The following is a 67,004-nucleotide window of genomic DNA, read 5'->3' as shown; positions in this document are numbered from 1 at the left end:
AGAGTGCTGTTTTAGTACTATTTCATCATGTGCAGCACTATATTCAATGTAAAACATGCTACACTGAATGACCAAATTGTACACAATTTGTAGCTCAATAGTGCTATAGTTTTTCTTTTTTCTTGGACGAAATAATGAAGATTTTGACAAAAAGGCAGAGGAATTAACAACAAGAGCTAAGAGCTCATATGGCATTTGTGTCGAGGTGGGAAGAGCCAAGAGCTAATATGGTATGAGCTCTAGCAAAATTCTAAGAATCAATAGGTTGATTTAAAAGGAAAATCAGAGGCTTAATGCCGGTTGGGGTTTAAAATAAGAGCTCTGAGTCATAAGGTCCTAAATAATAAAATTTATTCACCCACCAAATCCATTCCATACCACTCATAAGTTAAAAGTACCTCAATTCTTTTAATTGTTTTTTTCTTCCTTCAGCCCCCCAGATGGTCGAATCGGGGAAAACGACTTTATCAAGTCAATTTGTGCAGTTCCCTGACACGCCTACCAATTTTCATCGCCCTAAAAAAAAAAAAAAAAAAAAAAAAAAAAAAAAGAAAAAAGGATACGGCATTAGACTTTACAGTCCCTACCGGCGGTGCTGATCTCCGTTTCATGGCTCTTCAGCCAGGAAGTGCAATGGGGGGTTGGGGGCTAGCCATCCTGTGCTTTCACACACCCTTCCAGTTTACCTTCCCCAGATTTCTCCAGGTACCCATTTAGAGCTGGGTCGACTCTGGCTAAGCTTACAGAGTCACGCCACTGACCCCCGTCCCAACTGAAGAATTGGGTACACTGGGATTCGAACCCGCGTCCTCTCAGACAAAGGATCCCGAATCCAGCGCACCAACCAACTCGGCCAGGACGGCATAATTTGGCGATAATTAGGGCGATTTTCATCGCCCTAGCACGTCCAAAAGCGCCAAACTCGTCAAATCACTGGAAATCCCCACCCAGCTCCCCCATAGAGAGCGGATCCCATCCAATTATGTCAATCACGTATCTAGAGCTTGTGCTTATTCTTCCCATCAAGTTTCATCCCGATCTATCCACTCTAACTGTTTTCCGAGATTTCCCGTTTCCAAGATTTCTGTTTCCCCCCTCCAACCCCCTATGTCCGCGGATCCAGTTCGAATTGAAAATCAAGCATCTGAGACATACGATCTTTCTATGTATCAAGTTTCATTAAGATCCGATCATTCATTCGTAAGATAAAGATACCTCAATTTTCACGTTTTCCAAGATTTTCGGTTTCTCCCCCCCCCCAATGTCACTGGATCTGATCGAGATTTAAAATAAGAGCCCTAAAGCACAAGATCCTTCCAATCATCAAATTTCATCAAGATCTGATCACCCGTTCGTAAGTTACAAATACCTCATTATTCTAATTTTTCCGAATTATTCCCCCTCCCCCCAACTCCCCCAAAGAGAGCGGATCCGGTCCCGTTATGTCAGTCAAGTATCTTGGACTTAGGCTTATTCTTCCCACCAATTTTCATCCTGATATCTCCGCTTTAACCATTTTCCAAGATTTCTGGTCCCCCCCCCCCCTCCCCCCAATGACACTGGATCCAGTCGGAATTTAAAATAAGATATCTGAGTTACGATGTCCTTCTAAACGCGAAATTTCATTAAGATCCGATCACTCCTTTGTAAGTTAAAAATACCTCATTTTTTTCTAATTTTTCAGAATTAACCCTCCAACAACTCCCCCAAAGAGAGCGGATCCGTTCCGGTTACGTCAATCACGTATCTAGGACTTGTGCTTATTTTTCCCACCAAGTTTCATCCCGATCCCTCAACTCTTAGCGTTTTCCAAGATTTTAGGCCCCCAACTCCCCCAAATGTCACCGGATCCGGTTGGGATTTAAAATAAGAACTCTGAGACATAATATCCTTCCAAACATTGAATTTCATTAAGATCCGATCACTCCTTCGTAAGTTAAAAATACCTTATTTTTTCTAGTTTTTCAGAATTAACCCTCCGCCCCCCAACTCCCCCAAAGAGAGCAGATCCATTCCAGTTATGTCAATCACGTATCTTGGACTTTTGCTTATTTTTCCACCAAGTTTCATCCTGATTCCTCCACTCTAAGGGTTTTCCAAGATTTTAGGTTTCCCCCCACTCCCCCCAATGTTACCAGATCTGGTCGGGATTTGAAATAAGAGCTCTGAGACATGATATCCTTCTAAACATCAAATTTCATTAAGATGCGATCACCCGTTCGTAAGTTAAAAATACCTCACTTTTTCTAATTTTTCCAATTTAACCGTCCCCCACTCCCCCCTTTTAGATAATCGAATCGGAGAAACGAAAATTTATAATTTAATCTGGTCTGGCTCCTGATACGCCTGCCAAATTTCATCGTCCTAGCTTACCTGGAAGTACCGGGACACACAGACAGACCGATAGACCGACAAACTAATCGACCGGCAGAATTTGCGATCGCTATATGTCACTTGGTAGATACAAAGTGCCATAAAAAGCGCGGAGTGCCTTTTTCCGTATCTGTTTCGAAAGATTGACACAAAGTTGATATAACCAAGTTCGCCTTTTTGCCGTTGTCGTTTCGTTAGATTGGTGCTAAGTTTGAATTAAACAGAAATAAAAAGATGAAAAAATTGACCCAAGACTAATCGAAGTACGCTTAAACAGACCATGCGCGTGTTGCAGTGCAAGTCACGACACGCGCAAAAAAAATTGACTGTAGCACCGAAAATCGTTGTGTAGCGCGCAAGTTTGGGCAATTTTAGTACTTTAGGAACTGACCGTTGCGGCAACCCTGTTCACCAGTGATTGTCGATATTCACGGTAATATGTATAATAAATGGGTCTCCTAAACATGTGCAAGAAGGAATTAAAGGATAATAGGATGTTTGCCAGGTGGAAAACTATAAGTTGCTGTAGAACACAAGTACGCGAGGGTTTTCCCTAAAAGTACCTGTTGAATGAATCCTAGAGTAGTAGAACTCACTCCTCCTATTTTTCACGAGCCACGGAGAACGTGACTTGACTGAAAATTCAGGAGCAAAAGAAAAGGCTTACAAAACTCTTAGTAGGAGAAAAATACGATTTGACCGGGAAAAAATTGATACAGAAATAGTTTATTCGCCCTTTGAACAAGAAAAAGACACCTAACAACATATCAAAAATCTAAACCTCTTGCTTGATGCTTGTTTTTTTTTTTTATAATAACTATGTCTTTGGGGATGACTTACTCTTCCCCACCGTTGCCGTGGGAGGGGCTTCAAGTTACAAACTTTGACCAGAGTTTACATATAGTAATGGTTATTGGGAAGTGTACATGCGTTTCAGGGGGATTTGTTGGTTGGGGGGTTGAGGGGAGGGTGTTACTGGGAGGGATCCTTCGATGGAGGAATTTGTCTTGGAGGAAGAGAATCTCCACTAAGGGGGTGCAGGATTTTCCAGCATTATTTAAAAAAAAACAATGAACAAATAAATATGAAAAAGCATTTTCAACTGTGAAGTAAGGAGCAGCATTAAAACTCAAAACGAACAGAAATTATTACGCATATGAGGGGTTCACCTTTTCTTAATACCTCGCTCTTTGCGATAAAGTATTTTTAGTAATTTCAACTATTTATTCTACGGCCTTTGTGATTCAGGGGTCATTCTTAAGGAATTGAAACAAAATTTTAGCTTTAGTGTAAAGAACGAGATATTGACGAGGGAGTGAACCCCCTCATATACATAATAAAAACATACGAATATAGAAGTTCGTTACGTAAGTTAAATGGTAAGTTACGTACATTTTTTACTAATAAAAATGATCGTAAAAAATTTAAAGTTCTAATTGCCTTTTTAAGTAACCAAAAAATTGAAGGGCAACTAGGCCTCCTCCTCGGCTCCTTTTTCCTCAAAATTGTCCGATCAAAACTATGAGAAAGCGATTTAGCAAAAAAAAAAAAAATGCAAATTTTGTTTTAATTATTTTTGTGCGGACAGCCCAAATCAAAACATGCTTTAATTCAAAAACGTTCAGAGAGTAATTTAAAAAAAAAAAGTTTTTTTAACTGAAAGTAAGAAGCGACATTAAAACTTAAAACGAACAAAAATTGCTCTGTATGTGAAAGGGGCTGTTCCCTCCTCAATGCCCTGCTCTTTACACTAAAGTTTTTTACTGTTTAAAAAGCAGAGTTGAAAGAAAGTCAAACTTTAGCGGAAAGAGCGGGGCGTTGAGGAGAGAACAGCCGTTTTAAGATTTATTTACTCATTTATATTAGCAACTATTGTTTTATATTATTTATATTATATTATATCATTTATATTATATTGCATTATAATATATATTATCATTTATATTAGTAACTATTGAACCTTCTCCGAAGTTTGACGAGTATCCCTTTCATAAGAACCATATATACCCCCAGGGAATAACTTACAACACCTGCCCTGAGGCCCTGGGGGGTTGTGTTGACACCTGAGTTTTGTTATCTGACCTTTTTAATTTAAAAAAAAAATCCCTACCTCAAAGTTTTAACGGACGCATTTGGATGCACTGACAGAGGTGGCTCTTTAGTTATGATTCATCACAGTGAAGGGTCTGATTTTAAAAATATTCACGCACAAAAATTAAGTTCTAAATAAACCTTGCAACAGCGCAGTGGATAAAGACACGCCTCAAAACTTTCGGGACTGAGGTTCGATGCCCAGTTGTTGCAAGGGAGTACTCTTCCAAGACATATATTTAAGTCTTGAACAAATATATATATAGAGAGAGAGAGAGATCGGTATATTTAAAAACTATCGTAGCATAGAGCTAAATTCAGTTTTTTCACAAAAATCATACATTTAAACAAAAATCACACACTACAACTCAGCATTAAAAACTGATGTGAAAAAAGGCACAAATGAGTTTGCGTATCGATTGGTTCGTACTTTAGGGGGTACAAGTTTATTTCGTAATCGAGTTCCGCTATTGGGAGGGGCTGGTTCGGGTAGTAAAGATCGGTGGCTCTTATTGGCTAGGATGAATTTTCCAAATATGAAACTATGAAGTAATAAAAACCTTGTCAAGTTCTCTGTCAATTTGTTTCAGGGAAATAATTGAGATGGAAGAGACAGAATAATGCATTATCTAATAATATAGAATAATATAGAATATATAGAATAATATAGAATATATAGAATAATATAGAATATATAGAATAATGCATTACCAATCATTTTGAAAACTAAGTGTCACACTGAAGAATTAATTGCTGAAATTTACCAGATGGACTCAGATTGCTGGATGAATTTTATATCCAAGGTTTATTCAAATAATCATGCGACTTATTTAAATTATCACCAAAAAATTGTACTATAAACCGGCAAATTTTTAGGACTTAAATTAACAAGACCGGTTGGAAAAAAAACGCAAAAGACAAGCAAATTGTATGAAAATTACTTGAAATGTCAGAAAATCGCAAAGAATTTAGATTTCGGGAAGGAAGGAAGTATGTGCCCCTATCCTGAACGTATTCCTGTAAAATATATGTGTTCGTCCATCAGATACGCTATTATTGTAATAAATTATGTAAACTTACAGTGAGATTTTGTATTGCACAGTTTTAGAAAGCTGAAAAAGACAGAATAAAGATGCTACTTGTGGAGAATTTTTTTAAGTATCTTTTCTATAAACTGACAAAAACATCAACTGGATCACTATATTCAAGATCAGATTCAGATATTGCGTGGGCCCTAGGCTAATGAAGTCCCGTAAATAGAGCACATCATCAAATAAAAAAAAAAAAAAAAAAAAAAAAAAAAAAAAAAAAAAAAAAAAAAAAACAGACAAGAAAGTCTAGATCAAAGATCCTTATGCAAATGGACTTCAGATTAAGACTCCATATACCTTATCTCAAACGGGCTTCTTAACACATAAGTAGCATCCTATTTTGTGCATGGAGAAGTTCTAAGGAGAAAGGATTAAAATTTATCGTGAAAATTCATAAATGATTATTATCTATATTTCAAGTACTTCGAACTTATTTTATATTTTGGCCGCCCCGGCAATACCACAGTGTCTACCTTCTCTGTTGCGTTATATATCGCGTATTTCTCCTTGGCTCTTCCTTCACGCGTGCGATAAAAAAATTTTACCGATAGCTGGTCGTATATGCACTAGGAATGGTTCAGGAAACTCCAACGCTAGTTCCTCCACTGACCATGTCTGTTTTTGGCACTGTGAGATGTCCCATTTCTCAAAGAAACATTCAGTACTGCATATATACCTTTCCTGTGGGAGATATGGACACGAATATGCCAAACATGAAATGGAACGCGTCTAACAAAAAAATATTTGTTAAATGAACCCTTGAAAACCACAAAAATTATGATCCAAAAATTCATTTCTGGCAGTCCCCCACCTGTCTGGGCAATATTGGGGCGGCAATTTTTAGAGACAATTTATTGTCTTCTCCAAACGTCGTTTCACAAAATGAATATCCGTATCAAACAAACCTAATTTGCTTAATTTTACATACACAAATAATCTAAAAGTGAGTTAGGTTTGATTTATGTTCAGTTAAGATAAAATAAGTCAATTAAGGTAAAACAATTCCTATTTATTGGCAGTAAAAGGCTTCTTTTAAAAAGAAGATAAACTTTCATATAAAGAATACCAGAAACTCTCACAATTTGTCATTTATTCACACATGTTTAGGAGGTTGTATAGGCCCCAAATAAAATTTGTGTATGCGTTTAGCAATAGATTCTTAAAATTCTGTATCTTGTATTCACAGTTGAACATTTTTTTTGTTATATCTACAAAATTTTAACACGAGCTTAGATGTCACTCTTGGTAATTTATGTTGCAAAGCTTCAAATAAACTGTAGAAGAAGAGGTAGTAGTAACGCAGTGGTGGCAATAAACACTTTGTAGCTTGCGTTGCATCCATCAACATCATCACAACTTTGCAGGCATCCTTTTACATATCTGAAACAGAAAAAACATGCTTAATAATATCCGCTCGCAGACCTAGAAAATATTAGGATTCTAGGAAAATATTAGAAAATATTAGAAAATACATTAGCAAAAGAAGTAAGGAAGCTGGAATAATACAGAAAAACGAAGCTGAAAAGGTTTGACATATGAGAGTCCTAATATATTTGTTTTATTATTGATGAAATTTTACTTTTCATTTAATTTGCAGAAAAAGGGATTCAACAGCAGAATCATTATGGATATCACATATATCAAAAGGAAATCAAAACGCGAGGTCTTTGTAGAGAGGAATATTGTACACAATAGGTAAAAGTGGAGAGAAAGAGAAAGCGGAGAGAGAAGAGAAAGTGAAAAAAAGCGTCAAAAAACTAAAGAAATTAAGATTTTGTACATATTAGATACCATATAGTTAGAAAAACAGGCAACGATTTTTTTCCGACAATATGTATATTTGTTTCAGCTAGGTATATGACATTTCGAAATTATTCATAGAACCCGAATTGAAAAATGTTATACCAGACTCAATGATCGTTGTTTTTAATTTTTTCAATAAATATTTAACTATGAACTACTTTGACAATCAAAGAGATTCTCCTAAGACTGTAAATCAATGACGCAAGTAAGGCATGGCTTGGGGGCAAAACCCCTCCTCCTATGAAATATAAAAATCATATGAAATTAGTGCGATTTAGTTTTATTACAACTGACTTCTGATCAAATCCCGGGCATAGCCATGACTGTTTGCTATTTCCTCCAATATAGTGAAAAATCATGTGTGTATTAAATTTGCCAAGGTTTTAATGACATGGATCACTACAAATATTATATATGCCCAAGAAAAAGTTGCCTTTTTACTGCCATGAAAGATGTCACTGCTGTTCCCAAGCATTCGATGCCCGGGGACACCAGACTAGTAGTTTCCATGGAAAGTTAATTCTACCTCGTCGCTTAATGTACCATATTGTGGAAACGACGGCAATTTTTTCTTCTTTTCTTTCATTCAACAGCTGTAAAACGATTATACAATCCAAATCGACTTGAATTCAAATCTGCGTTAAATTTTGAAACATGGCATTGCTGCTTCCTATTTCGATACGTTATCCACATAAAATGCGTGTTCCAACGCATAAAATAGACACAGCGTGGATAGTAATTCTTGCTCAAGAATAAAGTGATATATTTCTCAACTTGCTTAAATTTTGAGACTTATAATACACAATTTTTCTTTATATTAATATCAAAGAAAAACAAAACTATTCGTGCATGCGATAAATGTTGTGTGCAAGGTGCAACAGCGAAGCAAAGCAAATAAGTAACAACGGCGGTGCTAGAACAAACATTATCCTTCAGTCGATGGTTTTGGACATATTACGAAAAAATGAAGCGGAAAACCTAAATAGGAGATCACCCACCTTAACCACTTATTATGCGCAGTGTCTTAATGAGTCTTGTTTTAAATGAAAATGCCTACTACCAGTATTGCTAAAAATCAAAATTCTAGCCATGTAAGTTGATTTAACGCCTGGGGAAAAACGGTCCATCCATTTTTGTGGAAACGGATTCATTTTCTTATGGAAAAAATGGTCCATAAAAAACAGCTATGACAGGACTACTAGTAATATCTCTCAGTTAGACTATTGTCTACAATATAGCCTAGAAAATTATGTCTAAAATCAACGCACTATCCACTTTTTGTTGCAGGTGCACACAGCTTTGTGACTCTGACTTTGGTTCTCGCTTAGTCTCTTGAGCGCGCAACCCAATGTCCTTTTCTTTCGAAACTGCCTGATATCCCCCAATCCTACTTTGATGCTTTGTATTTGCCTCTATGCCTTGGAGGGGGGGGGGGAATTTCTTGGTGATCTCTTTAGCTTAACATTTAGCAAAGAGGCAAATACAATTGGAGAATGCCAGCCTCATACCCAACCTCAGGGTGTGCATGTTTGGGTCTTAAGATGTTTCATTTGCCAATCATTCTAGATTGTACATTGAAGATGCTAATAATATATTCTCTGGAAAGGTAATGCCCAGATGAGACCCAATGAAATTAAAACTTGGTTTTCAATGGGGAACTCTATAAAGAAAATTATTCATTTGTCTGTGTTTAAAAAAAGTGGTTAAATCTATAAAAGTAAAATCGAGGGGTCGTCGACTTTCATATATCACGCACACCAGGTGGAGCAGATCAAGCATTGTGACAGTGTAACAAGTATAGTAAAAACGGGCAATGCGTCATGATGATGGTGCCAATCGTGGCGGAGCTGCGCCATACGGGGCGGAACTATTTGACACACATGGTGCTCCGGTATGTACACCAGGTGATGGAAAGTGGGCAACCCTTCCAGTATAACATTACCGTATGATATGCTAATTTGAATTACAAGCTTGAGTCTGCAAGATCTGAAAATATATTAGCAGGGAATCATTCAAAATGCTTAGGGTTCCACCCTTGGGGTAGGCATTTACCTGATGCGTTCCAAAATCTTATTAAAACGGAACTATTCCTAGGTTTTCCTATCATTCCTTAAAAGTTAAGAAAAGGACATTGATTCGTTTAAAACTCTCCCCTCCTCTCCGATAGAAACTTATCCAAAAGCCTACTGGAAGAGGAGGGACGTAGTTCATTTCGAGAAGAAACCTAAAAATCTTAATTATTTTAAAGTTAATATCTGTTCTCAGGGCCATATCCAGGATTTTGATTCGAGGGGAGGGTCAGTTTTTCTGGGGGGATATGTTTTTTGAACACATTAAAAATTTGTTTATATGCATTTTTGTTACGTTTCTACGGACCTGACAAATATTTTGAGGAAGGGGATTCAAAACCCCCGACCTCTCTTATCGAATAACGCCTTGTCGGTACTGATCCAAATTCGAAACATTTTTCTGATAGTATTAATAATAGGTTGTATTCCCTTCTTTTAATTCTGCATTTTTCAGTAATGGCTAGAGTTTAAATGCTAAGCAAAGTTTGAAAACAGTTAATGAAGCATTAAAAGGTGAGTAAAGCAATTGGCCGTAACATTGAATGTGAGAAGGGGAAGGTCAATCACTCAATTAGTATGCTTCAAACCTGCCGTCGTAGAAAAGGCTTCCGCAATGCGACATTCTGATTATTTCCGTATCAGTGGTTAGCGTTCCGCTATCTAATGCGCAAAGTCGAATTACGATTGTGTCTCCATTGTCTTCTATAATAAAACAAGCATTTTAGTCGAACATCATCCGTAAGAAGCTAAAATATTAAAGCATAAGTTCTGACAGAAGGGAACTCCAATTTGACTGTCGGATTTCAGATTGTTTGACTGAAAACTGTTTGACGGATCAGAGCTGAAAAACTTCTTTTTTTTTCTGATTGACAAAATTTTGTCTAGAATAACAAGTTTCCTCTCAGGCACACCAATTTACAAGACTCTAAAGGGGGAAGGATTTTATCTTATTTTTTCAATAAAGATTAAAAAAAAATTGTCTTTGAAAATCAAGGGGGTCGATGAAATTTAGAGGGTAACTATCCACAATCCCTCCGGGTGCTGATTCTTGTTCATACTAGCAACAAGTACTATTTGTTCTATCTTTGAGAGATGCCTTCAAAGAAGTAGATTTGGGAAATTTCCCAGGAAGACTTTAGAGGCAACAGTCAGAACACCAGCTAGAAATAACAAGGCAACATAGCTGTAAATCGTCCTTGACTTGAACAATATACCTTCTTTCAGTCAGAACTTGGCTTAACAGCGAAAAAGAAAAGCTTAGCGTCCGGCCATTCTAGCTAAGCATCCTATATCAAAGGATCAAGATTAAGGTAAGGTTCTTACGGGAGTTAAATTTTGCTTTAACAGTCGGATTCCATATTGTTTGACGGAAAACTGTTTGACGGATAAGAGCTGAAAAACTTGTTTTTTCTGATTGGCAAAATTTTGTCTAGAATTACAAGTTTCCTCTCAGGCACATTAGTTTACAAGACTCTATGGCGGGGGGAAGGATTTCATCTTATTTTTTCAATGAAGAATAAAAAAAAAATCCTTGAAAATCAAGGATATCAATGGAATTTAGAGGGTAGCTACCCCCAATCCCTCCGGGTACCCATGATTCTTGTCCATACTAGCAACAAGTACTGTTTGTTTTCTCTTTGAGAGAGATCTTCAAAGAAGTAGTTTTGGGAAATTCCCCAGGAAGACTTTAGACGCAACATTCAGAACACCAGCTAGAAATAACAGGGCAGAATAGCTGTAAATCATGCTTAACTTGGACAATGTACCTTCTTTCAGTCAGAACTTGGCTTAACAGCGAAAAAGAAAAGCTTAGCGTCCGGCCATTCTAGCTAAGCATCCTATATCAAAGGATCAAGATTAAGGTAAGGTTCTTACGGGAGTTAAATTTTGCTTTGGTAGTCGGATTTTGCATTGCTCAACGAAAAAGGCATACCGTAGATGAGCTTTTGGTTGGCTTCTGTTTCAGAGTAGACTTGCAAAACTTCACATTCCCGCTCACCAAAGCTTATTTTAAAAAAGATAAAAACGTTACCTTTATACTGGTAACAATACGCCACTGCTTTATTTTTAGATACATATTCAAAAGAGCCTTTCTTCGGGATATTTTTTAGGAAGTCTTTAGAATGTTTTACTTTCAACACGACTTACCAACCAGAAATGACATACTAACATACCTCTTGGTCGTTCTTACTTTGAAATATGTACACTCTCCAGTCAGAATCTGGCTTAAGAAAAACTAACAATTTTATTGTTCTAGCTAAGCATTTTATAGCAAAGGCTAAAGCTAGTTTATGACAGCATTCATTTTCCACTTTAGTGTCCGGATTTGATATCACCCAATGAAGAAAAGATGTAAGGATCTCCGTTGCCCTTCATAATTTTTAGAAGGGTTTAAAGATCAAAGTGCGACATTCACAGAGTGATATTTGCGCTTTGACAAGAATTTTCTGGGCTTTGAAATCAAATATATGTCGTTCACCAAAAACAAAAGAAAAAAATAATTAAGAGAACTAAACGTGGTTGATTTTCCAGAAGGTGAAACTATTACCCTCAGAGCCTTAAGAAAACACACGAGTAGTTTATTTATGTTGTAAATCCAAAAGTTCTTCAAATGAATTACATTACTAATAAACCACCAGAATACTAAGTGGAATTCAATCACCAGAGCCAGTTTATAGAGTTGTGTTTATTATAACAATGAAAGTGGGTTGACTTCTGAATAACTTGCGTTTTCAGTTAATATTTGTGAGAGTTTTAGGCTATATAATTGTATAAGCCAGTTTTATGACTTCCACTTTTTTGCGAAGGAATAGTGACCTATCAGCAATTTTAAACGCAGCCCTATTCCTGCTTTTAAACGCAGCCGTATCCCTGGATTCCACGGGAGCCCTATCCGGTCCCTCCGACGACAACCATATTATGTCATAGGGAATGTTTTCTAAGAGACGCAGGGGCATGTTACGTCATAGGGAATGTTTCCTAGTAGAAGCAGGTGTCTTTTACGTAATAGGGAGGGTTTACTTTGGTTGTTACATAATAGGGTTTGGGTTGTTACGTTAGACAGGTCTTAAGGTGGCCCTAGGTTACACAGCCAAACAACGGGATGCCCTTAAACACATAAAGGAAATTATGAATCTTGCACAGAACGACGGTTATGATACAAAGTTACGAGTCAACAGGCTGTTTATATAGGGTCGACTATTCAGATACAATGGAAAGGCTGTTATAGAGGAAGAGCAACTTGATGCCAGTTGAAAATCCTGGTCCACCTCCTAGCTCTAGGCTCCCGAATGACCCCAGTGATATCCCGATGGGGCTAGATAGTGGCCCCAGTGATAGTGATGCCGAGACAGTGATACCATAGACAGTCTTTTCTCAGGCAGCATCCGCAACTAAAAGACCTGCTAGTGCTGTTATTAGCCCTAATGACCTATATCGACAGCAGTAATGCCTCTCTGCTTTCCCCAACATCTCTCTCCCTGCTTTTAAAGTCAGCCCTATCCCTGCTTTTAAAAGCAGCCCTATCCCTGGATTCCACAACATCCCTAACCCGTCATTGTGACGACAGCCAGCAGGTGTTTGTTACGTCATAGGGAATGTTTTCTAAGAGACGTAATATAATTTACGTTACTTGTTACGTAAAAGAGAGGATTTACTTTGGTTGTTACGTAATAGGGTTTGTTAGAGTTCACTGGTCAAGCAGGGAAGTTTTTTGAATTTTTTCAAGACGTTTCAAGACATCCCAAGACGTTTTTAAGACATTTTTCTTTAAGGCATTTTTCTTCATAATTTCTTTAGTTCTTATGTAATAGGGGAATGTTTACTTATGTTAAGAATGACGCATTAAAACATGACTTGTTTTTCAGGCCCTTGTAGGGAATCCCCGCTTGTAACTGAAGGGGACCACACACGTAAGTGTTACATAATAACTGTTCACATATGGAATGTTATATAATACATTGAGAGATTTCATTTTCCTTCATTGCGTTTTTCTCAGGGAACCTTTATATTCTAAAGATTTTTGTCCCCATTAGGATTAGAAAGTATGTTAGGCTAAACTTTTTATCAGACATAGACAGTGACTGATCACATCTCTGTTCCGACCCAAGGCAGCGCAAAATGAAAAAAGTAGGCTGTGTTCTACTTTTTGCCATTATCTTGGTATTATTTTAAACAGGCCAAATTCACGATTTAGGTCTACTTCTGTCTTACTGGAATTGTTTCTAATAAGTATTCTTCTTAATTTAAATTCTCTAAGGTGTTTTCTATAAGGTGTGGATAGTTAGATGTTTCAAACAGGCCAAATTGGCTATTAGGTCTACTTCTGTATTGCTACCATTGTTTCTAATAAGTATTCTTCTTAATTTAAATTCTCTAAGATGTTTCTTATAAGGTGTGGCTTGTGAGATGTTTCAAACAGGCCAAATTGGCTATTTAGGTCTACTTCTGTATTACTAGCGTTATTTCTTATAAGTATTCTTCTTAACTTAAATTCTCTAAGGTGTTTTCTATAAGGTGTGGATAGTTAGATGTTTTAAACAGGCCAAATTGGCTATTAGGTCTACTTCTGTATTGCTACCATTGTTTCTAATAAGTATTCTTCTTAATTTAAATTGTCCAAGATGTTTCTTATAAGGTTTTGCTTGTGAGATGTTTCAAACAGGCCAAATTGGCTATTTAGGTCTACTTCTGTATTACTAGCGTTATTTCTTATAAGTATTCTTCTTAACTTAAATTCTTTAAGGTGTTTACTATAAGGTGTGGCTTGTAAGATATTTCAGAGAGGCTAAATTGGCTATTTAGGTCTACTTCTCTATTATAGCATTATTTCTAATAAGTATTCTTCTTATTTAAATTCTTTAAGGTGTTTTCTATGAGGTGTGGCCTGTGAGATGTTTCAAACAGGCCAAATTCGCTATTTAGGTCTACTTTTGTATTACTAACATTGTTTCTAATAAGTATTCTTCTTAATTTAAATTCTCTAAGGTGTTTTTTTTATAAGATTTGGCTTGTGAGGTGTTTCAATCAGGCCAAATTGGCTATTTATTAGTTAATTATTAGTTAAAATACTAGGTTTCGGTAGAGGACAATAGAGCTTTTTTGTGTTTTCTTTCTTTATTTTAGGGTATAAATTAAATGGAAAGTTGCAATTTATTATAACTATTAATTAGTTGCTCTAGTTATTTAATGATTAGTTTGCATGCTAGGTTTTAGAAGAGGACAACAGAGCTTGTATGTGTTATCTTTATCCTTTACTTTATAGTCTAAATTAAAAGTAAAGTTGCAATTTACTGCTACTATTAATTAGTTGCATTAGTTAGTTAATTATTTGATAATCATACTAGGTTTTGGTAGAGGACAACAGATAGGGGAATGCCATAGAGATGTGTAGAGTACCTCCATAGGAGGTAGAGACCAAGAAGGACCTTGTCCCTGGGGGTTCATAATAGAAACTGGGGCACCCTCTCCTGGGGTCATAAATAAAGGTGGAGGAGGAAGAAGGCCCCTCAAATGTACACTCAACAGGGCCCACTGGCGTGTCCACATGTCAAATGAGTTACAAACCTTCTCCCAGTAATGGGTTTAATTGCATGGTGATGCAGAACACTATCGTGGGAGGATCCTCTATAGGAGGACAACTGCGGCAGAGCGTAAGATCCAGATTTATGGACAACGGCCTCCGTAAAGGGCTGCCTCGACCCTTTCGGGGTACCTGCAAGACTGGGAAACTTTCGGTCAACTATTCCTACTTGAGGAGTGGCGCCCCTTGAGGAAATTATAGCCTAGTAAACAACACAGCACTCGCACGGGATTCTGATTATTGGATATTTTTCTGGGTTTGGTTTGTTTTGATGTTTGTTTTCGGGCTGAAAAACCTCTTCCAAGCTAATTTATCTACTATGGGTTGCCTCCCCGTAGTAGCATTTCGACTCTTGTTGATAGAAGAGCATCGCCAAGTGCTGAAAACCATGTTGTGACCAAAATGGGCCCAGGATTGCACAAAGCCTCCAACTTACTGGAGGTCCCAGGGACTTCTTGCTGCCCGGTTCTAAGCCGGCTTAAGCGCTTCGGTGTAGACTTGAGAAGATATGTTGGTCCCCGTCCTGCACTGGTGTCCGGGATCATTGCTTTTCCTGAGGCCAGAATAATTTCAAAGATTTAAAGGACATTAAAATTGGAACTTGGAATGTTACGACGTTAAAAAATGACTACCGCATCGACATTTTGACTGACGAATTCAGACGCTTTGAACTGGATTTATTAGGAGTTTCAGAAACTCATATCCGAGGGGTAGGAAGCATGAAATTAGGTGATGTAGAATTTGTTTACTCAGGCAGGAAGGATGGGGCACATAGACAGGGAGTAGGGCTTTTGATGAAAAAGGAAGCTGCTAAGTCTTGTTTAGGCTGGGAAGGTATTAACAATAGAATACCAATTGCTCATTTTATGACTAAAAAGCCCAGGGTATCAGTTATAGTAGTATACGCCCCTGTTGAACCAACTGATGGAGATACTAGTGACTCAGATGAATTTTACTTACAGTTACAGAAGCAAATAGACAGGGTACCACGTAGAAATATGGTGTTTATGCTAGGAGATTTTAATGCCCAGGTTGGTAGAAATAGGGATAGATGGTATCCTAGCCTAGGTAAATTTGGTGTTTGGAAAGAAAACAGTAATGGCTATAGACTTTTGTAATTTTGTAGGTATAAATACCTAGTAATAACCAATACGGTGTTTGGCCACAAAATGGCCCATAAGTTGACATGGTATTCACGTGATGGTAAGATAGCAAACCTTATTGATTATGTTATTGTAAACCGATGACTAGCAGGATCAATACAAGATACTAGGGTGTATAGGAGTACTGTTATTGATGTTAAAAGTAAAGATCAGCATCTAGTATTGTCTAAGGTTAATTTAAAGCTGAAATTTCGGAAGGGTAACTACCTCCCGGAAAGTTATGATGTTGGTAGACTCCAGGATGAAAATTTGAGAAGAAACTTGCAGGAACAGTTGAATACTAAACTTGAGAGTTTAAAAATTGACAATGTGGAAGATGGATGGAATGATTTTAGAAAAACAATTTGTGAAGTTGCTGATGGTGTCATAGGGAAGAGTGTTAAGACTGCAACTAGGAATATTAATGAAAAAGCTTTAGGTTTAATAGAGAGTAGAAGGGGTTTGTACAAGAATTATCTGAGTGATAGGTCGCATGAAAATCAAGGGAATGTAAAGAAAGTGGAGAAAGCATTAGAATATAAACTAAGGAGACGTGAAGTGGAGGCCATGGGTAGAATTGCTGAGGATCTGGAAGATACGGCTAGACGGCATAATAGTAAAATATTATACTGGCATGTTAATAAATTGAAAGGAAGTAGTCAATCTGGACTAGTCCCAGTTAAAGATAGAAATGGGGCCACAATTAGTGATAAGGAAAAAGTTAAAGAAAGATGGGTGGAACATTTTGAGAATGTGCTGAACTGAGATACAGTTGCAGGAAAAGATACAGATGAAAATGAAAAAGTTTGTGATACCTTGAATGTGAAGGAAGATTTGTTTAGTGAGGAAAATTAATGACAGAATATATTGATGAAAATGAAAAAGTTTGTGATACCTTGGATGTGAAGGAATATTTGTTTAGTGGGGAATAGGCTTGAAAATTAATAGACTTGAAAATTAATGTGAAGAAGACTAAGTCACTAAGGCTAGGAATAAGTGAAGATGAAAAGGTGACGTTGGGTAACGAAAAGATTGATCAGGTTAGCAGCTTCAATTACCTTGGTAGTATTATTAGTAAAGACGGTGGGAGCAGTGAAGATATTATAAGTAGAATAGCTAAGGCTCAGGGTGTTTTTTCACAGTTAAAAAAAGTTTGGAAGAATAAAAAGATAAGTCTGCAAACCAAGATTAGAATTTTGGAAGCTACAGTGATGAAAGTGGTTAAATATGGCTCTGAAGAATGGGCGCTCTGAAAAGCAGATGAAAATTTACTAGATGTTTTCCAGAGAAATTGCCCACGGATTGTTCTGAGTACCCGGCTGACTGACCGTATTTCAAACAGTAGGTTGTACAAGAAATATGGTTCAATCCCGTTTTATTAGGGCTATAATGAAAGAAAGGTTGAGATGGCTAGGTCACGTTCTGTGGATGGTGGATGACAGATTGCCGAAGATTGTCCTTTTCCGTCTAGGGCTATACGGAAAGCAGGTCGTTCTTGTCTGGGTTAGAAGGATGTCATAAATAAAGATTGAGAGGAAATGGGAGCTTCCTGGGAGGGTGTAAAAAGGGAGGCCTTGAATAGATTAGGTTGGAGGAGGAGCGTGCCTAGCTGTGTTGGCCTCAGGCAGCTTAGTGCTACAGTGAGTTATTATTATTATTAGTAGTAGTAGTATTCTCATCCAATAGAATTGAGCCGTAGACAGCTGGACCAGGAGTCTACTCTTATCATTTTTATTCAGGAAATAGGCTCTACGAAATAACCTATTCGACCCATGGAGAAATCTCTGTCCCGCTTACTAGAATGATTAGGGTATTGATTACTATGACTGCAATAATTGAGACGCAGAGGGGAAAATCGATTACTAGAAATTGCTTACACTCGGTATGAACCTGCATGTTAAGTAAGGCTTTAGAGAGTGTTCAGAAATCAGATTATATTGCTATCAGAGATGAAAGATAAGCGAGAGTACCATTATGGCTCGAATAAGGTACATCTTCCTACCTGATTAAAAGTTTTTCCTTTTCTTCTTTACTACACCGAATTTTACACTTATTTTAAGGGCATTCTTCATTTAACATACCTATCTGCATAGGCTACAAGATACTTAAATTGCATTAGTGAAATATATTGAAGTTTTATCCTGGATTAATAAATTTAAGGGATATAAACTTTTTTACATGCAAATTTTATTAATATAAAAAAATTGTAAAGTATTATTAAAACACAGAAAAAGCAGTTAAAACCCAACAACAGAAAAAAAAGAAAACGTGAAAAAAAAATTCATAGGATTAAATATAAACAAAAAGAACCATAAATTTAAGAAAGATGTTCCTATGTGAATAGGTGTTCCTAGCAACCAATTCCAGAGGACAGAGTTGATATTAGAGGTAAATTTAATCCCTATTAAGAGCTATGTCTGAGAGCTTTTAAGGAAAATGCCTCGTTTCTTTGAGCCGATACTATGCAACTCCCGTTGACAAGCGCACATTTGAATAATATTTTCTCTATCTTGAAAATGTCTTAGGAATGATGAAAGGGTGCTAGAGGGTGCCAGAGGGCCAGTAATAGCGCGATTTGGCGGTGTGAGTAGACATGGTATTTCATGGAGGGATGGGTTACGAAGACATGAACCAATGGATTTAATGCGTGACTATTAACAAGCAAATATCAGGAAAATGTCCTAGACATGACGCGGGGGTGGGAGAGGGTGTCAGTGGGTCAGTAATAGCGTGGCATGGTGGTGTGAATTGACATGAGTTATCACGGAGGGCTGGGCTATGAAAAATTGAACTAATGGATTTAATGCATGATTATGCATGAAAATGTCTGTAAACTGTCTTAGGAATGATGAGAGGGTGCTAGAGGGTCCCTGAGGGCTAGTAATTGCGCGGCAAGGTGTTGTGAGTTGAAATGGCATTTCACGGAGGGCTGGTTTGCGAAAACATGAGCTAATGGATTTAAATGCGTGATTTTTAACAAGAAAACGTCTGGAAAATGTCTTAAGAATGATGAGGTAGTTGTAGAGGGTGCTAGTGGGTCAGTCATATTGTGGCACAGGTTAGGAATTGTCAGAAAATAATATCAACAAAAGGGAAAAAAATATCTATCAAGGTATTCGAACGTCAGAAAAAGCTTAAAAGATGAAGACGGGTGCCGGAGGGTGCGATGAAGGGCAGCCGCATAATGCCATGGTGATGTGAACTGTCTTTTGGGGGAGGGCCCCACAAAGGGGTTTGCTTACAAAAAACACGAGCCAATAGAGTTAAAGTATAATTTCTATCAAGAAAATGTCTGAAAATGTCTTAGGAATGATAAGGTGGTACCAGGGGACCAGCCATAGAGTAACACGATGACGTGAATTGACATGGTGTATCACAGAGGTTTGCATTGTGAAAACATTAAGCAACGGAATTAAATCATATCTTTATCATTAAAATATCTTGAAAATGTCTTAGGGATTATAATATATATCGTCGAAATGCCATGGGGCAACAACATATTGCCATGGTGGCGTAATTGCTTGGACCAACATGGACCAACTTGGACCAACTACAGCTTAAAGTTAAGGTGGGAGGTGTTAAATAATTTTTTCGGTGGTGGGGTGACTAAAATCTAACACCCAGTCATTGAAATGATAGATTTTCATTAAGAGCCCTTAGAAATAACTCTTAATAAGGTTTAAATTTACTGCAATAGCAACCCTCCCCCTCTGGAATTGGTTTCTAGGATGGGCTAGCCACATATTGTCACGGTGGCGTGAAGAGTTTGGACTAACATTTTCTAGAGTTTAAATTTAAACTGAGAAATGTTAAAAGAGTTTTTTGACTGAGGGGGGAGCGAAATTTAACGCTCAGTCAAAGAAACGAGGTATTTTCAATAAAAGCCCTCAAAAATACCTTAATGAGGCTTAAATTTACCTCTAACGAGATTATGCAAAATTTAAAGAGGAAGAATTTAAACGCTGTGTTTTCATTAAAACTCTTAGAAATAGCTCTTAATAAAGCTTAAATTTACCTCTAATACTAACCCTCCTCTCAGGAATTGGTTGCTAGGAACCCATCTTTCATAAATTCATGGTTTTTTTAATATTTTATCCTATGTCGATTTTTTTTCACGTTTTCTTTTTTTGCTTTGTTTTTTTATTGACTGATTTTTCTGTGTTTTAATAATGCTTTGTAAATTTGTTTTTATTAAATAAAATCTGCATGTACTGAAGTTTGTATCCTTTAGATTTATTTATCCAGGATAAAACTTTAATATATTTCACTAATGCAATTTAAGCATCTTGTAGCCTATACACATAGATATGTTCATTCAAAAATACCCTTGATATAAGTGTAACATTCTGTGTAGTGAAGAGGAAAATGGAAACTTTTGATCGTGCATGAAGATGTAGCATATTCTAGCCACAATGGTGCTCTCGCTGTTACTTCATCTCTGATAGCATTATTATCTGATAACACTCTCTAAAGCATTACTTAATATGCAGGTGCATACAAATCGTAAAAAATTTCTAGTAATCGATTTTCCTCTCTGCATCTCAATTATTGGAGTCATGGGAAATACATAATCAATAGCTTAATCATTCTAGTAAGGGGGACAAGGATTTCTCCATGGGTCGAATCGGCTCTTTCGTAGAACCTATTTCCTGAATAAAAATAATAGCAATAGATTGCTGATTTAGCTTTCTAGGGCTCCATTCCATTTGTTGGAAATGCCCTTTCGAATACTAAGGGGGACCAAATTCTTTAGAATATAAAGTTCTCTAAGAAAAATACATTGAAAAAAAGAAAATCTCATACAGTATTATGTAACATCCCATGTGTGCACCGTCATTACGTAACACCCACTTGAGTGTCCTCTTCAATTACAAGCGGGGATCTCCTGCGGGGGATTAAACCCTCCCTATTACGTAAAAACCAAAGTAAACCCTAGCTATTACGTAACAGACACCTGCGTCTCCTAGAAAAAATTCCCTGTTACGTAACATGCACCTTCGTCTCCTAGAAAGCGTTCCCTATGACGTAACATGCTCCTGCAGGCTATTGTCGTCGTTTAAAAGTAAGGATAGGGCTGTGTTTAAAAATATTGATAGGTCACTACTCCTATGAAATGGCTTGTCATTGCCATCCCTCTTACTAGGAAAAAACAAGTGCTAAGAGCTCATATGGCACTTGTGACGAGGCAAGAAGAGCTAAGAGCCAAGAGCTCATATGGTATGAGCTCTAACAAAATTCTAAGAATCAATAGATTGATTTAAAAGGAAAATCAGAGGCTTAATGCCGGTCAGGATTTAAGATAAGAGCTCTGAGTCGCGATGTCCTTCTAAATATTAAAATTCATTAAGATCCGATCATCCACTCGTAAGTTAAAATCCCTAATTTTTACTAATTTTTCCTATTCCTTTATCCCCCCAGATGGTCGAATCTGGGAAAACGACTTTATCAAGTTAATTTTTGCAGCTCCCTGACACGCCTACCAATTTTTATCGCCCTAGCACGTCCAGAAGCACCAAACTCGCCATATCAATGAACCCCTCTCCCCAACTCCCCCAAAGAGAGCGAAGCCAGTACGGTTACGTCAATCACGTATCAAGGACATTTGCTTATTCTATCCACCAAGGTTCATCCCGATTCTTCCACTTCAAGTGTTTTCCAAGATTTCCCCCTCCAACTCCCCCCAATGTCAAAAGTTCTGGTCGGGATTTGAAATAAGAGCTCTGAAACATGAATTCCTTCTAAATGTCAAACTTCATTAAGATCCGATCACCTATTCGTAAGATAAAAATACCCCAATTTTCACGTTTTCCAAGAATTCCGGTTCCCCCTCCCCCAACTCCAACAAGTCCAAAAAGGATATGTGCTTATTATTCCCACAAAGTTTTTTCCCGATCCCTCCACTCTAAGCGTTTTCCAAGATTTTAAGTTTCCCCCTCCCAACCCTAACCCCCCCCCCAATGTCACCAGATCCGGTCAGGACTTATAATAACAGGTCTGTGACACGATATCCTTCCAAACATCAAATTTCGTTAAGATCTGATCAACCGTTCGTATGTTAAAAATACTTCAATTTTTCTATTTTTCCGAATTAACGGGCTACCCACTCCCCCCAGATGGTCAAATCGGGAAAACGACTATTTCTAACTTAATCTGGTCAGGTCCCTGATACGCCTGCCAAATTTCATCGTCCTAGCTTACCTGGAAGTGCCTAAAGTAGTAAAACCGGGACCGACAGACCGACAGACAGACCGACTGAATTTGCGATTGCTATATGTCACTTGGTTAATACCAAGTGGCATAGCGAGAAATTTCAGTAAACTTGTATTGTTGATCTCAGGCTTATGAGAGAAATGTTTTAGAGGCTGGAGATGTGGTGTGCATTTTAAACGGAGCCGACAAAATTTGCCCAATTTAAACTAAGAGGATTCCAACATGGCAATGCCATTTCAGCACCATCTGTTAAGGCAATGCTGCTGAGTTGTTTTTTTCCAATCAAGGTACTATATTTCAACACTACCATTGCAGTTAGGTCAAAATTGCTTAGTATAATCTACACTGAGAACAACAAGGAGGCTTCTGGAATAAACAAAAAGCTTCTAGACAACAAAAGGTGGGAAAGAAGGCTTTCTTTTTGGAAATCAGGCTTTCTTTAATGTTTCAAACGTTTTAGGAAGACTATTTAAAGCCTTATATTACATATCAACTACTTTTATGAGGATCTAAAAATTCCGAAAAAATATACAAGATTAAAAAGAACAGCTCCAAAAAATTTATAAATATAGTACTGAAAAACCACAGTGGATCTTTGAATGAGTGAATCAATCCACATCGCTTTCTCATCCAAATAGGATTGCATCCAAATAAACGAGAGAATCGATAATCTTTGTTCTCATGCTGTATTATCCACTCGGAAATCTTTGAACCAGCTTGAAAATCAAGCCAGGCTATTCTTCCAATATCGTAAAGTTGTTTTGACCTCGTTCTGTTTTTTAATGGTTGAGAAACATCTTGTAAGAAATAGGAGTTTTCATAATAATAACAAAATGGATAAGATAAGTTTCTATCAAGATTTACAAAAATCGTTTTTGAATTTTCGTTGCTACGGACCGCATTTTGTTCTCTACTAGATTGTAATTATCGCTCCCGCCCTGATTTGAAACTAACTGCTTTGAACGGTTGAGCAATTTCTCTTTAAGTTGCCATCTATAAGTGTCTGAGTAAGGTGTTTTTGCTATTTTCTGTGTTTTTATTGCATTTCATTTCTTAATTTCCCCCTTCTCTGATTATTCAAAAATTTCCTTTTTTAGTTCCTATTAGTCTCCTCTTTAAAGTTTTTATAATTATTCGAACTCAGGACAGGAACAAAGTATTATTATAACAACATTGACCTTAAAGTCTACCTATTTACATACAGTACATGCTACCCGTTCCTTGGCAAACCCTGCAAAAAAAGAAGCAAAAGTTGAACTGTCAAGAGCGCCCGTAAACTGCCACTATTAAGGCATTAATTTCTATTCTAATTCATTCTACTCTAACACTCAACTACCTTCCTTCCAAAACAAAACTGCCGCAGTGGGACATCCTTACAAGCTCTGTATCCAGTGTAAGTGTGCCACTATCCATTGAACAGTCTCGTACAATCAAGGTCTCTTGTGTATCAGCTAGGAATTTAAAAAATTATTTCTCTGCTCTTCATATTCATGTTATTCTACTTAAATGCATAAAGTACTAAACAATCACAATGGGGATAGGAATTTAATAATAGGGATATAGTGAGTGATAAAAACTGTTGCAAGTGTTCAAAGGTTATAACCATTTTTCAGGCAGGCAATGAAGAACAGGAATTGTTTAGTTTAATTTGTGCAATGATTCGGCTTGTCCAGCATAAATGAAGCAGAATTAAGGGTTTAAACGTGTATTGCGTTGGCCCTATGGCTTTTAAAGCAATAAAATTTATATTATTGTTACTATTGCAATAGGAGGAATGATAGTAAATAATTTTATTAGATATATAATAAAAAATTACAACACTGTAGAATTAATATGGTTATTTAAATCCATTTTGAAAAAACAGGGTAGAGGGAGGGGGTAAGGCTAAGGAACAAGAAAGTATTTTTTTGAATGAACGAAAATTAGACACTAAATTACACCCTCTACTCACTCCTTCAACATTTATCTGAAGCCTTACTAAGAGTTAGAAATTTGAATTCAAAATGCATTGTTTTTTTCATGTTTGGAGTCTACATCTGTGTAAATTATCATACAAATTTGAATTATCATACACATTTTAAACAGAGGGATTTTGATTATCATAATTATCAGACAGATTTAAATTATTATGCAATTTAAGTTATCTTTATAATATTTAAAGCAAATTAATATAATTTAATATATACAACTTATATTATATTATCCCTCAATTTAGATTATTTAATATCATACAATTTAAGTTAACAAACACATTTGAAACAAAGGTATGGATAAAATGACCTAAGATTGATAAAAGGATTAAGTTACACTGGCGGATCTAGGGGAGCCGTGGGGGACCCCAGGTCCCTCAAGTTTTTTTCTAGTGTGCTAGGATATTAATTTTTGCATTTTTCAAATTTGGTAGTAATTATTACTTTAAATTTCATTTTCTAGCAACTGAGGTTATAGGAACCTGTAGATGCTGGAAGGATGTGTTGACAAAGCTTGTTCCACAATTCATTTGCAAATCATCACTTTGTATGCATATACAGGACAGTTGAGTACAAAAAAGAAAAAAAAACACTTCATCAGCAAGGAATGTTTGAGGGTTAAGTAAGGCTAAAGGCTCAGGCAATGTAAGCTATGCAGATCAGCCCACTTGATAAATATCATATATCTAAAGGATGGCCGTTATCAAATGGGTTTAAACTGCAGAGCTTATAGTATCCTGGAGACCATAGAACCATATATGGCAATAGATGCCATAGAACCATAATCAATGCCTAGGCCACAGGCCTTATCTTGTTTTTTCATTTTTTCTACTTTTTTTGTAGAACATTTTTTCAATTTGGTCAATTATTGGAACCTTTGTCACATTGCCCCCCCCCCAGTATTTTTTTCATTGGAGCCCTTGTCACATTGGGCCTTCCCCAAGATTTTGCTCTAGATCCGCCCCTGTTCAGTTAGTCGGGAAAAAAGGCTAATCATATGAAAAATAATGGAAAACAGTGGAAATCGTGTTATTTTTAGATTTAGGTAGGGGCCACAGTAGTCAATAGGGAGGAAGGGGGCAAGGGAGGAGCAATTGCAAAAACACATATTTTCTGTCCTTTCCTCTAGATTTTGAAAATATCTATTCAGATATTTGGATTTTAAAATGCCCTTTTCGGTATTTTCATAGAAAAAAATCGAAAACACAACAATACCCCCTAGATTCTGAAAATTACGTTTTACCCATCCCCTACATTTTCATGAATTTGCATCCCTGAGAAGGTATCATTCACACCTTGCAACTGCTGACTATTCGAAAAATCTTAGCCTTTTTATTAATTAGTGCCCACTCTGGACCCTAATAGATACTTTTTCAAGGTAAAAATGTCTCAAATCTTCCTTGAATTCTGGAACGTATGATACATCAACGAGGTAGTGGAAAGCCATTAATATATACTGTGTCTCAAGAAACCTCCTAAGATTTTATCGTTTCCTGCAGTTATAATCAGTTATAATTTAGTTGCTTGTATTACTGATGATACTAAACCGGAAAACCCAAAAACATAGGAGGAATCAAATTATTTTTGATAGAATTAAACAAAAATGAGATTCTAAGAAGTGAGATCTTAGTGCAGAATGTTCCTGTGGGACGAGTCTCATTGGAAATTTTTAGTTCTTGTTGTTAGACAGATTTTAATCTACACCTAGTCTCAAGTATATCACACTTTAAGTGTGATATAGTGTGATATTAAGACGATAATAATAAGCTTGCTAAGAAAACACCTTTCCACACTCCGCTCTGATCTGCTACACAAAGCATGGCAGTCCTGCCTGTATATGTAGAGCGTTGTGATTGACTTTGTTGTGACACTGGCTCTAGTACTCACTTTGTTGTGACACTGGCTCTAGTACTCACTTTGTTGTGACACTGTGACACTTTGACACTGGCTCTAGTCCCTTTCGGGATTATCACCACATTTATTGTATCACCACATCTTTGAGTTTCACGCTGAGAGGGCTCTTGAGTAATACTACAAGGAAGGAACCTATATGATAGCGGCCGGTACTTGGTACAATGAGGTTTTGCTGGGCATACAAGATGCGGCGAAAATAAATTTAACATCAAGAGATACTTTTTCTAACTGTTTCTGCGAGTTAGAAAAAGGGTGGAAACGTTTTTGGGAAATTAGTAATTTCTCAGTGACCAAAAACGATAGGGGAAAGTGGATGGAGCTTGCTGAATTTCAAAGGTGGCTCATAAAAACTATTGTGACGAAACATACGATTTGGCGTCTGCTATTACCTTTTTTTGGCGTCTGCTATTACCTCAAATTTGGCGTCTGCTATTACTAATGCTGCATGACTGCATATCGAGCTTTTTTCGTCGAAATTAAATTTCCGATTTATCTTAATTTCTTAACTGAACTTAAAATAGATTTTAGTTTCCACTTAACCAATCTAAACCACCAGATTAATTTTGACTGTCCTTTCACTTTAACTTTCCAAAATCCTCGTTCTAATATTCCATAGGTTTTGCCATTCTTAAAACCCTTTTTCTGAGGATTCGTACAAGGTAAAGTATTGTTGCTTCTCTTAAATATCGATACAGTATCTGAATAACTGTTACCTGTTATATGGGGCCAAGGCCATATCCAGAGGGTTACCGGTTTTGAACCCCTTCCCCCAAAATTATGTCGACTCATAAAAACATAAAAAAATGCATTTGAAAAAATTTTTGATGGGTTTTTAATTTTTTTAAATTTACTTCTTTTTTTTAAAAGCTCCTACCTGCAAAAATGTGGAATTCGTATTTTTTTTTCTTTGCCAAAAGAAAGATCACGGATGAGCGTTTATTTATTCCCCCTCCCCCAGGGACGATCGTATCGACCCATTGGTCCTAGAAGATCGTGAGAGGGCTCATTTGAACGTAAATGAAAAGTTCTAGTGCCCTTTTTAAGAGACCAAAAAGATTGACGGACAACTAGGCCCCCTCCTCCGACACTTTTGCCAGAAACATCGGACCAAAATTTTGAGATAGCCATTTTGCTCATCATAGTTGAAAGGACTAATAACAATGCTTTTGGATATAAAATGACCCCCCCCCCCCAAGGCCCTAGAAGTAAGTTCTTTAAGTTATAAAATTTGTCCATTGTTCACGCATTGTATTTGTTATTGGGAATTAGGCATACATTTCCAGGTGGGAGGGACGAACTTTCTGCTGGGGGTTTTCCTACGAGGGAATTTTCTATGGGGAGGAAAGTTTCCAGGGAGTGAACATGTGAGGGCAATTTTATAATTGAGAAAGCCATTGTAAAACTTTCAATGTAAAAATTATTGCAGGTCACTTGAAAGCGCTAGAAACACACTTCCGTAGGACTGCATATAAACTGGAACACAACTAAAATTATGGTCATAGACTCATCTTCTTCACTGTTAACTCTCCAGTTAGCCTGAACAGCATCACTGGTATCGAAGTTGTTCGAAAGTTTACCTACCTGGGCTCCATAGTTTCTACAGATGGCTCGTTTCTCCCCGATCTGCAAGACAGATTATCCAAAGAGTCTTCTATCATGGGCAGACTGAACCATCACATCTGGTAAAAACCGAAAATCAGTCATACAACAAAACTGCGGATCTCCAACGCCCTATTCGGCTCTGTGATGCTTTACGAAGCTGAGACATGGCGAGCATCAGCTGCAACCTTCAAGTAAATCGACGTATTTCAGTCGAAGAGCCTGAGGAGGACTAAGGGCCTACGATAGTCCGACTTCGTCAGCAATGAGAAGCTTCTTAAGCTCACGAAGCAGTCTCGGTTTTCGACTCAAGCAGCCGAGAGAACCTTACCATGGTTCGGGCATCTACTTCAAATGCCAACACATCTACCCACAAAGACGATCTATGACTTCCACTCTATCAAAGCCGGTTGGAAGCAACCTCGCAGCCGACCGAAGAAACGTTGGTCCGACAGCCTGTCCGAGTTCCTGACAATGGCAAGCATCAAACCGGGTGAAGCGCAAATACTTGCCATGGACCGAAACGGAGATTGAGGAGGCAGACGTCACTCACTACGCCGAGCAGCGCCCGGCAGGAGACATAAGTCAAGTAAGTAAGTAAGTAAGTCAAATTAGGTTCAAAAGCCGTATTGGATTGACTTAAGTGAGATTGATCACCTGCTACTTAAAGCTCAAGAGAAATTGGCTGAACTTTCGAGGGATACAAACTTAAAACTAAAGTTTCCAAAAAAAGGCCTTACTCAGTTCAGGACTGAATTTCCCACAATCGCTGATTTGACGGTAAATGTTTTTCTACAATTCAACGCCACCTATTTGTGTGAAGTTACTGTCTCAGCCTTAACACGTACAGCCACCTCTTCATAAACTCGATAATTTGAATCTCTCGATAATTAGAAGTTTTTCGCGGTCTCTTGAAAAGCACTTGATAAATTGAAAAATGTCATCTCAGGGTTATTAGAGTCTCCGATTCTTCCGGTCACATTAAGCAAGGCACGATTATCGATCACCATTTTCATGTTGATGACGAGAGGACAAAAAGAAGAATTTCCGGCTCTTCAGGTCACATTAAGCAAGGCACGATTATCCGTCATCATTTTCATGTTGAGGACGGGAGGAAAAAATGAATAATCTCTGGTTCTTCCGATCATATTAATCAAGGCACAATTATCCATCATAATTTTCATGTTGAGGACGAGATAACAAAAAGAAGAATCTCTGGCTCTTCCGGTCACATTAAGCAAGGCACAACTATCCATCATCATTTTCATGTTGAGGACGAGAGGATAAAAAGAAGAACCTCCGGTTCTGACCGTCACATTAAGCAAGGCAACGATTATCCATCATCATTTTTATGTTGAGGACGAGAGGATAAAAAGAAGAACATCCGGTTCTTCCGGTAACATTAATCAAGGCACGATTATCCATCATCATTTTCATGTTGGGGACGAGAGGGTAAAAAGAAGAACCTCCGGTTCTTCCGGTCACATTAAGCAAGGCAGGATTATCCATTATCATTTGCATGTTGAGGACGAGAGGACAGAAAGAGGAACCTCTGGTTCTTCCGGTCACATTAAGCAAGGCACAATTATCCATCCTCATTTTCATGTTGAGGACGAGAGGAAAAAAAGAAGAACCTCCGGTTCTCACCGTCACATTAAGCAAGGCAACGATTATCCATCATCATTTTCATGTTGGGGACGAGAGGGTAAAAAGAAGAGCCTCCAATTCTTTCGATCACATTAAGCAAGGCACAATTTTCTATCGTCATTTTCATACTGAGGACGACAGGATAAAAAGAAGAACCTACGGTTCTTCTGGTCACATTAAGCAAGGCACAATTAGCCATCATCATTTTCATGCTGAGGATGAGTTAAAAGAAGAACCTCCACTTCTTCCGGTCACATTAAGCAAGGTATGATTATTCATCATTATTTTCATGTTGAGAACAAGAGGACAAAAAGAAGAATCTCCGGTTCTTCCGGTCACATAATCCAAGGCACGATTCTCCATCATCATTTCCATGTTGAGGACGAGAGGATGAAAAGAAGAGTCTCCGGTTTTTCCAGTCACATTAAGCAAGGCACGATTAGCCATCATCATGTTCATGTTGAGGACAAGAGGATAAAAAGAATAGCCTCTGGTTCATGCGGTCCCATTAGCAAGGCACGATTATCCATCGTCATTTTCATGTTGAGGAAGATAGGATAAAAAGATTAACCTCCGGTTCGTCCGGTCACCTTAAGCAAGGTACGATTCTCCATCATCATTTCCATTTTGAGGACGAGAGGATAAAAAGAAGAGCCTCCGGTTCTTCCAATCAGATTGAGCAAGACACGACTAGCCATCATCATTTTCATGTTGAGGACGAGAGGATAAAAAGAATAGCCTTTGGTTCATGCAGTCCCATTAAGCAAGGCACGATTATCCATCGTCATTTTCATGTTTAGGATGAGAGGATAAAAAGAATAACCTCCAGTTCATCCGGTCACATTAAGGAAGGCACAATTATCCATCATCATTTTCATGTTGAGGACGAGAGGATAAAAAGAAGAGCCTTCGGGTCTTCTGGTCACATTAAGCAAACACGATTATCCATCATAATTTTCATGTTGAGGACGAGAGGATAAAAAGAATAACCTCCGGTTCATCCGGTCACATTACGCAAAGCACAATTATCCATCATCATTTTCATCTTGAGGAAGAGAGGATAAAAAGAATAACCTCCGGTTCATCCGGTCACATTAAGCAAGGTATTATTACCATCATTATCTTACGTTCTACACTCTCAAGATAGAACCAAATGACATATTTTTAGCACTCTCATCAACATTGAGAATGAACTGGACAATGTAAGATAGAAGTCACTGAATCCAAAAAAAAAATCTTAGATTACTTTTTAAAATAATTCTTTTTTTCAAATGGTTTTTACCATGCTCCATAGAAAGATAGATAGATAGATCGTGTATTTCAAAAGCCCAAGGGCCATATACACACAAAAATTTATAAATAAAAAAATAAGGGAATCTCCAACAGAACAAATGACAAAGCAAACCAAAATATTATACATAGCGAAAAATACCTAATGTTGCGCCTTAATTCGATCTAGTATCGGCACCAAGCAATAATTTATTTTTCTTGTCTTCAAAAAGATAATCACAATTTTGTCACAAAGCCATACACAAGTGAAAATCGGTTACACAAATTGTCCAGATTTAATCATGTATTTTATCCGATCGAATTGCTCTTAACTCTCTCAACTCTGAACTCATATGTGATTGAGAAGTTAAATATAAGGGTTTAAATATATATATATATATATATATATATATATATATATATTTATATATATATATATATATATATATATATATATGTCATGAAAAGAGAAATCACCAATGCAACAGCACAAACACAGAAGGTCAGAAGGAGAAAAGGAAGACTGTTTTCCTAAATTAGTAAAAAATCCGCTCTATTAGAAACACAATTCAAAATAATTGGCGCTGCATCATCATTTGTCGAACCTCCGAAATCAGTTGAAAATTTCTTTAAGTATTTCCAGATAATTCTTTTGATATTTATTTAAAAGTTCGTTATAATGAAAACTAAATTTTTTAAATTGCCAAGTTAATTTATTTGCAGAAAAATCTCTTGATATAAATTTTTGGCTTAAGATTTTACATCTATTTTTAAAATCAATATAATTACTACAAATCCTTGCATAACGAAGTAACTGTGAGAAAAACGCAGAATATGTGATATTTGAATGTATATTACTTTCAGGGAATGGGAAACTAATCACTTCAAAATCAAAATCATCCGTTTTATTATACATTTTAAAACATAATTTATTATTATCACAAATATTAACATTTAAATCTAAGAAATGATCTTCATGACCAGCGTTATTACTAGGTTCAAGAGTAAGCTCTGATGGATATATATTTTTAGAAATATCAATGAAATCCTTACAATTTAAGACCAAAATATCATCTAAATATCTTTTATTATTTGACAAAACATGTTTTAAATTATTTGGATTATTCTTATCCATCATATATTTATATTCTAGTTGACTTAAAAACAAGTCAGCTATAAATGGGCTGGCATTCCCCCCTATGGGAATTCCCACGATTTGCTTGTACAAATCACCACCAAATCTTATATAAGTATTGTACAAAAAAATTCTAATAACTCAAAAATCATATCCAAGCTGTAACATCTCAAGTTAACTGTGGTATTAAAGCAATTTGTCCATATAGCTTTTTTATTATAAGTGTCTATTTTTAAGAACCTTTTACTAGATAAACAAACAAATACAACGTAGAAACAATAGGGAAAGTTTTTTCAAGACAATGGAAATTATTTATGTAGATATTTCGGCCCTATGTCCAAGGGCCGTCTTCAGCACAATACAATACTATATATATATATAAAAGAACTTACATCAAATTGTGAGAATTAAAACTGAATATAAAAACACTTATTAAAACAATTTTTTTTAAAAATATAGCCCTAGCATCCTTACTTCAGCGAAGTTCAACCAGGACTGGCGAAAAGAATGAAATGAAGAAATATAAACTCATTCAAACTAAAGAGAATAAAATGATTAGATGCAATTTCTTAAAGCTAATCTTGCTTGTTTAGCAGCCTGTCTCAAAGGCCTTTTCGTAGTTGGTTCAGTACTATTATAAATTGGTTTAGTAAAATATTTTGTTAGATCATTTTTAATTAAATTTGAGTATAAAGAATTTAGTGAGTATTCCCCCAAGTCCCTGTTCAAAGAAATATTTTTATTGATTTTGAGATTAATTTCAATTGATTCTCGAACCACCTGTTTTATTCCCAAATCATTACTAATGAGTGAAGAGTTTTCAAAAAGTATCATGTGGGACGGATTATTAAAAATATGCCAACCTAGAGCAGAATCAAAGGAATTGTTGGAACCATTTGAAATTAAGGCCTTGTCTATGTCATTTTTATGCTGATGTAACCTTTTGTCTAGATTCTGATGGGTCCTGCCGACATAGTATTTTCCGCAATCACAGGGTATTTGATAGACCCCTCTTTGGCGAGTAACTGGGGTCTTATCTTTACCCGAATTTAAGAAATTGATGATTTTAAAATTATTAGTAAAAACTACGTACAGATTATTTTTTGTGCAAATATTTTTTAATTTTGTTGTAATCTTTGGGATATACGGAAGATAGACAATATTTGAGGGCTTATCAATAGCCTCACATTGTGAAGTATCTTCTTCGATTTTACAAGAATGTCTTTTTATTCTACGGCTAATTATTTTATTTACAAAAGGAATGGGGTATCCATTACCAAAAAGAATATCTCTGATAAAATTTATTTCTGCATTTATATATGAATGGGAGCAAATATTTAGGGCACGATCAATGAGGGAAATTACAACTGCTCTTTTAACTTGTGGGGGGTGATTTGAATTAAAGTGAAGATATCTATTGTTTTGTGTTGGCTTTCGATATATAGTAAAATCCAGTTCATCAGCTTTACGAATAATTAATACATCTAAAAACGGTAGTTTATTTTCAATTTCAACTTCAAGGGTGAACTGCAAATTTCGGTCATAAGTGTTAAGATGATCTAAGAAGCCCCGAAGTTCAGCTTCCCCATAATTCCAAAGTGAAATTACGTCATCCATATAACGACCCCAATAGACATGTTTTAGAAAATAAGAATTCAATGCCCAATTCTCAAGATTCTCGACGTAAATATTTGCTAGTAGCCCAGATAAAGGTGCCCCCATGGGTAATCCATTTTTTTGCTGATAAAAAGAATCGCGAAATTGAAAATACATAGAAAACTTATTACAAATTTTAACAAGAGTCATTAAAACTTCACAATCAATTCCTGTCGCTGAAGTCTCGATCAAGTGGTAATTTTCTTCTATTTTGTTTTTTAATAATTCCTCTGAAAAAGTTACATCTATATTTGTGTACATGGAAACAATGTCGAAACTACTAACTATTGTGTTTTCTGAAATACTTGTGTTGCTAAGTTTTTTAATCAAATCTGCCGAGTTATGAATATAGGAATTTTGAGAATACAATAAAGGTTTGAAAGCTGCACAAAGCCATTTTCCAATATTGGCAGCGGGAGCTTTAGTACAAGCCACAATAGGTCTTAAGGGAATACCCTGTTTATGTATTTTTGGTAAACCGTAGAGTTTAGGACAGAAACTACCACGGGGAAAAAATTTATTGTATAGTTGTGGGGTGATTTTACCATTTTGTTTTAGCTGCTTTAATTCATTTATAATATTATTAGTGAACTGATCAGTAGGATCATGAGTTATTGTTTGATATGTAATTGTGTCATTTAAATGCGAAAAAATTTTGTTGTCATAGTCTGTTGTATTCATGACAACAAGTGAATTGCTTTTGTCTGCTTTAGTTATTATAATAGAAGGATCTTTTCGGAGATTAGATAGTATTTTTATGTCATGCAGATTTTCCGGTGTGGAATTAGTAGGAGGCTTAAACTTTTTTTGGCTATTATAGAGGATATTTATTAGACCAGATCTAACTTCATCCGGGTTAGAGACAGAAGGATAGTGTTTATGCAAAGCGGACTCTAGAGAGGAAACTATATCTGCCACAGGAACCTGTTTCGGTAGAAAAGAAAATTTTGGACCTTTTTCTAGTGTTTCGATTTCCTGGGGTTCCAATGTTTTAGAAGAGAGGTTAACGATAGCAGGCCCAGGAGTTGATGTAACGATAGCATCTCACAATTTGATGTAAGTTCTTTTATATATATATATAGTATTGTATTGTGCTGAAGACGGCCCTTGGACATAGGGCCGAAATATCTACATAAATAATTTCCATTGTCTTGAAAAAACTTTCCCTATTGTTTCTACGTTGTATTTGTTTGTTATGGAAAGGCAGTGTGGTCTTCGTCGCTATTTTCCTTTTACTAGATAAGAGGAAAGATTTCTTGATAACAGTTTTTAAATTATCTAACACTACATTAAGTGATAAATTAGTATACATTGTCGCAAAATCGAAAGACTCAATTCTTTTAGCTGAAACCATTGTTAAAGACTCTAAAACCTGCAGTGAATTATTAACACTCCAATATGGATTGAAATTCGAAAACTTTTTAATACCAGAACAATAGGTTTTAAGTTTATTTAGAATTTCCTTTAAAATTAAAGAGAGGTCAGTAGCAGCAATGCGGGTTGGACATTTAGCTGCTCCAGCAATAAACCGTGGTTTAGGGGGATTCTTATGAAATTTTACAGTCCAATATAGGAAAGGGAACTTTTTATCATTGTCACTTATTTTAATATTAAAATTTTTAAAAAGTATTTCTTCAGTCTTGTCAATTAAATTCTCATCCTCTAAATTTACCTTTTCGTAAACATTAGTTGTGCATAACTCCCTTTTTAAGATATCACAATACAGCTTCTGATAAATTATGGCAAAATTATTATTAGCTTTATCCACTGGCACAATTACAAATTCATTCTGCAGATTAGCAATTGCTTGTTTAATCTTCGCATTATAAAATAATGATTTAGTGTTACTATTTTTTAAATTAGAATATGTTTTATTTCTTATTCTACTAATAATTAAATTCTTCCAACTTTGAAAACTCTTTTTACTTTTATTCTCTTTCTTACACCACTTATCAATAAATAAATCAAAATCATTTTCCAAGCCATCAAGAACACTCGATGGTTTCAGATGATGAGAAAGACGGAAATTAGCCCCTTTATTCATTATAATTTGAAGATCATCTTGCTTTATTATTGACAAGTCCCCTGTTATAACATGTTTGTAAGTAGGATTTACAAATGGGCCAAGTTGCTTACAATTACAAACCGGTTTCCAATTTATATCACTACCTAATCTTTTAAGTATTAAATTATAATTAAAAATAATTTGACCAATAGTTTTTGAAAATTTATAAGTTAAACTGGACTATCATTTTAATTCAAATTACTAGGAAGGGCCTGTTTCACATGCCGCTGATTTAAAATTTCTGGTAAATTAATATCTTCAATCTGCTTACAAGTAAAATTAATAGGTAAATATAATCTGTTATCCTTATTACCAATCTTATCAAACTTTTTCTTTTTTGAAATAAATTTCGTTTTAGTAAGAATGCAAATTGCATCACATATTACTTTAAAATTATATTCAAGAGCTGTTTTATTGTTAACAATCCAGAAAAGTTTGATTAAATTCCTCTTGGATAAATTATTTAGACATTTTATTACAGAAATCATACCCCTAGATTCAAGTAGCTGGCGTAGATCTATAGAAAGGTAAAGGTAAAGGATACGGCATTAGACTTTACAGTCCGTACCGGCGGTGCTGATCTCCGTTTCTTGGCCTTCTATAGAAAGCATATGTAAATCTAATTCATTTTTTCTATTATTTTTTCTCTGTCCTCTCGATCGTTTTTTTACGTTTAGTAGGACAAGTAAAAGAAGGATGGTCCATAAAACCATCAATACATTTAAAAATAACCTGAGACATGTCACCATATTTTGCTACACGATCATTTAGCCCAAAAGGATAAGCTGTACCAAGAGTATGGATCCAGAAATCCTCCTGTTTACGTAGTCTATTATTCTTCTCTTCTTTATTTAAATTTTCTAACTCTAAATTTTCTAAAATTGTGACAGTTATATCTGATATGGAACATTTACCATTATTACAATGTTGAACTAGATAGTTATTAGTTTTTTCATTATTAACTGTTGTCTTGTGTCCAGAAAATCTTTTATATATATTATTAGTTGTTTCTCCCACATATTGTAGGCAGCATTCATTACATTCTAATAGGTAAATTACATTGGTTGTTCTACAATTAACACTACCACGTAACTTGCATGCAAATTTTTTATTATACAATGTACTCTTAACAAAAGTCCGTGGGATAAAATGATCTTGGCAAAGAAAACAACGACTCTTACACTTACTAACTTTCAAAAAATCGTTCCGAGTTCCGAGGCTAATATTTGTGTTTTGTTGCATTAAGAGTTATTGAAAATAAATCCAAAACAAACCAACATCCAAATCAAAATCCAACAATCAAAGTCCAAAAAACATGCCAAGGTCAATAGGTCAATAAATACATAAAAAAAAAAAAAATGAAAGAACATGACATTTGCATAAGTGCCATCTCACCAATAATTAACAATATCAGGTTAAAAACCTGGACCAGGGTAAAGGTCTGTCGGGGAGAAAATTAAAACATTTTCTCCACCAACACTGGATCCAACCTGGAATAATATCATGAAAAGAGAAATCACCAATGCAACAGCACAAACACATAAAAAAAGAAATATATATATATATATATATATATATATATATATATATATATATATATATACAAGCTGTTGGGGTGGCGCTTCGTGCCACCCAAACACCTATTTGGTGGGGGCGCTTGGCGCCCCCAAGCCCCCCCGCGCGAGCAAGTCGTTACGCGCCATATTAGTTACGCGCCATTGCAGTTGTGTCCCTGTGCCCCGCGGCGTCCCCGTTGTAGTTGTGTCCCTGTGTCCCGGTCGTCATTTATATTCCCTGTGTCCCGGTCGTCATTTGTGTCCCGGTGTCCCAGTCTACAATTTCTCTTTGAGTGTCCCGTTCGTCATTTTTATTCCTTGTGTCCCGGTGTCCCGGTCGTCATTTGTGTCCCGGTGTCCCGGTCTGTATATACATTCGTTTTTGAATTGGTATATGATGATATAAATTTTTGTGTTTTTCCCCTTTTTTTCTTTTTAGTTTTTTTTTGGTTTTTACTTTTTTTTACTTTTTTTTCTTTTTTCTTTTTAGTTTTATTTGTAGTTTTACCTTTTTAGTTTTTTATTTTTATTTTTATATTTTTAGTTTTTTTTTCTCCTTTATTTTTCAGTTTTTTTTTCCTTTTTTTTCTTTTTTAGTTTTTTTAGTTTTTTAGCTTTTTAATTTTTTTTGTTAGTTTTTAGTTTTTTTTCTTTTTAGTTTTTTTTGTAGTTTTTACCTTTTTTTTTAGTATTTTTTAGTTTTTTTTACTTATGTCCTGGTTGTCATTTATATTCCCTGTGTCCCGGTCGTAATTTGTGTCCCAGTGCTTTGTTGATGGTGATTGCTAATCGAACATTCCTTGTGTCCCGAACAAAAAGAGGAGTTAGATAATCCCCTTCTTCCGGTCGATTTCTCTTTGAGTGTCCCGGTCGTCATTTATATTCCCTATGTCCCGGTGTCCCTGTCGTCATTTGTGTGACCGGGAATTCGGTCGTAATTAAGGTCGTCATAATGACGACATGACGACCTGATGACATGACGTCACTCGACACACAGACAACTTATTTTTATATATATAGATGTCCCGGTCGTCATTTGTGTCCCGGTGCTTTGTTGATGGTGATTGCTAATCGAACATTCCTTGTGTCCCGGTTGCTTTCTCTTTGAGTGTCCCGGTCATCATTTATATTCCCTATGTCCCGGTGTCCCGGTCGTCATTTGTGTGACCGGGAATTCGGTCGTCATCAAGGTCTTCATAATGACGACATGACGACCTGATGACATGACGTCACTCGACACACAGATACACAGACAACTTATTTATATATATATATATATATATATATATATATATATATATATATATATATATATATATATATATATATATATATGTATATATATATATATATATATATATATATATATATATATATATATATATATATATATATATATATATATATATATAGGCTATATATATATATAGGCTATATATATATATATATATATATATATATATATATATATATATATATATATATATATATATATATATATATATATATATATATATATATATATATATATTACCATATATATTATATATTACCTATATATATATATTACCATATATATATATATATATTATCATATATATATATTACCTATTAATTTTACTTGTAAGCATATTGAAGATATTAATTTACCAGAAATTTTAAATCAGCGGCATGTGAAACAGGCCCTTCCTAGTAATTTGAATTATAATGATAGTCCAGTTTTAACTTATAAATTTTCAAAAACTATTGGGCAAATTATTTTTAATTATAATTTAATACTTAAGAGATTAGATAGTGATATAAATTGGAAACCGGTTTGTGATTGTAAGCAAATTGGCCCATTTGTAAATCCTACTTACAAACATGTTATAACAGGGGACTTGTCAATAATAAAGCAAGATGATCTTCAAATTATAATGAACTAGCTATTGGGGTGGCTATTGGTTATGTTTTTAACTACGTAAAACTTGCGAATATACAACATTCTTTGCTGTCCCATTGTCTGTGCATATAAATAGATTGTCAGGTTTACCGACTCTTGAACATGCAACATATAATGGTCCATGGGAAAACAATCTGTATTCAGATCTGTACCTCATGATTCTAATGATTGCCCTTGAGCTTTGTTGATGGTGATTGCTAATCGACCATTCCCTGTATCGCCGTCGTCATTTATATATCCCACTGTGCCCCCCGGCGTCCCCGTTGTAGTTGTGTCCCTGTGTCCTGGTCGTCATTTATATTCCCTGTGTCCCGGTCGTCATTTGTGTCCCGGTGTCCCAGTCTGTGATTTCTCTTTGAGTGTCCCGGGCGTCATTTATATTCCTTGTGTCCCGGTGTCCCGGTCGTCATTTGTGTCCCAGTGTCCCGGTCTGTATATACATTCGTTTTTGAATGGGTCTTTTTTTTTAGTTTTTAGTTTTTTACCTTTTTTTAGTTTTTTTAGTTATACCTCATGATTCTAATGATTGCCCTTGAGCTTTGTTGATGGTGATTGCTAATCGAACATTCCCTGTGTCCCTGTCGTCATTTATATATCCCCCTGTGCCCCAGGGCGTCCCCGTTGTAGTTGTGTCCCTGTGTCCCGGTCGTCATTTATATTCCCTGTGTCCCGGTCGTCATTTGTATCCCGGTGTCCCGGTCTGTATATACATTCGTTTTTTTAGTTTTGTTTTTCTCCTTTATTTTTCATTTTTTCTTTTTTTCTTTTTTTTCTTTTTTAGTTTTTTAGTTTTTTAGCTTTTTTAGTTTTTTTATTATTTTTTAGTTTTTTTTCCTTTTTAGTTTTTTTGTAGTTTTTACCCTTTTTTTAGTTTTTTTTTCTTATGTCCTGGTCGTCATTTATACTCCCCATGTCCCGGTCGTCATTTGTGTCCCAGTGCTTTGTTGATGGTGATTGCTAATCGAACATTCCTTGTGTCCCGGTCACTTTCTCTTTGAGTGTCGTCATTTATATTCCCTATGTGCCGGTGTCCCGGTCGTCATTTGTGTCCCGATGTCCCGGTCTGTAATTTCGTCAGTCGAAAACATGACGTCAGTCAACACACAAACATGACGTCTCCCGACAGACCCACACACACACAGACAACTTATTTTTATATATATAGATAAAGGGGCTAATTTCCGTCTTTCTCATCATCTGAAACCATCGATTGTTCTTGATGGCTTGGAAAATGATTTTGATTTATTTATTGATAAGTGGTGTAAGAAAGAGAATAAAAATAAAGAGAGTTTTCAAAGTTGGAAGAATTTAATTATCAATAGAATAAGAAATAAAATATATTCTAACTTAAAAAATAGTAACACTAAATCATTATTTTATAATGCGAAGATTAAACAAGCAATTGCTAATCTACAGAATGAATTTGTAATTGTGCCAGTGGATAAAGCTAATAATAATTTTGCCATAATTTGTCAGAAGCTGTATTACGATATCTTAACAAGGGAGTTATGCACAACTAATGTTTACAAAAAGGTAAATTTAGAGGATGAGAATTTAATTAAAAAAACTGAAGAAATGCTTTTTATAAATTTTAATATTAAAATAAATGACAATGATAAAAAGTTCCCTTTCCTATATTGGACTGTAAAATTTCATAAGAATCCCCCTAAACCACAGTTTATTGCTGGAGCAGCTAAATGTCCAACCCGCATTGCTGCTACTGACCTCTCTTTAATTTTAAAGGAAATTGTAAATAAACTTAAAACCTATTGTTCTGGTATTAAAAAGTTTTCGAATTTTAATCCATATTGGAGTGTTAATAATTCACTGCAGGTGATAGATTCTTTAACAATGGTTTCAGCTAAAAGAATTGAGTCTTTCGATTTTGCGACAATGTATACTAATTTATCGCTTAATGTAGTGTTAGATAATTTAAAAACTGTTATCAAGAAATCTTTCCTCTTATCTAGTAAAAGGTTCTTAAAAATAGACACTTATAATAAAAAAGCTATATGGACAAATTGCTTTAATACCACAGTTAACTTGAGATGTTACAGCTTGGATATGATTTTTGAGTTATTAGAATTTGTTTTATACAATACTTACATAAGATTTGGTGGTGATTTGTACAAGAAAATCGTGGGAATTCCCATGGGGGGGGGAATGCCAGCCCATTTATAGCTGACTTGTTTTTAAGTCAACTAGAATATAAATATATGATGGATAAGAATAATCCAAATAATTTAAAACATGTTTTGTCAAATAATAAAAGATATTTAGATGATATTTTGGTCTTAAATTGTAAGGATTTCATTGATATTTCTAAAAATATATATCCATCAGAGCTTACTCTTGAACCTAGTCATGGCGCTGGTCATGAAGATCATTTCTTAGATTTAAATATTAATATTTGTGATAATAATAAATTAAGTTTTAAAATGTATAATAAAACGGATGATTTTGATTTTGAAGTGATTAGTTTCCCATTCCCTGAAAGTAATATACACTCAAATATCACGTATTCGGCGTTTTTCTCACAGTTACTTCGTTATGCAAGGATTTGTAGTAATTATATTGATTTTAAAAATAGATGTAAAATCTTAAGCCAAAAATTGATATCAAGAGATTTTTCTGCAAATAAATTAACTTGGCATTTTAAAAAATTTAGTTTTCATTATATCGAACTTTTAAATAAATATCAAAAGAATTATCTGGAAATACTTAAAGAAATTTTCAACTAATTTCGGAGGTTCGACAAATGATGATGCAGCGCCATTTATTTTGAATTGTGTTTCTAATAGAGCGGATTTTTTTTTTTTTTAAATAGCCACATGGTAAAGATGAATTCTATAATTGTTTATTTCATTCAATTTTTTTTTGCAATGTGTTAATATTTGTGATTTGGTAAAATTTATCATATTTAGTTTACCTATTGTTGCTAAAAAGAGGGATATATTAACAGGATAAGCTTGTTTTGGTGTTACTTGGTTGTTTTACATTTGCTGTTTTTTTTTGTTTTTTTTCATAGGCATGTATTTTGGGGGTGATACCTGACACGGGGATGTCATGGATATTCTGTAGTAGCCACAACACTTGGCTGGGTAGAGAATTTAAAGTGGCGAAACCCTATAGGCAAGTGTATTCTCCTGATAAGCCCTTGTGTTGGGTTGTTGCCTCTGAATTATTTGTCTTTATTATTTTTTTTTCTATTGTCTGGTAAATGACGACTTATACTTATTGGCGACATGACTGCCTGTCCATGGATTATTCTTTATGGTTGATTGTATATGGCTATGCTGTTTGACCTATGTGATTGTATGGATGAGTAGGGTTAAGGCCTCATTCAAGTGCTGGTCTATAGTAATCACTAATTTAGGAAAACAGTCTTCCTTTTCTCCTTCTGTCTCTTTTTTTTATGTGTTTGTGCTGTTGCATTGGTGATTTCTCTTTTCATGATATATATATATATATATATATATATATATATATATATATATATATATATATATATATATATATATATATATATATATTTATATATATATATATATATACATATAGGTAAAGGATACGGTTTTAGACTTTGCAGTCCGTACCGGCGGTGCTGATCTCCGTTTCTTTGCCCTTCAGCCAGGAAGTGCAATGAGGGGTTGGGGGCCAGCCATCCTGTGCTTTCGCACACCCTTCCTGTTTACCTTCCCCAGATTTCTCCAGGTACCCATTTAGAGCTGGGTTGACTCTGGCTAAGCTTACAGAGTCACGCCACTGACCCCCGTCCCAAACTGAAGAATTTGGTACACCGTGATTCGAACTCGCGTCCTCTCAGACAAAGGATCCTGAATCCAGCGCACCAACCCACTCGGCCAGGACGGCTACTCGGCCAGGACGGCTATTAAAAAAAAGGATACGGCATTAAACTTTACAGTCCGTACCGGCGGTGCTGATCTCCGTTTCTTGGCCCTTCAGCCAGGAAGTGCAACGGGGGGTTGGGGGCCAGCCATCCTGTGCTTTCGCACACCCTTCCTGTTTACCTTCCCCAGATTTCTCCAGGTACCCATTTAGATCTGGGTCGACTCTTGCTAAGCTTACAGAGTCACGCCACTGACCCCCGTCCCAAACTGAAGAATTGGGTACAGTGGGATTCGAACCCGTGTCCTCTCAGACAAGGGATCCCGAATCCAGCGCACCAACCCACTCGGCCAGGACGGCTCAAAAAAAAGGTATATATATATATATATATATATATATATATATATATATATATATATATATATATATATATATATATATATACGTATATATATATATACGTATATATATATATATATATATATATATATATATATATATATATATATATATATATAAATACAAATATATACATACATATATATGTATACACATATACACTCATATATACATACATACACATGTATATGCATATGCATATACATACATATACACACATACACACAAACTTTAATTTAATACTTGCCACTCAACGACTGCTCTCCAATATACACGAGTGAACTAGGACAGTCATAATTCCCTTTTATTTGTATTAAAAAAGGTGAAGAATACGGCACTGGACCTTACAGTTCCTACCGGTAGTGCTGATCTCCGTTTCATGATTTTTTAGCCAGGAAGTGCAATGGGGGGCTGAGGACCAGCCATTGCTTTTGTACACTCTTTCTGTTTACTTTCCCCAGATTTCCCAGGTACCCATTCAGAGCAGGGTCAACAATGGCTAATATTACAGTCATACCACTGCCCCACCTTTCCAAATCAGCGACACCAGAACTTGAACCTTTGTCCTCACAGACAAAGCATTTAAGTTTTATTTATGTTATTGCAAATAATGCAATTTTGATGAAAAGAAGGATATATAATTTTTGGGTACTTGTTAATTAAACAAATCACACCCAAAAATTACGCTTTGGTTTGATCGCAGAAAACCGGTTTCATAGCCACAAAGACAGATGACGTATGACAGAATGCATTGGACTTGTATAATTTGGGCTTATTTGTAAATAATGGGGGGTGTTGGTTAGGTTAGGTGCGTTGTAAAATACCCCCCCCCCCCTAATGCATAAATATCAGCCCAAATTATATTATTATATAAACTAAGGGTTGTATGAAGGTTATGTTTTATTAGGATTAACCTAACTTCACTTCTTGGGTGTGTTGTTTTTTTTAATTAATATTTACCAATTTTTGTAACAAACAACTACATTTAAATTTACAGCATAATAACTACAATTTTACAACTTCTTGTGCCAGTTTTTAGTTTTAGATTTTTGTATATTTCTAAATGAATTCTAAACCTATATATTTTCATATGTATATGTATATTGTTACCTAATAAACGAGTCATCAAAAAATATTTACTTATCTTTCTCTTATATTTATATGGGGTTCCCAGGAAATTTACAATCATAAATGGGGTCATGAATATAAAAAAATTAAAGAAGCCCCGGTCTAGAGGATATTTCCACGGTGATGGGGATTTCTCCATAGAGGAGAGGCCAGATTTCCTGGAATTATTTAAATAAGAAATTAAATAAAAAAACAAGTTTTTTCAACTGAAAGTAAGGAGCAACATTAAAACTTAAAACGAACAGAAACTATTACGTATATGAAGGGGTGACCCCTCCTCAACACCTCGCTCTTTACGCTAAACTTTGAATTTTGTCCCAATTCTTTACGAACGACTCATGAAACACAAGGGTCGTGTAATTAGAAGAATAAGAAGCTTTTTTAAGAGCACTTTTTTTAGCGTAAAAAGTGATATGCAGAGGAGGGGGTAACCTCCTGTTTTTATTATTTAATGTCTAGTTAGATCAGTGGCACATTCCAAGTTTTTGGTATTTATAGGGTAATTATGTATATTGTGTATTAATTAATTAGATTTTGGCTAATAATAGTGATTCATATTGCTCAAAGCTATGGTAGAAAAAAATGCTTTGCTTCCTTTACTGTCTCAATTGAGATGTGTTTACTGTCAATTACTGTCAATGTGTTTACTGTCAATTAGATGTGTTAGATGTGTTACAAAACCCCATAGAAGGGTTTTTGACGGATTAAGATTTTTCATACATTACTGAAGAATCTATTCTTCAAAATGTGGATACATTATAAAAACAGAAAGAGCTTACCATATACTCCTGACAGCTTAAGACAGGAGCTAGCAGGAAATAGCCCGTCCCGGCCCTTTTTACCTCCCATGCAGTTAGACTCAAGAATTCCAACTGTAGAATTATTGTGGAAGGGATCTTCACAGGCTGGATTGTCTCCGTTAATGGATACGCATTTAAAACAGTCAATCGCTGACGCAACTAAAGTTAAAAAAAAATTAGATTACAAGAAAAATGTGAGTTCTTAAAATATTTTTATTCTGCAAGATTCTTAGAAGTGAATAAAAATTAATCCTGATGAAGATGGATTTTATTCCTTTTCTTTGTGACAGTCACTGATCTACGCCTTATTTACCTAAATTACCTAAATTTATATAATAGCCTATAATTAATAAAATATAATATAAATAATATAACATGATAACTGATATAATATAATAACCTATTGATAACCTATTAATATAATATAATCAATCTAATATAATATAATGAATATATAGAATTGTCTTTCTTTCTTTTTTTTTTTTTTTAATAAATTGCGTGTTACTAAAAAAACTGAATTAATCAGAATTTGAGCTGAGAAAACTATCTTTCCAGCCACATTTTTTTCATTTTTGTGATTTCGTCAAACCTTTACATTTTACCAAACAAAATTTGGACAAGTAGACTCTATTACATGTGTAGATATCATTAGCCCAATATAGGCCTATATAGCCCTATATAGCCCAAATTTGTTTCTAGAGTAACGAAAAAACTACCAAAGAAGCCGGTTTGCATTCTACGCACCGTAAACTTGAGTGAGTGGCGTATAATACACAAGTGCCGGAATTTTTCATGGAGAGAGAGCTGGATTTTCCGTAATTATTTAAAAACGATCAGCAACGAAATTTTGAAAAATAAGTTTTTTCAACTGAAAGCTAGGAGCAACATCAAAACCTTAAACGAACAGAAATTAGTGTGTATATGAATGGGGTTTCCCCTTCCACAAGATCTTGCTCTTTACGCTAAGGTTTTGACTATTTGTCCTAATTCTTTAATTACAATTCCTGAAATACAATGGCTGTTTAACTAGAATAACAATCTTTGTTTTAAAATTCCAAGAAAGACTGTGTTAAAAAAACTTAAAGCAATTGGCAAACTTCATAACATGCAGCCCTTTCCCTGGGGGCTGTGGGGGGTAAAGTCATCCTCAAAGACATATCTATTAAATCTTTCGACCATGCTGAAGAAAATTGCTATCTCGAAATTTTGATTGGACAATTTTGTAAGTAAAAAGGGGGGTAACGGGCTAGCTTCCCTCCAATATTTTTGTCACTTAAAAATGGCACTAGAACTTTTGATTCACGATCAAATGAGCCCTATCCCAATCTTCTAGGATAAATGGTTCGACATGATCGTCCCTGGGAAAAAGCAACAACAAATGAACACGCATTCGTGACCTTGCTTCTGGCAAAAAAAAATCAAAATTCCACATTTTTGAACATAGGAGCTTGAAACCTCGACAGTAGGGTTATCTAATATACAGAACCTCATTTTGTGATTTTCATTAAGATCACTTGATTTTTTTAGGGGTGTTTCCCCTTCTTTTTCAAAAATTAGGCAAGTTTTCTCAGGCTCGTAACTTTTGATGGCATTGATGGGTAATATTAAACTGTATGAATTTTATATATTTTGAATAAGCATCGAAATTCAATTCTTTTAATGTATCTATTATTATCAAGGGTCATTTTCTTATAGTTTCGGTTACTATTGAGTCGTATAACTCCTTACAGTTCGTTACCTCGAGCTGTTTGATCTCTGTGTCAAATCATATAAAAAAACAACAACAGGTTTTTTCATCTGCAAGTAAGGAGTAACATTACAACTTAAAACGAACAGAAATTATTACGTATATGGGGGGGGTGCCCCCTTTTTAAAACCTCGCTCTTAACGCTTGAATTCGAATTTTGTTCCAGTTCTTTAAGAGGGCCGTTTAATTAGAATAAATAGCTCTTTTGAAAATTCTAAAAAATCTTTAGCGTAAAGAGCAAGGAATCGAAAAGGGGGAACACGCTTAAATACGCAGTAATTTCTGTTCTTTTTAAGTTTTAATATTGCTCCTTACTTTCAGTTGAAAAAACTTGTGTTTTTACTTAATGTCTGATCATTTTTTAAGTAATGCTGGGATATCCGACACCCCTTTTTATGGAGAATTCCCTTTCCCCATGAAAAATTCATCAATGGAAAGATCCTCACACGTAACCCCCTCCGCCATAAAAATCCCTCTGAAAATGTCTGTATATTTCACAATAACCTATGCTATATGTAAACAATGGGCAAAGTTCAGAACTTGGAGCCCTTTCCCCGGGTTCTTTGGGGGATTAGGTCATCCTCAAAGACATAGTTCTTAGATTTGTCGACTATGTTGAACAAAATGGCTATCTCAAGATTTTGAACATGTGATTTTGGAAAAAAGAGCATGGGAGGGGGCCTAGTTGCCCTCCAAATTTTTTTCCACATAAAAATAGCACTAGAACTCTTAATTTCTTTTCGAATGAGCCCTCTCGCGATATTCTAGGACCACTGGGTCGATACGATCACCCCTGGGAAAAAAAAACAAATAAACACGCATTCGTGATCTTTCTTCTGGTAAAAAAAATACAAAATTCCACATTTTTGCAAATAGGAGCTTAAAACCTCTTGAGTTGGATTCTTCGATACGACGAATCTGATGGTGTGATTTTCTTTGCGATTCTATGACTTTTAGGGGGTGTTCCCTTCTTTATTCGAAAATAAGGCAACTACTTTGAGGCTCGTAACTTTTGATCGGTAAGACTAAACTTAACGAAACTTATATATTTGAGATCAGCATTAAAATCGAATTCTATGGATGTTTTTTCGTTTTTTCGAGTTTTGGTTACTGCCGAGCCGGGTCACTCCTTACTTACAGTTCGTTACCACGAATGTTTGACTAGTCCCATCACGAATGGGTTTTAAGCAAATATCTTCTGTTTGTAACGGAAGATATTATAGAATAAATCATATTTTACTTTTTTACTAATTCGGTAGAGACAGCCTGAAGAATCTACCAAGATCCCCCCCGCCCCCCAAAAAGAATATAAAGCAAATCACTTAGTTTATTAAATTTAATTAGCTAAATTATAAAATTTACACTTTTAAATAACTTTATAGTTTTAAGCAGAACCTTCACAAAAATAAGGGTGGGGCAAATGTGGTTTTCAATATCTGGTGGGGGGGAATTTGTCCTTTTTCCTCTTTATTTCAGTGAAAACACAGAAGAAGAAGTATTTTTCAAAATCCAGGGGATACAAGGGATCACAGGCACCCTCAATGGACGCCCCAAGACCTATCACTGTTTAGTCATATTCTTTAACATTATAAATCTTTTTCATTGGAATCCTCGAAAACAACTCTTCTTGGGAAATACATGAATTCCTCATTCTTTTTCAAAAAATTAAAGTAAACTGAGCACACATAGCCCATACACACAACAATTTTTTTTTCCTTTACTCTGTGATAAGTAAAATTTAATTTCATTGGTTTACGTCTGTGACGTATTTTTGTCACACAATCACTTTATTCTGTAATGTCAGAACTGGAAGCTGTATAGCTCCTGATTTTTAGAATCTGATTGGTTCTGCTGAGTTTCGGTATAAATTCGTATATCAGTTAAAAGAAGGAAAACTACAATTCTACCGGGTGGTTTCTCTTGAGTAAAATTGTATGTCTCTCAGTTAGAAGAATTTTTAAAAGTAATTCCTCTATTTCTCTTTGGTTTATTTTTGCTGTGCGCTTGAAAGCAGTCAGATTCTTTTTAATTAAAATCAGCTTGGTGGAGGTGGTGGAATACTTGAGAGCCATGGCTAATTGGAGCAAAGCCAAGATAGACAGTCTTGGTTTGGCTCATGAAGTCATTTCACTTGTTGATAGCCTAACAACCATCCTAAGGCAGAACTAAGGTAGATAGGCAAGGAGTGAGGATGATTCAAATAAGCTTTACCTTTATTGGAATAGCCCACTGCAATTGCAATGGGTATGACCGAAATTCTTGGGTTGACTTATGAATGACAATGTCCATGGGACTCGTATGCAAAACGGGAGACTGAAGTCGGCTGGACTCACAGCCGACTTCCAGGCCTAGGTAGGCCCGTCTACCTAGAGTCTCAGGCGGGTAACCGAGTTTTAGGACTGATACATGACCGACAAGTCGCGTGGACTCAAAAAGAAATGGGGCAATCTTTATCTTTCCTACTGTTTGAGCTTACGGCGCGGGTAAACGGCGAGAGTAACTTTGACTCTCGGCAGCAGTAACTCAAATACTTATGTGCTAGTACATTTTTTAGCTTAAAAACACTTACTTGAACAAATTCCAATAAGAAGTAGGCTGGTTAAAAATATTTTCCATGTCATTTTGGTAAGCTATTCCAGGTTGCATATAGAATCTGAAATGTAAAAACAAAAATCAAACTTTAATATTCCTTTTCTAAGGTATAACGAACTCCCAGTTTTGGAACTAGTCCAAATAATTTGCTTTGCTATAGGTGACAGGCTATATATTTTAAATAAAAGAAATATAGGTATTTGAACTACCAGAACAAATTATTATCATGACTGACACGTAGGTATGTCACATGAATTGATTTCGAGCATTGTGGTATTTCAGGAAGTAGGTCAAGAGACTGAAAAACGTCAGAAATTAGACAAATTATATGGAAACAAAAATTATAACAACAATCACAAGAATCTCGATGGAAGAGGTACGGCCCAATGGCTACTAGCAAGGGAACATTCCTGCCAAGACAAGCTTCAACACTGGCAATCAGTTTAGAGCTTCTATGCTCAACAAGACTGGTAGGGAAATTGCTAGTTCATACAAGGAGTAAGAAAATCGATTGTTGCTGAAATAAAAATGCCTTTACATAGGGCATTACAAAATTGCATTTTAAATAATTTTGACTTCAAATTTATTTTTCAGTTCTACACGGCCAGGCACGTACTCTTGGGAACCTTAGAGGTTTAAGACTCTTGTGTTTATCTTTAAATTTATTAAATCATGCAAATATTTCTTTTATTCTATGTTTTATACTTCCCCTCCCCCAACCTGGCCCTTCCTAAAATATAGTTTGCATACGGGTGGACCTAGGTTGTTTTTTTCGTTACGATGAGCAAAGGTTCATTGTATCCTTTATATTCAGCTTTAACTAAGTACAATTGCTGACATACATAATAAACGGTGTCTACTGGAGTAGCATGGGGGCGGTTGGTACAAGCGGCTAGTCCCCCGTAATGTTATCTCCCTTAGTGGCTTAAGATCATGAAGAAGGTTCAATAGCGATTCCACCAATGATCCCATCTACATAACCAGAGTCGTAGATGACGTCATTGTTAACTGAAGTTATAGGTGATGACACGTTTTCTATTCAAACAACACATTTTTAAGCTTTGAAGCAATGTGCCTTTGATTTTATGAAATTTATGTCTGGTATAGGAACCGAACTTGAGGGCCAGGATTTCTTATGGTAAAAGAACGGCACGTTATTTGACTGACCAACAGCTTATTGATGATATTCTGTTCATGGACTCACATTCTAGGCAATCGGTGTATTGATTTTGGGATGCTAGCCAACCGATCTCAAGTGTCACTATATCGTAATAACTTAATTACGCAATCGATTTCTCTGTTAGAATTGGATATGTGGTAAATACTATCAGTGATTTGTTTCTGGGCATCTTTTTTGGTACCATTCCGAGAATGTGCATACCACAGTGATTCGAGGCGCTTGCTAGACAGTTAACAGTTAACTCTTTATAATGTAATGGTCCTGAATACGCTAGTTTTCCATTACCGAGGCTTGCGCATGAGTTTAGGTGCTCACATTTCCATCCAGGGCCCCATGTACCACTCCAGGGCCCCAATGCCCCTCCTCCATTTTTCTTCTTGAACTTCGATTTTTTTGGGGACTTGAGGATTTTTGGGGGACTTAGAATAGAAACCTTTTGGACTTTTTGGGTGGCTTAATTTTTTACTAACTGAAATTTTTTGATGTCTTGACTTCACATTAAGTATACTTATAACGAAACAAATCACTTGAGATATTCTAAAGACTACAAAGTGGGGGTGATATAAATATGTGAGTCATGATTTTTTCTATTGGAAAAATAATGTTTGTAGTGGCTTTTATTATATGTAAATATATTGTTGTTTTTCTAATTCTGTTTAACTGTGATTTTTTGTATTTATTAAAAATATTGTGTATTTACTGTAGAAATACAATAATCACTAAAAAATAGAATAGAAAAAACAAAATCTCTAATTTGTTTTTCTTGAGCTTCTTAATAGGAATAAGCGGGAATTTTTTTATTATTTTGGGACTTTTTTTAATGTCTTTTTTTCATGTCTTAAAACAAAATTAAATGTACTTGTAACAGTGTTCAGAAGGATATCATTGTGAATATATATTTTTGTTCACAGAAACGTACAATTGGTTCTACTCTGGTGGAAGTTGAAGTTACTAGCGACAGTGAAATTAGGCCAAGAATAACCCCTGTTGCAGTAGAAATACAAAGGGTGCATCGGATAGCCCTTAAAAGGGATGAGTACAGTCCCGAGATACTGAATGCCGTCGAGAAAAAAGAGGAGGGATATCACTAATACAGCCAAGAAAATTAAAGACAATGCCATAAAAAGCAAAGCATCGCCTTAGTTTTTTTTGGAAATTAGATTTTTTATAAATCTCTTAAAATGACAGCACTTCGGACAATTACTAAACAAAACGGTAATAAATGAGTTAATGAAAATCGTGAATTGTTCTATATTTCAGGGAAAACATAACCGGGAAGAGACTCCCAAGATATTTTGGATAGAAGAAAGTATACATTCTTACACGGATAGGAATCTGACTTTTCCTCTTCAAAACTGTGAACTTTACGAATATTCCAGGAACAATCTAGAGCAAGTGTGCCTTTTGACAAATGATTTACACAAACTACTAGATACTTTAAATGCAACTGTGAAATATATTAAAGACAATTATTTGAACCAGCGTGGGAAAATAGTGCGATAAGTAGGTTGTTATTATTGTTTTTGAAAAAAATGTTTAGAAATACTAAAAAATAGAGTATGATATAGGTTAACAGGGTTTTAAGTTAGTCTGAAAGAGATGAGCAGGGTTTCTTCCCAAAGTCCAGATACATACACGCAGACAAATACACACAGACAGCTACACAAATACGAACAAAACCAAACGTACACACAAATACACAAAAACACACACAGAAACACACACAAACAAGCACACACACACACACACACACACACACACACACACACACACATGGTTTTTCTTCAATGCGGCTGCCTCAGTTTTTCTCTGTGGCTGATCATTGACAGTGTTTATTGTGTGTTTTCAGTAAGTATTTTTGAACATTGGAAGGATAGAGACATGATTGAAATATATGACACTGAATTTATTGGCTTGAAATCATCATCTTGTGGATTTATAATTGAATGTACACACTTGATATTGACTAAAGAACATGAAAAAAGTGACTGTCATCCCTGGAAGGTGCAATATAATATGTTTGACTATGATAAAAGCTTATGGAGTACTGCATTACCATATTTACCCTGACCGAATGATTAAACTTTGTAATAAAAATTGTAAAGACCTGAGTACTGTTCAGAAAGAAGTCAGAGAAATAATCAATTTTTCAGAGTCGAAGCACTTTATATAAAGAGTAACGTGCTTACAGATAAACTTTTCATCCAAAATTGTGATCCAAGAATTCAACTTTTCAATTTAGAAGAAATTAAATGCCCCAAATTTGAAGGAGCTTATCACTGTCCTGAAGATGATTAAGGTTAAGTTAATCGGACAATGGATACCGAAGGACATACCTGATCGTGATATGTGCATCCGACACAGTAAAAATCATGGTATATCATAGGACCCCGTTTTATGGATGAGTAATAGTGACTTTCAGAAATAAACATCATTAAGCTTAACCTTTCCTTATTTTTAGGGATGTTAAAAGAAGAAATCACACAGCTAGTTTCAAATTAAGCTATGATGGATGAAAATATTGAAATAGAAATTTCTTTTTACTGCGATTGTATCATCTGTAAAGGCCATTATCATGATTTGACCAATTTTTATAAGTCCAATACAATCAACTTAGAATAAGTAAACATTAGAATAGATGAGAAGAAAACTGAAAGAAATGAATTCAATTCGAGTGGACAAAAACTCAGTTTTAGATTTGTCAAGTAACAAACAGTGGAAGAAATAGCACCCTTACCATCCCATGAAAGCTCAAAATCACAACGATGTTATTGGAAAAGGACGTCCGGCATACTAGAAAGAGATCACGACGATAAAAAAAATCAAGAAAATCAAGGTCCCCCGAAAGGAATTCTTCACCTTTCTTGAGAAATAACAGAGAAGATTCATATAAAAAAATTTGGCATACAAGAATTCATCTTCATCCTGGAAGAAATCCCATTTAACAATTTATGATAAATCTCGTTACTGATGGCACTTATAAGTATGTTTTACTTTTATATTTGCGAAAAATGTTTTTCACAATATTAATTTGGTCTTATATTTTTATTAGAGCTAGACTAAGGAACAAAGAATGAAATGGACATTTGTTTAATGGGTAGAGATATAAGAATAGGATTTTTCATAAGAAAATTTAATAAAAGCACTATAGAGCATCCTCTAGTACATGTCTCTAGCAAATTCCGCATGCTCTAGTACACGTCTAACTTGCTAAGAAGACTTACTTGCAAGAACAGTAATAAACAGTTTAATAAAATCACTTTTGAGAACAAAAAATTCAGCTAGTTGGTAAATTCCGAATGTTTAAGTTAACGACTGGGTATAAAAAATTGAATAAAATACGTTCGAGTACAACAAACTCAACTAGTTGGTCAATTCCAAGTGTTTTGGATGCTGACTGAGTCCCAAAAAATTTAAATGAAAGAACTTTTGAGTATAATAAACTGAAGTGGTTGGTAATTTCCAAGTGTCTTAGTTGCGACAGAAACTAAAATTTTAGTAAAAGCACTTTAGTACAACAAACTCAGCCAGTTTATGAATTCCGTGTGTTTTAGTTGCAGGCTGAGTACCAAAAATTTAATAAAAGCACTTTCGAATACAACAAACTCAACTAGTTCATAAATTTTGTGTGTTGTACATGCAGTTAGAGTACGATAAATATAATAAAAGCACACCTTTGAACATTACAAACTTTAAATTCAACTAGTTGGTAAATTCTGAGTGTATTGGTAACCGAATGGGTATAAGAAATTTAATAAAAGCACTTTTAAGTACGATAAACTTTGCAAGTTGATAAATTCCGAGTGTCTTAGTCGCTGGCTAAATGCCAAAAAATCTAATGAAAGAACTTTTGAGTACAAAAAATTCCACTACTTGGTCATTTCCACGTGTTTTAGTTGCTGACTGAACATGCAAAAATTAATAAAATCCCTTTAGTACAACAAACTCAGCAACTTGATAAATTCCGTGTGTTATGTTGCAGACTGAGTACCAAAAATTTTAGTAAAAGCACTGTCGAGTACAACAAACTCAGCTAGCTTATATATTCCGTAAGTTCTACTTGCATGTAGAATAGGATAAATTTAATAAAGCGCTTTTGAGTTCAGCAAATTCAACTAGTTGGTAAATTTCGAGTGTTTTAGTTACCGACTGGGCATAAAAAATCGAAGAAAAGCATTCTCGAATACAACAAACGCAGCTAGTTGGTACATTCAGAGTGTTTCAATTCCTGCCTAAGTAAGAAAAATTTAATCAGTGCACTTTAAATACAACAAACTCAGCTATTTGATAAATTCCGAGTGCTTAAGTTACTGTTTGAATACCAAAAAACTTTAATGAAAGCACCTTTTGGTAAAATCCCAAAAAATTCTAAGTTCCAAAAAAAGTTCTAGTTTTAGTTACCAACAACTACGTTAAAATAAGTCAACTGCAGACAAGTTAGGCTCATTTAGTTTCTCTTAGCGTGGCGGGCCACGCTGGTTTTCCAGGCCTTCAATTTTTGGGGGCTTATCTAAAAGTGCCTTCATTAAATTTTTTGGTGCTCAGCAAGCAAGTGAAACATTCGGAATTTATCAGATAGTTGAGTTTGTTGCAATTATAAGTGCACAAAATAAATTTTTGGTACTCAGGTAGTAACTAAAACACTGAATCTACCAACTAGCCGAGTTTGTTGTACTCAAGAGTGCTTTTGTTACGTTTTTTTATATCCAATCAGTAACTAAAACACTCGGGATTAAAGCTATGGGATTTATAAACTAGTTGAGTTTGTTGTACTGAAGTGCTTTAATAAAATTTTTATATTCAGTCAGCAACTAAAACGTTTGGAAATTAGCAACTAGTTGAGTTTGTTGTTTTCAAAACTGATTTGATTAATTTTCTTGTACTCTACCTGCAAGTAAAACACATGAAATTTATCTAATAGCTGAATTTACTGTATTCAAAAGTGCTTTTATTAAATTTTTGGTAATCGGCTGCAAATAAAAACACAGGGAATTTATCAACTAGCTGAGTTTGTTGCACTTAAAAGTGCTTTAATTGTATTTTCTTATTCATTCAGCAACTAAGATACCTGGAAATTGCCAACTAATTAAGCCTGTATTAGTCAAAAGTGCTATGATTAATTTTTTTGTACTTAGCCAGCAACTAAGACACTAAAAATTCGTCAATTAGCTCAGGTTTTTGTGCTCGAAAGTACTTTAATTAAATTCAGTACTTTTATATTCATTCAACAACTAAGACGATTGGAAACTATCTACTAGTTGAATCTGTTGTAGTCAAAAGTGCTTTCATTATTTTTTTTAGCTCAGCCAGCAACTAAAGCCTTCCAAATGCATCAATTAAATGAATTTGTTGTTCTCAAAAGTTTTAAAACACTTAAAATTTACAAACTAGCTGAGTTTATTGTCCTCAAATGTGCCTTTATTAAATCCTTTATACCCAGTTGGTAACTAAAAGACTAGGAATTTACCAACTAGCTGAACTTGTTGTTCTCAAAAGTGCTTTTATTAAAGTTACCGTGCATTACCTGCAAGTGAAACACACGAAATTTACCCATTATCTGAGTTTATTCTGCTCAGAAGTGCTTTTATTACATTTTTGGTGCTCAGTCCTTAAGTAAAACACATGGAATTCATCAACCAGCTTATTTCTTTGCTCAAAGGTGCTTTTATTAGGTTTTTTATATTCAGTCGACAACTAAGACACTTGGGAATTACCAGTTATTTGATTTTTTTTGTGCTCAAAAGTGCTTTCATTAATTTTTTGTAACACAGTCAGCAACTAAAACACTCGAAATTTAACAACTATCTGAGTTTGTTGTACTAAAGCATGCTGAGTTTTTTTGTACTCAAAAGTGCTTATATTAAATTTTCGATATTCGCTTAGCAACTAAAACACACGAAATGTACTAACTGGTTGAGTTTGTTGCACTCAAAGTGCTTTCATGAAATTTTTGTCATCCAGCCAGAAACTAAAACACTCAGAATTTACCCACTAGCTGAGTTTGTTGTACTCTAAAGTTCCTTTATTGAATTCATGAAAAATCCTATCCAAACTTCTCTGACCATTAAAAAAAAGTACGTTTCATCTTCTTTATTCCTTAATCCAGCTCTAATTAAACAAGACCAGATTAATATGGTAAAAAAAATTATTGCAAACATCGCCATCAGTAACGAGATTTGGCATAAGTTGATAAATGGGAGTTTTTATAGAATGATGATGAAGTCTTGCATGGCAAATTTCTTTTATACGAATCTTCTGTCATTTCTCAAGACATTTGAAGAATTCCTTTAGGAGGAATTCCTTCTAGTATGCCGTACCTCCTTCTCCAAGACCATCGTTCTAATTTTGAGCTTTCATGGGACGGCAAGGGCGATCATTCTTCTACTAGTTTCTTACATGGACAATATAAAACTGAGTTTCTCTCCAATATAATTGAATCCATTGCGTTCAATATTTTCTCCTTTCCCATATGAAAAATTCTTCCAGATTTCCCTCATCTATTCTAATTTCTACATGCTCTAAGTTGATTACATTAGAATCATAAGAATTGGTAAAATTATGATAATGGCCTTTCTAGATGATACAATCGCAGTAAAAATATATTTCTACTAGCTGTTGGGGTGGCGCTTCGCGCCACACCAACACCTAGTTGGTTGGGGCGCTTCGCACCCCCCAAGCCCCCCCGCGCGCTTAAGTCGTTACGCACCATATTATTTACGCGCCATTGTAGTTGTGTCCCTGTGTCCCACCTGTGAATATAGATATATATATATATATATATATATATATATATATATATATATATATATATATATATATATATATATATATATATATATATATATATATATTATAAATATAAAATATATATATATATATATTTTAACTACGTAAAACTTGCGAATATACAACATTCTTCGCTGTCCCATTGTCTGTGCATATAAATAGATTGTCAGGTTTACCGACTCTTGAACATGCAACATATAATTGTCCATGGGAAAACAATCCGTATTCATATCTATACCTCATGATTCTAATGATTGCCCTTGAGCAATGTTGATGGTGACTGCTAATCGACCATTCTCTGTGTCGCCGTCGTCATTTATATATCCCCCTGTGCCCCCCGGCGTCCCCGTTGTAGTTGTGTCCCTGTGTCCTGGTCGTCATTTATATTCCCTGTGTCCCGGTCGTCATTTGTGTCCCGGTGTCCCAGTCTGTAATTTCTCTTTGAGTGTCCCGGTCGTCATTTATATTCCTTGTGTCCCGGTGTCTCGGTCTGTATATACATTCGTTTTTGAATTGGTATTTTTTTAGTTTTTAGTTTTTTACCTTTTTTTAGTTTTTGTTAGTTATACCTCATGATTCTAATGATTGCCCTTGAGCTTTGTTGATGGTGATTGCTAATCGAACATTCCCTGTGTCCCCGTCGTCATTTATATATCCCACTCTGCCCCCCAGCGTCTCCGTTGTAGTTCTGTCCCTGTGCCCCGGTCGTCATTTATATTTAGTTTTTTAGCTTTTTTAGTTTTTTTTTGTAGCTTTTACCTTTTTTTAGTTTTTTTTAGTTTGTTTTACTTATGTCCTGGTCGTCATTTATATTCCCTGTTTCCCGGTCGTCATTTGTGTCCCGGTGCTTTGTTGATGGTTAATTCTAATCGAACATTCCTTGTGTCCCGGTCGCTTTCTCTTTGAGTGTCCCGGTCGTCATTTATATTCCCTATGTCCCGGTGTCCCGGTCGTCATTTGTGTCCCAATGTCCCGGTCTGTAATTTCGTCAGTCGACAAATATGACGTCAGTCAACACACAAACATGTTGTCACTCGACACACAGACAACTTATTTTTATATATATAGATTTTAATATTTTCTTCAATCATAGCTTATGATGAAACTAGCAGTGTGATTGTTCCTGGTAACAGGACTAAAAATATGGAAAGGTTAAGCTTAAAGATGTTAATTGCTAAAAGTTCACTATTATACATCCATAAAACGGGGTCCTATGATATACCAAACTTTTTACTTTGTCGTTTGCACATATCATGATCAGGTATGTCACTTTAATTTCCTTAGTGGTACTAGTGATCCGCTTCCTCCTTTTTCTCAATGTTATTCAATATCTTGCGAGTATACTCATCTCATTCAAGGGTTAACCAATGCCCCCTTGGCATTTCTACTGCAACAGTGGGTACTCTTGGCTTCATTTCACTGTACCTTGATCTTCCACGAGAGTAGAACCAGTCGTATGTTTCTATGAACCAAAAATCTTTATTCACAATGTTGTCATTCTGGACACTGTTATAAGTACATATAATACTATTTTAATACATAAGAAAAACGTTCAAAAAATTCCCCAAAAAATTCCCCAAAAATTCCCCAAGAAAATTCTAAGCCACCAAAAACAAGTCCCAAATGATTCCCGAGAATTATAGATTCCAAAATAGAAAAAATTCCATATCATTGCTACTACGAAGTTCAAGAACAACAAATTAGATAATATATGTGTTCATTTATTTTTACGGTAAATAAACAATATTTTTAACTAATACAAAAAATATAGCAGTTCAAAAAACAATAAAAAAACATAATTAGATAAAATAAATGTCACTACAAACATTATTTTTAATAGAAAAAATCACGGCTGACATATTTATATCACCCCATTTTTGTATTTTTTTAAAATATCACAAGTGATTTTTTTCGTTATAAGTACATTTCAGTTCAAGAAAAAGGGGGGCACAGGGACTCTAGAGGGGGGCATGGGGCCATGGATGAGAATGTGGGACCCAAACTCATGTGCAAGCCTCGGTAATGGAAAAGCGATGTGCTCAGGACCATTAAATTATAAAAAGGATACCTTGCCGCTTGTAGTCATTACGATTTCTCGAGATGGAAACACGTTTCATTGACCCACAAAAGACTATCCAGTAAGTATCTCAAAATCACTGTGGTATGCACAGTAATTCTCAGAATGATGCTAAAAAAGGTGCCAGGAAGCAAATCACTGAAAGCATTTACCACATATTCAGCTCCAATTGAGAAACCAATTGCGCAATTAATGTGTTACGATGTAGTGACACTTAACATCAGTTTGCAAGCGTCCCAGAAACAGTACATTGACTGTCTAGAATGCATTTATACGAATATAATATCATTAATAACTTGTTGGCTCAGTCAAGTAACGCGTTCTTCTTCTACTATAGAAAATCATGGGTCTAACATACCATTTCTACACTAGACACAAATTTCATAGAATCAATGGAAAACTGTTTAGAAGTTAAAAAATGTGATGTTGGAAAAGAAAACACGGTGCCATCTATAGCTGCAGCTAACAATAACGCCATCTCTAACTTTAGTTATGTAGATGGTAGAAGTGGTAGAATTGCCGTTAAACCTTCTTCATAAATCTTAAGCCAGTAAGGAAGAAAAGAGTGGGGGGACTTACCGCTTGTATCAATTCACCCCATACTACCTACTGGAACGGTAGAATAATCTCTGCTCATTTGTTTTTCCTTTGCCCTCCAAAGCTGAGTATGGCATCCCTCAAAGGTCGCTTCTAGGGCCTGTGTGAATTTCCCGTCCCCATTACCAAAGCTCGTCCTCGGTGCTTTTGCTGATGATAGCACCTTTTAAACTTCTCGAAGAAGAGAGATTGAGGTTCGAATAAATCTTAGGGACCTATTTGAGAGTCATGCTTGGGTTTGCTTATCTAAAAATCCTTTTCTAAAAAAAATCAAGTCTATCTCAGAATTGTTCTTAACCATCTGAAAATTTTATATTTAAAGGTATTATAAGTACACCAAATGATGACCACATTCGTTTCTTAAGCATCTTTATGGATAAAAACTTATTCATTGAGCGCCATATTGATTTGACCAAAATGAGGATATGCCGAAACCTTGACATTCTAAGAAAACACAACAATATTTTTCTGGGGCATATTCTACGATTCCTCTTTAGATAGGTAAATATTTAGTAATTTATACAACAAAAAACAATATTTACGACCATATTCAGCACCATATATCCCCCCTCCCGCAACGCTCGATGGTTGGTCTAATTTACAGTTTAATCCAAGTGTGTGTTTCTCATTCCTCAATTATATGTATGTGTTTTTTCACTTCATTTACTTAAACCGCTCCCTACAATTATAATGAAGTAGATAATCTGATCATGGGGACAAATCCTTCTATCACTTCCAAAACTCTTAGAATATTCATCGTTCCTAATGAACCATTTTTCGAGCAAAAATACGCAGAAAATATAATTTAATAATCGCTTTGAAAAACATGCTGTTTTAAAGAGCTGAACCCCAAATGGCACAGACATGCCCATTTTGTCAAGTCTGGTTTTGACAACTACTGCTACTACAACTACAACAAGATTTATTGTGGTGTTAAGCTACGTGATAACGAAGCACGGATAAAAACTACCCCTCAGTTTCACTTTAAGCTGCTATTATGGTCGCCATGATGAAATCCCACAACCCTTTGTGGATTGTTTAGGAGTTTCTCGCAAACGGACTTGACGCAAATTTTGATTAAAAAACAATCGACTTTCATTAGAATAAATAAAGAAAATAATTTTATTTAAACTCTGATTAATCTGGGATTCCTATAAATAAAGGATCGAAGTAGATGAAACATTTTGAAGTTTGAAGATTGACAATACCCCACGAAATTATTAACATCATCAGGTCTTAGAAGACGAATTATCATCTAAATACGGATAATTTATCAAGTGTAAAAGCGACCAAAAAAAGAGCCATGTTTAAAGGCTCTTCTTCAAATAATGCCAAAGCCAGATCTAGAGAAAAATCTTGGCGAGGGAGCCAGTGTGACAAGGGCACCAATAATTAACTGAATTGGCAAGCTTATCAAAAAAGGGTAATAAAAGAGAAAAAAACAAATGAGGGTGCTAGAAAAATCTTGAATGGGGGAAGGGTACAGCCATCCCCACCCCGGATGCTCTCCTGAATGACACACTGCCAGTTGGTGGCAAATTTAGTCCCTAGACATACATATAACATAAATACAAATGTAACAAAAACAAGCGTTTTAAATATGAAAGAAAAGGGTGATTTCCTAACTTGAGACGAAAGGATTTACCTTTAAAATGAGGGAGACTACTACCCCCTCAACCTTTCACTCCTTATTTTAAAATATATCCGAACTATGTAAAAGCAATGGATGTGACCAGCTATTGGTTGTCAGTACCGAAGGGAAGAATTTATATTTGGAATTAAAACTATGTCCACACATAGAAGGGTGACTACTCATGATTTGAAATCACTGAATATATTCACCAAATATAAATGTATTTTTAACTAAATGTAATTTAACTATATATATATAAATATATATATATATATATATATATATATATATATATATATATATATATATATATATATATATATATATATATATATATATATATATATATATATATATATATATATATATATATATATATATATATGCATATAAAGGTGTCACACATCACAGAACATGCATGAATATGTTTAATTACAGAAATCGCACAGCATAAGCCTGTAACTCTTTTATCTTACGGATATAGCTTAGTTCAAAATACCAAGAAACATTCATCAATTCAGGGCATTGCCCTGAGATTCCGTTTGTTCTGCTTATAGTGCAATCATGATAATGTTTAGGAAGCCAAAACTGGCCAATGGAACAAAACTATATCAAAGAAGTATACTTAATAAAATACCTTTATGGGCTTGAAAACACACACATCTTACTCTCCATCCTTAAGATATTTTATTTCGCAGAATATTTTTTTTTACCACGGCACAATAAGGGCAAGCAAACAATGGGATGTTCCTCAAGAACGGGACCTTCACTTGAAGCGCAGGTCTGCTTTCCATGTCTGTGTAATAGTATTGCCAAAGGAAAAAACTGGAATAATGGGAAAATGTCTAATATATCCTTAGAGTTCCGGTCTGATTCTAGGATATAAAAACAAATCAATGGAAACTATCGACCAAAGTAACATTATTATGTTTTTTTTTCCATTTTATCAGAATATAAAAAATGAAGTTCCTTCCCTATCAAGGTTGATTGCTATAAATGTAAATAGATCAGAAATGTGAGAGCGGAAATTTATTGAAAATGACGAAATTGAACAGAAAATTGATTCGAATTTTCTTCGCAACAAAAGAGTTACTTAACTGACAAGTCAGCTATTACAATTTGAAAGGTCTTATATTGCTAAAAATATAAGTTAAAAATTGGGGCTGTTGAGAAGGAAATATGTTAAGAAAACAATTTTTGCTTCACAATATGTAGAATAATTGTAGTTAACACATTTTGACTGCAGCTCCACTAAACTTTACCCTCCTCCCTCTAATATGCAATAGCCCAAATAATATATTCCCCATGTTTCTGGTTCTTGATTTCGTCACAGTTAATTCAATTTACGGGTAAATGGGTTGAAACAGGAGTGACACATGGCAAAATGCATTTGTATAAAAGAATGAAGAAACTAGAAGTACGTCAGACGTTTATCAGTTATTAAAGACAAATATTTATTGCACAAGAACGTTTTCATTTTGCCTTCAAGACAAGACAGCAATTTTGGTATCAAATGCCAATTTCCTACTATTTCTGCATTAGCAAAAGGAATATGCAACGCACTTCAGAAAGACAGAAACTTCTCCCGAGAACGAAAAAAGACTAAGTAAAACGAGCCAAATTATAACTTGCAATGAACGCCATGTACATTTTTAGAAGAAATATTTTAAGAATCAAATATTTGAATTTCCCTTTTCCGCAGGGTTCGAGATAAAAATTATTTTTCTTCCTATGTAGTTTTAGGTGAATTTTATTGCATGTAAGCACTTAGCAATTTAGACCCTTCACCGGAACAACCAAACAAAAATATAAATCAGTTTGACAAATGCTACAACTACTACTATTAACAACTCACCGCAGCATCAAGCTGCCTGAGTCCAACACAGTTATGTACGCTCCTCCTCCAACCCAATCTGTTCACAGCCTCCCTCTTTACATCCTCAGCCGACGATTGGCCGAATAGGACAGTTTTTGGCAATTTGTCATCTTTCATCCACAGAACGTACCCCAGCCATCTCAACCTTTCCCTCATTATAGCCTTACTGTTTTTACGGTCAGTCAGTCGGGTACCCAAAATAATCCGTGGGCAATTTCCCTAGAAAAAATCTAGTAAACCTTCCTCCGTTTTTGGAGGACCCATGCTTCAGAGCCATTCTTAACCACTGCCATCACTGTAGCTTTTAGTATTCTAATCTTGGTACGCAGACTAATCTTCGTTTTCTTCCAAACTTTTTTCAACTGTGAAAAAACACAATGAGCCTTTGCTATCCTACTTTTAACCACTTCACTGCATCCACCATCTTTACTAATAATACTAACAAGGTAAGTAAAGCTGTTACCCAACGTCATCTTTTCATCATCACATTCCAAGCCTCAGCGACTTAGTCTTCTTAATATTAATTTCCAAACCTATTCTAGCACCCTGAACTCGGAAAACCTGTAAAAGTTCATTCATTCGCACTTCCATTTAGGATGCTTAAACACAATAATCTAAGTCCAGGAAAGTTTTTCTTCTCCATTTTATTCCATGTTCTCCCATTACCTTTCCTGTCCTCCTTCAGACAAAATCCACCAAAATGATCCATATAAATGGGGATAAAACACAATCCTACTTAACTCCTGATGTAATACACAACCACAAACCTTATTTCCTACATTAATCGCAGCAGGGATATTATCTTCACAGCACTTATCACTTTAATATATTGGTTCGGTATACCATACAAGGATAAGATTTTCGCAAAACTGAAGGTCTTTAAGTTAGATACTAAACACTTTAACAAAAATACCTGGGGCTGAAAGGGGTGGATGGGGGCACTCCTTCTAATAGATATTGTGATATCTGTTCGTTCAAATTTGTAATATCCCTCTTTCTTTTCATTTGAAGAAAACGTTTTTTTCATTTCTACTATAACACGTATCTGTGAAAAATAGGCAATTTGCATGATGCAGGGCCCATGCCTCCAGGGGTAGTCAGTTCACGCCATTCTCGAAGTTGTATTTTTTTCAGCCATCTTGAAATTTTGCGAAGATGCCAGGGATAAAGTTACGGGGGATTCCCAAGAGGAAAAGATCAAGGGAGGGAGTCGATTGCATTCCAATCGTTTTCGAAACCTACAATGGCACTAAAATTTAAATTCCAAATAGAACACACCCACTTCCAAGTTCTACTACCTTCTCTTTCATTCAAAGCGGCCGGAAAAAAAATCCCAAAAACTTCGGTCTTTATAAGTTAACGCTAGTTGGTTGGCTCCGAAATTGACACATCCGCGACGGGATGGATTCAATTCTGAGAAAAGATTCAGAAGACAAGCCCTCTTAATGATTTGGAAACAAATCATAGAATTTTCATGCGGTAGAATGTAAGTATAGAGGTCTTTCCGAAATATGTTAAGAAAACAATTTTTGCTTCACAATATGTAGAATAATTGTAGTTAACACATTTTGACTGCAGCTCCACTAAACTTTACCCTCCTCCCTCTAATATGCAATAGCCCAAATAATATATTCCCCATGTTTCTGGTTCTTGATTTCATCACAGTTGATTCAATTTACGGGTAAACGGGTTGAAACAGGAGTGACACATGGCAAAATGCATTTGTATAAAAGAATGAAGAAACTAGAAGTACGTCAGACGTTTATCAGTTATTAAAGACAAATATTTATTGCACAAGAACGTTTTCATTTTGACTTCAAGACAAGACAGCAATTTTGGTATCAAATGCCAATTTCCGACTATTTCTGCATTAGCAAAAGGAATATGCAACGCACTTCAGAAAGACAGAAACTTCTCCCGAGAACGAAAAAAGACTAAGTAAAACGAGCCAAATTATAACTTGCAATGAACGCCATGTACATTTTTAGAAGAAATATTTTAAGAATCAAATATTTGAATTTCCCTTTTCCGCAGGGTTCGAGATAAAAATTATTTTTCTTCCTATGTAGTTTTAGGTGAATTTTATTGCATGTAAGCACTTAGCAATTTAGACCCTTCACCGGAACAACCAAACAAAAATATAAATCAGTTTGACAAATGCTACTACTACTACTATTAACAACTCACCGCAGCATCAAGCTGCCTGAGTCCAACACAGCTATGTACGCTCCTCCTCCATCCCAATCTGTTCACAGCCTCCCTCTTTACACCCTCAGCCGACGATTGGCCGAATAGGACAGTTTTTGGCAATTTGTCATCTTTCATCCACAGAAAGTGCCCCAGCCATCTCAACCTTTCCCTTATTATAGCCTTACTGTTTTTACGGTCAGTCAGTCGGGTACCCGAAATATTCCGTGGGCAATTTCCCTAGAAAAAATCTAGTAAACCTCCCTCCGTTTTTGGAGGACCCATGCTTCAGAGCCATTCTTAACCACTGCCATCACTGTAGCTTTTAGTATTCTAATCTTGGTACGCAGACTAATCTTCGTTTTCTTCCAAACTTTTTTCAACTGTGAAAAAACAAAATGAGCCTTTACTATCCTAGTTTTAACCAATTCACTGCATCCACCATCTTTACTAATAATACTAACAAGGTAAGTAAAGCCGTGTCTGTGAAAAATAGGCAATTTGCATGATGCAGGGCCCATGCCTCCAGGGGTAGTCAGTTCACGCCATTCTCGAAGTTGTATTTTTTTCAGCCATCTTGAAATTTTGCGAAGATGCCAGGGATAAAGTTACGGGGGATTCCCAAGAGGAAAAGATCAAGGGAGGGGGTCCATTGCATTCCAATCGTTTTCGAAACCTACAATGGCACTAAAATTTAAATTCCAAATAGAACACACCCACTTCCAAGTTCTACTACCTTCTCTTTCATTCAAAGCGGCCGGGAAAAAAATCACAAAAACTTCGGTCTTTATAAGTTAACGCTAGTTCGTGGGCTCCGAAATTGACACATCCGCGACGGGATGGATTCAATTCTGAGAAAAGATTCAGAAGACAAGCCCTCTTAATGATTTGGAAACAAATCATAGAATTTTCATGCGGTAGAATGTAAGTATAGAGGTCTTTCCGATGCTTATATGTTTTAAACGGGCGGGGGGAGACAAATAAGTTAGTGGCCCCTATAAAAATTAGTGTACCCTATAAAATAGGGGACAACCATCCCC

At 35.5% G+C, this 67,004-nt stretch overlaps 1 protein-coding gene across 2 annotated transcripts; it reads right to left on the bottom strand.

Moving 5' to 3' along the window:
- Positions 1-6,543: 6,543 nt before the first annotated feature.
- LOC136027474 (uncharacterized) lies at positions 6,544-62,690 on the bottom strand. Of its 2 annotated transcripts, none has more exons than XM_065704772.1 (5): positions 62,539-62,690; positions 49,606-49,689; positions 45,269-45,448; positions 23,697-23,811; positions 6,544-6,935 (listed from the first exon to the last, which is right to left on the bottom strand). In XM_065704772.1, exons 2-5 carry the CDS (start codon positions 49,655-49,657, stop codon positions 6,821-6,823), a joined length of 462 nt encoding a protein of 153 aa, XP_065560844.1. In that variant the 5' UTR covers positions 49,658-49,689; positions 62,539-62,690; the 3' UTR covers positions 6,544-6,820. The 2 variants fall into 2 exon arrangements, with proteins under 2 accessions (XP_065560844.1, XP_065560843.1); XM_065704771.1 differs by lacking the exon at positions 23,697-23,811 and adding an exon at positions 10,015-10,129.
- Between the last annotated feature and the right edge of the window lie 4,314 nt (positions 62,691-67,004).

Source organism: Artemia franciscana, chromosome 5 (assembly GCF_032884065.1).
Source record: "Artemia franciscana chromosome 5, ASM3288406v1, whole genome shotgun sequence".
NCBI classification, from domain to species: Eukaryota; Metazoa; Arthropoda; class Branchiopoda; order Anostraca; family Artemiidae; genus Artemia; species Artemia franciscana.
This window is presented reverse-complemented; position numbering and strand designations above follow the sequence as displayed.

Coding starts and splice junctions, on each gene's coding strand:
- LOC136027474 (XM_065704772.1), bottom strand. CDS start 49,657: ATGACATGGAAAATATTTTTAACCAGCCTACTTCTTATTGGAATTTGT. Junction 45,449..49,605: donor TCTTATTGGAATTTGTTCAA/GTAAGTGTTTTT, acceptor TTTTAACTTTAG/TTGCGTCAGCGATTGACTGT. Junction 23,812..45,268: donor TAAGCTGTCAGGAGTATATG/GTAAGCTCTTTC, acceptor TTAAATTCCTAG/CTGATACACAAGAGACCTTG.